Genomic DNA, 72,089 nt, shown 5'->3' on the forward strand with positions numbered 1-72,089 from the left:
GACCCAGAAATTCAAGGTACAATAGCTTTTGGACAGTGTTGAAGAGTTTTAAGATGGATTTTCTTTCCTTTAAAAACCAACATGTTTCAGCTGTAAGAGCCTTCAGCAGGGTTCAGGGTTCACATGAACATCGTCTCTCAGTCACAGAACGGAAGTTTGCTATTACACTTTGTTCAGTTCCTTGACTTTATGAAAGCGTATGCAGCTGTGGGGCATATTGTTTTGCTGTGTGGAAACATTGAATATTTCACAATCCTCCCCAAAGATCAGGATATTGAGGTGGGAATCCAAATACATTTCTAATAAAGCAAGACATTTGAGGTCTTGAACCGCTAAAGGCTTGTGGCTACGGTGGATCTGTGTGTGGGGGCTGCTATGGTGCAGGGATGCACAATGATATCGGCACGTCATCGCGACGGTATCGCTATCGACCAATAAAATGAAATATCGCATCATCGGCCTGAAACAAACATTTCTGCTGACAGGCCGATAAAACAATGCTTTCATTACGCCCAAATGACTTGAGTGAAATAGGTCAAACTTGCCCTGGTTGTGGTGGCTTTATCGTCTCAAGGAGAGAGAATCATCAAAGCCTGTTTAAGTAGGATGAATCCTACAGCTGTTGTTGCTGTTGCTGTTGTTGTTGTTGATGAAAGAAAATGTTACATAAAAAATATGGCATGTACATAACCTAACTTTTGGTTCATTTTTGGTTGATTGGCGATTTCTTTCTCAGCCCTCGCTTTGGAGTGTGCCCCTGGAAAATCTCCATTTGGAGGGGCAGATAGGCCTCCCACTTCACCCTAGTTCTGATGCAAAAAAAAAAGAATCTGGACAGCCTATCACTATACGTGAAGTGCAAAACGGAGGGTTAAGGGCTAAGTGGTAGGGGCAAGGGGTGTATTGGGATTGGACCTTGATGTTCTCTGAAATTAAGGTGGAGGATATATGCATATATCGGTATTGGCAATCGGCCAAAACAAAAGAGTTGGAAAACATCAGCATATCGGAATTCGGCCAAAAAAAATCCAATATCGTGCATCCCTACTATGCTGTAGAAGTCCTACATCAAAACAGCACCAAAGAATGTGCGTGAGCATTGCAGTTTAGGGAGAGATACTCCATCATTATAATGGGGCGGCTTCTCCCCAAGAAATGCCTTCGATGGTGGATCTGAGCTTCAGCAGAAAATAGAAAGAGGAGAGAGAGCGAGCATGCTTTCTCTCTTATTGAACACCAGGACAAGGGGAGAGGCTGGTGTGGTGAGATATCTGGATGCTGCACTCATCAAGACAAGCCAACAATATATCAATGGAGCGTGTTAAGTTCCACTAAACAGCCCTAAATACTCCGCTGAGTGCCTGACAGACTGATTGGAGTAGTAGGCTATGCCAGTTGGAATGACATGGAATGATGTAGGCCTATATAATTCAAATTAAGAAGGATATGTTTGATTGTCCGCAGTTAGTTCTGAAAAGATTAGGTCAAATTTAGATAAAATATTATACTTAGAAATGTTATCACACTAGGCATCTCACTCGCTCGATTCCTAGGTTCGCCCACTGCGCGGGCTCGCCCGCCCTGCAGCTCGCTGAGCTGGCCCTGCAGCTCGCATACGCAGCTCAGCCGCTGCGTGGGCTCGCCTGTCTGTACATGCGCACGGGTGTGTGTGTGCCCCTTAAGTTTACATCAATAATATATACTAGGCATCTCGTGCGCTACGCGTGCTCGATTCCTAGGCTCACTCACTGCGCGGGCTCGCCTGCCCTGCAGCTCGCATATGCAGCTCAGCCACTGTCGGGCCTCAGTCTCTCTCCCCCTCTCTCCTCTCTCCCTCTCCCTCAGTCCCTCTCGTATCGCTCTTTCTCTCCCACAATCTCTCTCTGCCTCAGTCTCTCCCCCTCTCCTCTCCCTCAGTCGGTCTCATGTGTGTGTGTGTGTGTGTGTGTGTGTGTGTGTGTGTGTGTCACTGATGACATCATCAGTGATGTCACAATGCCTATGTATGACATCACTGATGACATGAATTTATGACATCACTGATTATGTCATCAGTGGGACAGACAGAGAAACAGACAGAGCCCGAGTTCCCTTTTATATACTGATGATATAGATAGATAGATAGATAGATAGATAGATAGATAGATAGATAGATAGATAGATAGATAGATAGATAGATAGGCTAGATAGGCTAGATAGATAGATAGATAGATAGATAGATAGATAGATAGATAGATAGATAGATAGATAGATAGATAGATAGAAGGTAGTTTGAGACTGGGTTGCCCAAAAAATAATACTGCATGGTTCATTTATCAGGACAAGTGTTAACTTACAGCGCCCTCTGCTGGCTTAACGCCAAGTGACACAGTAGTTTGTGTTTTGATACTCTGTTTAACACATTCAATGCACACGAGGTTTGTTGCATATTGCTTGGTCTGTATTTACATTTACATTGAAAGCCAATTAAGAACATTTTATTTCCAGTGATGGCCCTCATGATGGGGCAAGGTTGGGGATTAACACAATGAAAAATAATAACAATAATAGCTAGGTTTAATAGTAAAACAACTTTTGTTCACTCCACTTTTCTTCTTTATTCTGTTGACTTCAGGTCCCTCAGTCAATACCGTAAGATAACATTTTTGGGTGTGAAACATTTACTGGACTGGTGCAGTGGTGCTAGATCGGAGATCACGCGTTTAACCTCCCCAACGAACAAAAGCAGTGCCACACAGGGTCAGGTAACGTTATGTGACATCCAAAGGTTATGGCCAGAAAGTGTGTGAAAGGTTAGGCTGCTGCAGCAATGCGTGACCACAGCCTGCCCCTACTGCAAAGTACATCTGAGGTTCCACGTCCGGCCACAGAGCGGGCCACTGATAAACATTTCAGCTCATGCCATGAAATTGCGAGGGTTGACATCACAAAATAACGTAGAACATTTCAACACAATTCCATGAATAAATAGGCTAGCTAAGCTATGTGACACCCGCAGTCGGTCACTTTGTTGAAGAACCTCCTGAAAGCGGGGAATATTATTCCCGTTTTTCACATGGGACATGAAGGCAACGTCAGAGATTCTGACGTCATCACTATGCTGCAGTCCTGCTTTTTCTTGTTTTTCAACTTCAACTTCAACTGCGGTGCCTTCCGCGTAATACATAACTACTAGTGAGTATTTGTGATTGCATGGTGTCACGCGGGTAGCCCACCAGAAAACTTGCTGGCCTGACGATTAAAGTGTGCAGAAGTTGACAGGTGCATGTGCGGACCAGCAGCGATATTATTATTATGAGGCTGAGGAGTTGTTTTCAGTTGATCGGGGCTCCTGTGCGGACCTTGTACTCTCCTGCATCTGTATCTGCTCGCATCAGGTAGGCCAGTAGAGTTTAGAGTTTCAGGCTAAATAATAGCTAGGCTTACTGTACGCATTCTGTTCATTGATGTAGTCTCACTTACTGTTAGCAAATAAATTAACCTGGGAGACGTAGCATTGGGTGATTATTTGATTGTTGATTCATTAAAAAAATGGTTAAATCATGAAAATATCATTTGGGTTGAAAATTAAAGCAGCTAGCCTACGGTTTATAGCCTGGAAGTGAGGTGAATATCATGCCAGAAAGTAATGTATGTATATTGCATTGATTTAAAAAAAACGTGCAATAATCTCACCTAGCCTATACACTATCACTAAAAGAAATGATGTCCATAATGTGTTATATGACCTTGACCTCCCTCTAATAGTCAGATGCTTGCTTGTTTTAAAATATATTGCTAGGAAACTATTTGGAAGTAGAGTTGGCTATCATAATGTTAACTAAGCTGTTGATATCTTTGTCAAATCGGCTATATCAATTAGGCTATAGAGCTAAAAGTTGATCAACAACCAAAAAGCTGGAGTGCTCGTATTAGAACCTACTGTATGTGTTCCATGGTGTCAAATGCTTTGGTAAAATCCAAGAATAAGATGGGAGTGGATGGAATTGGCACTTTCTGTCTGTCAGTTCTGTGGTGCCAACATGTGTCAGTTTTTAATTAATTTTAATTTTCAATGTGCCATTGACATTTTAATATACTTTGGAAGAGTCTTAGGTCATTTAGGCCTATTTGTTGGAAAGTGAACAAAGGCAACACACAGACATCCATTTTTATTCTATTGTGAGTCTGAAGTGTTGTTGTTTATTTTATTTTGTGTTCATGTCTTTTCACCTACAAGCTATTGAAGCTTCACACTTTTAATTCAAAGGATAACAATCCAAACAGGTCCATTATGTTAGTATTTGGAACTAGCTAATTAATACGCTATAAGACAACTTTCAAGATCACTGTGGTACAACAGAGATAGTGAGAGATAAACCAGAGAAAGGACCCTGTGTTATGGAAGCAGGGACCAGGGTCAAAGTAGCCTACAGACAAGCCTGTAGTGTACTACTCCTATATTTACAGTACTTTGTGAAGTAGCCTACAGACAAGCCTGTACTACTCCTATATTTACAGTGCTTTGTGAAGTAGCCTACAGACAAGCCTGTACTACTCATTTACAGTGCTTTGTGAAGTAGCCTACATACAAGCCTGTACTACTCCTATATTTACAGTGCTTTGTGAAGTAGGCTACAGACAAGCCTGTACTACTCCTATATTTACAGTGCTTTGTGAAGTAGGCTACAGACAAGCCTGTACTACTCCTATATTTACAGTGCTTTGTGAAGTAGGCTACAGACAAGCCTGCCCTGTACTACTCCTATATTTACAGTGCTTTGTGAAGTAGGCTACAGACAAGCCTGTACTACTCCTATGCAAAAGAAAATGACTAGATAATCATTATTAATTATTAATAGTAATAATAATAACAATAACAACACATGTATTGTTATTATTCAAGTTAAACAGCTTATTTAATGTGAGTAGCATTGAGATATAGAACAGTAGAAAAGTATCTGAGCGTGGAATTTTTCTTGAAATGGACAGATTTTGAAATGTTGCTTCCTCTACATGGTTGTGCTACTGCTAGCCTGATACTATATACAGTGTAAAAAAAAAATGCTTAAAGTCGAACTGAACCCGTTCGTCACGTGCATATGAGTCTGTTTCAGACTGAAAACATAGTTTGTCTAAGATGACAGGATGAGAGGCGGGTCATAGTATCATGTCGATGATTTTATTTGACAATTCTGGGGACTGGATTGGGCTTTGGCCAATCCTGGCGTGTTCCGCCTCCAAATCGATTGGGATTCAGTGTGTTGTGGCGCTCCCCTCGGGAAGAGCCTTTTGACGGCTGAGTGGAGCTCAGCAAGCCGCAGGCAGCCGGCTGCCTTCGTGTTGCCGAGCGGAGAGTGCAGCACGTCGGCCTGGAATCTCCGAAGTGCGACCCCTGACAACCAAGCTCTCGGATGCGCGCGCCATTATCGCTGCTGTAAATACGATATCCCTGGAATGCGCGTTTTAACGAGCCAGTTACATTTCTTTGCATTCTTAGAGATTATAGTTTTTGTTTTTTGTTCATGTTTCTAACAATTGGCCAAGTTAGTAGTTCGTTTATGGGATAGGAATTCTGCCAGATGACAGGCGCCATTTTCTACTTCATTTGGAAGAGAAAATTATCCTGAAATGAAGATTTGATTGACAGCTGCATGTCATGATATGATTGGTTGAAATGGGGCAGAAATTTGATAGTACTAGGTGGCGTCAGCAAACTGTACATTACTGTGAAAAAGTGTGAAAAACTAAAGAAATTAGATTGTTGTGATTTTCTTTGCATACATTATTAAATAGGTGCACTGCATACCTAGGTATTTGAACTAAAAGAAAATAAAAGTCATTTTTGGGTTCAGCTCGACTTTAAGCTGCTTGGAGGCCCGCCTCCCACTTTGAAACCCTCTCCTCTAATGTACATGACTACATTTCTATTCACTAATTAAACCGCATTTGCATTTTCTCCACAGACCATCATCGACTATGTCTGGGACTGTCACTCCAATTCTCTCTGTTCACCCCACACGTGCCCTTGTGGATGACAAGTTCAAGGTGATGGTGGAGAATCTGCCTCCAGGACTTCTGGTAACACTGCACTCCCTTCACCAGTCTGAGGACAAGGATTTCTGGGAGGCCTATGGCCACTATGTCAGTGATGATGGAGGCACAGTGACTGGTAGGTTTGCTTCCTCTTCAACAGGTACAATCTTTTTCAACCTCATTGAAATCTTTGCTTGTGGATTTTTTTGGCCCCCAGAAAACATTGCTCAGGCCCAAATTGCTAAAGTGATGGTTTCAAACACAAATCCCTGGCGCTGATTTGGTGGATGTGGTTAAAGGACATATTTAGATACATTCATAGCTGCTGTAGGTAGCCTTTATCAATTCACATTGATTTAGAACTCATACAAATCAATGCCCATATTTGGTGGCCAAAGACGAGCAGTATATGTCACAATCTCAGAAATGGTGCTAGCCCCGCCCCCATTCCTCTGCTATTCAGATTTGAATGTGAAGTGAAATGTGTAAGTAAGTAAGTCATTCTTTATTTCTATAGCACCTTTCACAGCACGAGGTCACAAAGTGCTTCACAGAGAAACAGAGTCGAAATTACAATAAAACTGAGGTAAAAAACACAAGAAGCAACGATGAACAAGATGCATACATGATAAAAACACAGGGGAAAAACAATATCAGTAATACGTGGCTAACTGAAAGCTTGCCGGAACAGAAAGGTCTTTAGTTGTTTCTTAAAAATATCCACGGAGGCAGAGGCTCTGTGAGAGCAAAATTATTGATTGATTGCTTATTGATTGGTCATTGATCATTATTGACTCTGTTCAATAATGATCTATGGCTCTCTCTCTCTCTCTTCTAAGATGTCTTTTGTGAATTCTGCTCTCCATCTGCAGAGCATTCCTGAAGATAGATAACATGTAATTTGTCTTGTGACCAGACCAAGGTTGTATTGTCTCTCATGAAGGATCTGTGGAAATGTACTGGGCTAGTTGGAACTTCTAGGAGCTAATGGAATTTCACAGCAGAGATCAGGGTGGGGAGGGCACCCTACTATCACTATATGAGAAGGTGCAGATGAGGGCTCGGGGCTCTCTTGACTTAAGCGTTTTGACTGTCGGAGAGACTCTGTGCACAGATGGAACTTTCGGAATAAAAGTCCTCCTTATATACATTTTAAACGAGCAACTCATTATTGATGGATCAACCAAGCATTTAGACATTTTAGCCATTACAGCTCTTAGGTCCAGGGGGAGAGCGTTCCAAAGCTTGGGAGCTACAGTTTTAAAAGCGTGATCACCTTTTGTTTTGAGTCTGCTCCGGGGTACGACCAGGAGCCCCTGGTCGGAGGACCTCAGTGACCGGCTGGTAGCATATAGGGCTGGAGGAGGTCGGTGATATACGAGGGAGCTTCCCCATGCAAGGCCCTAAAAGTGGTCACCAGAACCTTGAAATGAAACCTGAAGGCCACAGGGAGCCAGTGCAGTGAGAACAGGATGGGAGTGATGTGACAGGATTTACGTGAGCGGGTTAACAGCCTGACAGCAGCGTTCTGTATCAGTTGTAGACGGTCCAGAGATGATTTATTGAGGCAGGTGAAAAGCGAGTTACAGTCGTCCAGTCATTGTGGAAACTCATCCAAACAATGACAAGTCTGAGGCATAAGACAAGGCATGAGTCTGTCCTGTCAATCACTAGGAGTGGGAGGCATGTCAGTTGCATAGTATACCTTGAAGTTAATCGCTAGTGTGAAGCCAGCTTCAAAATCAAGCATACATTACATAGTCTACTTTTGTTGTCTTTTGTAGGTACTTGTTACCAAAATATAAATATTAGTTATTTTATTGCTCTTGTAGTTTCTGAGGATTCGAGTGTTGGAGGAACGTACAGCGGAAAAGAAAGCATGGGTTTGGTGTGGAGTCTGCGCCCTGTCCCAGGCAGCCGGACAGGCCTCAGGTAAGACATTAACTGTTCCCTCTAATGTTAAGAGCTCCACCATCAGCGCCGCGTCGCGTTACCATCAGCACTGCGCCAACGTGACGTTCTCTCTATCAGCGCAGCCATCAGCACTGCGCCAACGTGACGTTCTCTCTATCAGCGCAGCGTCGCGTTACCATCAGCCAGCCCTGGTTTAATGCACGGGCTTACAGGGGCTAAGTCCCGGGGCCCAGGACGTGAAGGGGCCCAAGGCAGAGTTCTGCGTGGGTCTGATTTTCAAGACCCGGCCCCGCCCGGCCCCACGACGTGCAATACCGACCCCGCTCCGCGAACCCGCACATATGATCAATCAGTACCGCAACCCATCCCGCCCGCAGACATGAGACCCGCACCCCGACCCGGAACCGCATATATGTAATAACCGTTAATCTGCAGTGCAAACATTTTATAGTGACCCTAGGGAGGCACACGGGAGGCAAATAGCAGTCTTTCTGGCAGAGACTCGTCAGCTGATGTTTGTTAATTAGCTTTTAGCAGCTGCTAGCTGACTAATCAGCTGGATAGCTCTGTTATCAGACACTACAGATAGTTACAGCAAGCAAAGTGACTTACCAGCTATTTCCGATATGTCCGGTATAATCCATACTGCCTTTATGATCGCTGTTGCAGGAACGTAAATCCACTTTTACAATGTTCAACCTCTACACTTTCACGGTATCCATGACATGTTGTTGCCTGTTGCTATGAAAACAGCCATGGTTAGTTAGCATTTAGTTCATTTTTACCCGCGCCCCGACCCAGTAATTTACAGAAGTGTATTTTTTATCCGCACCCGCGTTTTTCTGCGGTTACCCGGCGGAGCCCCGTGGAACCCCGACCCGGTGCAGGACTCTGCTGGAGGGAGGCAGCACTGATGAACAGTCATCTGGATTGTGGATGGTTGCTATGGTTACTGGCTGCCATGTTAAAAAGAGCCTCCTTGCTCTGCCTTTTTGCCTCCCAGGTTGAGGAAGATGGATGTCTGCAGCCCCATGGTGGTGTCCATCTCTGTGTACAGAGGACATGTGGTGGAGGGCTTCAGGGAGCAACTTCCCATGGCCTCAGTAGTCACAGAGAGATGGTACATGGCACCAGGCGTCCAGAGGATAGACATCAGAGAGAGAGGAGTCAGAGGCACCCTCTTTATACCCCCAGGTACGCCTGGCGCCCACATCATACGAAAGGACATGGTTCCACTCACATTCACATCTTCACCTAAAATTTCAGACACATTTCAGACTACAGGGTTTTCAGTTGTTAGACCAGCAAAGCATCAAAAGGGCCAACGTTTTTGACCAGTGTAACAAAGCGGCTGTAGCTCAGGAGGTAGAGTGGGTCATCACCAGTGTTGGGCAAGTTACTTTCAAAATGTAATATACTACATATTACTAGTTACTTTCATTTGAAAGTAATACGTTACTTTACAATATTACTTTCTGTGTAGAGTAACTCGTTACTTATTACACTACTTTTGCATCACTTTTACCAAAACAACAGCAGCAGCAGAATGACATTGCTGCCCTGGAACCATCCCGAGAAATAATTTCAACCGCCTTGAAGTCAGTGTAAACAATCCAAAATTCTAAATGTTATTCTTTCCCTTTGTTACTGTCATCAATAGTGGTTGTTTGCATAAAAACACACAGTTTGATTAGGAAATGATTGTATCTTTTTTAAATATGTGCTTTGATTTAATCAAATGTAACTCAATTTGTAACTTGAGTTACTTGACAAAGTAACTGGTATAATATTACTGAAATCAAAAGTAATAAGTTATATTACTGAATTACTGCTAAAAGTAATATATTACATGTAATATGTTACTCTTGTAATGAGTTACCCCAACACTGGTCGTCACTAATCGCTTTGGATGAAAGAGGTCGGTGGTTCGATTCCCGGCTCCTCCAGTCTGCATGTCGAAGTGTCCTTGGGCAAGATATTGAACCCCAAATTGCTCCTGATGGTGTGCCAGCACCCTGCGTGGCAGCTAGCCGCCTTCGGTGTGTGAATGGGCGAATGTACCTATTGATTGTAAAGCGCTTTGGATAAAAGCGCTATATAAATACAGGCCATTTACCATTTACCATTTACAAAGCACAATATGGTTGAGTAAATATGAAAAGTGATAGCTTGTTGTATAAAAAAATATTTAATTGCAAATATGGAGAAAATTCTGAAATTGATAATTTTATACTTTTTTTATTTCATTATTATTACCGTATTATTATTATTATTATTATTATTATTATTATTATTATTATTATTATTATTATTATTATTATTATTATTATTATTATTATAGTAGTCTCTGAAAGTGGGCAGTTCACTGATTTTAGGAAATCTACTTCGTTCTACTGTTTTTTGTTTTTTTAAATCCCAGAAAGACCTTGCAAGCCAGCTGGATTCTCTCATGAGAACTCTTGACGAGATCATGTCTTGTGAAAACAATACCGCCCCCTTCTGGCAGTGTCAGGTTAAGAAAGTCAGGGAATTTGATCAGTTCTCCAGGGCAAATTTTCCAAATGGGTTTACTTTATAGGAATTTGCTGGAGTGGACACCAGACATGCTCACTCCATTTGTATGAAATTATTTTCTATTTGTTCAGAGTAAGCTTATAGTGTCCTCTTCTGCCTTGCCTCAGGTCCAGGACCCTTCCCTGGGGTGTTGGATATGTGGGGAGGGGGTGGCGGGCTGGTGGAGTATCGTTCTGCCTTGCTGGCGTCCCATGGTTATGTTTCTATGGCGCTGGAGTATCTTTCCCCCGATGAGCTCGCGACAGAAATAGGGTTAAGCTATTTTGAGGTGTGTGCTGTTTTTTTTTTACATTTTACTTTTCCACCTTCTTATTGTCTGTTTCACTCTGTGTCTGGTGTATCAGGTGTTTTATGGTTCTGAAACGTTATGTGAGTACAGAATCCAGGGCCAGGCGTGTGAACTGTTACCCAGTACTGCTGGAGATGAATGACCTTTACCTCACCATTTAAGGCCTCAAGCAATATCTCAAATATCTTCAGCATTTTGCTTCAACAGCTGATATAGATCTGCACTTTCCTCACTATGGCCCTGATTTGCCACTTGCTAGACAGAGCAATGCCCCGCCCCCTCCTCCTGTTTACGCTATGAAGCTATGAAGCCTGCCACAAACCCACTTGATCTTTTAACATAGTGTTTGTTGTAATCAAGTTCTTTTTTTTATTAATAAAAAAAAAAATATATATATATATATATTTTTTTTTTATTAATTAAGTCTTCATTTATTTCCAAAATCATGAAACATTTTACATGCAGTAATAAAAGGAGCAAAAGCTTCTGCACACCTAAATGACAGGTGCGTCGGAGGAGGGAAAACCCAACTGAATCAAAAGAAAATGACTCCCGCACACTGTCTCCAAATGCAAAACATTTATTTAACAGAAAAGAATAACGTTTCGGTCATAAGACCTTCAGATTCTTACAGGGTAAGAGGATGCATTGTAACATGCAGTAATACAAAAATTATATAGAACCTAATTACATATAGGGTATTAATTAATACACAGGACAAGATGTTACTATCCCTTGTGCCAAAATCCGAGGAAAAACACATTTAGAAGCCCGATCCAGAATAAAACAAGCTAACAGGCTAACAAACTAATAAACAAGACACAAATCACCAGTTACCTACCCTAGCCAACAGCAGTATGAAGCATGTCATTGGGGTTTTCAAGTGGGCACCTTCCTTCACCGACGTTTCGTTAAGTTAGGCCCACGACACCTCAAGAAGGCTTAACGGTGTAATCCAGCGTCCTGGAAACACCCCCCTCCATGCTACCACCGCACTAGACTCAGCCCTCAGTCTTAATCCGTTTCACTCCTGTAAGACTGAGAATATTACTATTTAAATCTTTGCATAACGTTAGGTGGCGCTGTTGGAAGCCTTGCATCGGAGAACCAATCATGAGTGTTGTGGGCGGGCCTGCTTTCTGGGGGCAGATCTCATGCAGAACCGGTGTCTCGCAAAACATCGTCGCATTTGCCGAGAAACATATTAATCACGTAGAAACAAACATAACCTGTTAATAGGACGTGTTTCATCCGGCCCCGGCGGCTAGAGGTCTTTCCTCCAGCGATAAACCCGACTCCCGAGGCTACGTTACAGAGCCTGCTGGCTGCTGATGACTTCACACAAGTTCACAGTATCAAGCGGACCACTTCCGGGTAGGAAAAACGATTGTAAAATAAACCACAGCTATAAATTTTGTTTGGAGCATATCAGCTTCATGCTCTGTGTTAGGACTATGATAAATGGCATTGCCGCTACCAAATAAAATTCTAATGATAAATGTAGGCGTGTCTGCTGCCGGCGGTTCTTGCCGGGCTCGGACAGACAGTTTCTGACAGTGAAATTCCCAGACGTTTGGTGGCGCAGCTCACCAAACGTCTGGGAGCCGAGACTACCACCGCACAACTGCATATTACCTCACTATCTAAGCCTAGCTATCCAGGTCGGTTCGGTATGACATTCCTGACTACACCACCACTGTCAATGATTCAGCCCTGTTGATGCGGACCGTCAATCATGACCAACAACAAACAATCCCTAACTACACCACCACTGTCAATGATTCAGCCCTGTTGATGCGGACCGTTAATCATGACCAACAACAAACAATCAGTCTGACCTTAGCGAGCTCCCCAGCTAGCATGTTTCCTCCTTATCCACAGCCATTCACTTGCTCGTTCTGCTGCCTGAGACATGTTGCTAACCGCAAGTTTCAGGCTCCGTCCCCGAATGCCCAACTCAGTTAGTAAGGCAATAACGGACTTTGCCACAAAACCACGGCAGCCCACCTCTACAGGCCGCACTCGAGCCCTCCAACCTCGCTGCTCTGCCTCTGCTGCCATTTCAGCATACCTAGCTTTCTTGCGCTCATAAGCCTCCTCAACTCGATCTTCCCACGGGACTGTGAGTTCGATAAAATAAACTCTCTTCTCTACCTCAGACCACAGTAACAAGTCCAGACGTAGCCGGTTGCTAACTATATATGCTGGGATGACTAGCTGTTCATTCAAGTCAACCCTCATTTCCCAGGCTCCACCTACACTTAGCTGCCCTAACTTGTGCCTGACCTTAATTAATCTAATCTTTTCTCCCTCACGTACAAATGTGATCTGTCTAGTCTCTTTGCTAGCAACTAGAGAATTTACTTCTAGCCGCTTTTCCTCAACTGCAGCTGCCAAACATTTCAACACCTGGTTGTGATGCCAGGTGTATTGCCCCTGGGAGAGACTGACCTTACACCCTGACAGTATATGCCTCAGTGTACATACACTAGAACACAACGGGCAGGCACCATCCTCGCCCAACCACTGATTTAAGTTCTGGGGAACTTAAATCTGTGTATTTCCTGCCTCACCTCCTCAAACTGTCCCTTATCACTGAGACTTGCATCATACCATCTTCCCAAACTCTTGACTGGTTTCTCTAACACTGTAGGCACCACCTCATCATTTATAACAAACTTCTTACCTACTACCCTCCCTTTAATGATTGAAATACTCCTGGACTTACTTGGCTTCACTTTCATTCTAGCCCACTGCAGATTACTATTTAACTTATCCAACAATCTGCTAGTACATGGAGCGGTTGACGTCATAGTCGTCATGTCATCCATGTATGCCCTAATTGGAGGGAGCAGCAGCCCTCCCTGCAGCCTTTCTCCACCCACTACCCATTTTGAAGCCCTAATAATGATCTCCATTGCCATGGTAAAAGCTAATGGGGAAATTGTACACCCTGCCATAATGCCTATCTCCAGCTGCTGCCAAGCTGTAGTGTACTCTGCTGTGGTAAAGCAGAGTTGAATATCTAAGAAGTAGGCTTTAACTAAGCTCTTTATACCCTAGCACTCTAAAGAAATCAAAGGCCTCCCACAACAGACTATGCGGCACTGACCCGAAAGCATTAGCCAGGTCCAAGAATACTACATGCAGGTCTCTCTTCTCACGCCTAGCTGACTGGATTTGGTGCCAGATCATGCTGGTGTGCTCTAAGCACCCGGAGAAGCCGGGAATTCCAGCCTTTTGCACCGACGTATCTATTAGCCTATTCTTTTCTAGATAACACTAAACACTAAAGAAAACCTTCCCTTCAACATTAAGTAGACTGATAGGTCTAAACTGACTTATCTCTAACTCTAGAGTCCCTTTCTTTAGGAATGAAGATTCCCCCTGCTCTACGCCACGCCTTAGGAATAACCTGCTTCTCCAGACTACCTTCATCAGCTTCCATAGAAACTGCAACACATCTGGAGCACTCTTATACAGCCGGTAGGGGACTCCATTAGGACCCGGGGCTGAAGAGGCCCTTGCACGTCTCACTACTTCTTGAACTTCTTTCCACCTTGGTGGGCTATCATCACACTGGCTCTCTATTTCACCGATAGGTGGAATATCAGCTGGGACTGTCGTCTCTCTAAACCTTTCCCTATCTTTGTGAACCTCCTCCAAATATTCCTCAAGCTTCTGCTTAGGTACCATAAGGCTACCATTCTTTTCCTTACTAAACAATGACTTCACAAATCTAAATGGATCCTTATAGAATGCCGAGTCATACCAAAGACTATAAAAATGGGACCCATTGCCTCCCTGCTTGACACTCAGCATCAAAGGGTTGGAATTGGGGGGTTAAATCACCATGTGATTCCCGAGCGCAGCGCACGCTGCCGCTCACCGCTCCCCCAGGGGATGGGTCAAATGCGGAGAACAAATTTCACACATTGTGTGACAATCAGTGGGACTTTACCTTACTTTACCTTTACCTTATTCTAGCTCTCTCTTTCTTTTTCCTATTTTTCCTAATGCTCTCTGCTGTTCTTAAAACTGCCAACCGCTCCCTCACATCTGACTGCAAGCAATCAATGCCTTCCTTCTCAACCTCTGTAGCTTTCCTCCACTGCCTCTTAAGCTGTCTTCTCTCCTGGATAAGTCTATCTATCTCTTGTTGGCGCCTAGATTTAACTACCTCACCCTCTAGTTTCTTCCTTTTCTCAAAGACGCCAAACCTTTCCTTACCATAATCATAAATACAATCTCCCATTTTCTCCAACTTACTCTCAGCAGTTCCTTTAAGCTTCTCTAACATCCTAACCAAATCACTATTGATATCTTCCCACTTCCTACTTTCCGCTGCACCTGGCCACTTAACTCTAGGCTTCTGACCGTTAATCTTCTCCCTTTTTGGCTGGCTGGCCTCTCTGCTTTCCTCGGTGCTAGGACCTGCCTCAACATCAGGGGTGCTGTAATATTATATAGAAATATTACTGTTATTACTGTTACCATCTACACAAGAATAAAGTATTTTGGTATGAAAACCAAGTGTCCTGTATCATAAATACACGTATGGCATTTGAAAATCGGTCAAAAATTCAGCAACTTATGATGATTTTTAATTGTGGATAGACCTGCCTCCATAGACATACATGCATTAGGAGACACGGCTGCCCAATATGGCGGCCGTGTTGACGCACAAGATTCAACCACATGAAGCCAACAAAATGAACCTCACCTCGTTCCGTCCGCTCCTTCACCCTGGCAGACCACCTCACCTCGCCCCTCCATCCCTACCTGTGCTCAAAAGTCACTCGTCCTCATCGTGACTCTTCTCATCCCTGGTGCCACAATGGTGGAATGAGCATCCTCCTCCTGTCTGCCTATCTTCTGGTGGAGACTAAAAGCACACCCCTTCAGGTTACACCTGGACCCCTCTTGAACTAACCGCTCTTCTATTAAAAAAAAAAAAAGAAAGAAAAATAAAACGTATTCCTTCAACTATCAACAAATGCTGCTTAATCCTTTTTTTTCATGCGGACGGGCACGCATTCTTCAGCGTTCACAGCGTCCCAGGTGGGAATCGAACCCAGGGCCTTCGAGCTGTGAGGCGACAGCGCTTACCACTGCACCACGGTGTCGAATGAGCTGACTTCCTGAGATGTGTTCCAAGCTGGACTATAGTTCTGCCTTCATCCTTGGGCTTTGTGCCAAACTTGTGTTAGGTTGTGTTGCTGTGCTAGGTTGCAGGAGCTCACCGATAGGAGACATTTGTAGTGTGTCATGAAATTCTCCAGCTTTTTCGAATGCGAGAATCCTGGTTTCAAGTACAGCAACCTTGTGTAACAATGGAAAGCAGTCCGTGCATCTTGAAGACTCTGATCCAAGAGGAGCCATGTGTTATCCACACAGCACTGCAGTTAACTCTATCTGTTAAAAAAACACCACTGCAGTTAACTTTATCTGTAAAAAAAGAAGAAGAAAATAAGTGATCATGACCTCTGATCACTTTAATCCTGTGGAAATAGTGATTAACCCCCACTCGGAGTTTTGAGCAGTGCAACAGGAAAATAATGCCAAAAATACATAGCAGGGAAGGAGCAAAGCAGAGAGATTCTGGTCGCCCAGTAGGGATGGTTTAAAAATATATATATATATATCGATATCGAATCGATGTTCATTTGAAAGAACTGATATCGATTCATGAATCCTAATGTTGATCCTTTAATATAATGCCGGGATGCCCTTTCCCGTGGATGCTTGAAGCTTTAACCCTGTTAGACTCGTGTAGTTTTGGTTCTTAGTGCTACAAGATCTCGTAAAGATCTGTAAACGTTAATCTTTTTAATAATGCACCGGGTTAGAGGGTTTCCTTGTACAATTTACAAACATTAGTTTCATATCCAAGCAAAATTGGCATTGTAACTAGGGATGTTCATTTTGAAAAAAAATTCAATTTTTTCAATTTTTTTTCAATTTTTTTTTTTTACAAAATGAATGCCTATGGCAGAAAATACGAAAGACAACGTGTTCTCCTCAATGAACTCTTTATTTCAATGTGTCTCCTCTCCAACACTGCTGTCCCCGGCGCATGCCGGTGTGAATTTCCCATGTTTAAAACAGTTTTGTTGGCACAAAGGCCCATGCCCAGCCAGAAAACTAGAGACTATATGAAGCTCCACCTCACGTTAGTCGGCTGTGCAATGGAGTGGGGCGAGGAGGAACGAATTCCACCCAAACCTAGTCCACAAAAAAAAAAAAAAAATTATTTTTTTTATTTTTTTTATAATTAAAAAATCGATCCAAATGCCACAGGATCGATTCCAATCCTTAACGATCGATTATCGATTTTCGATAATTGATGAACATCCCTAATTGTAACTGAAATATCGCTATTGAATTGTTTCAAATTGGAATCGTATCGAATCGGGAAATCAGTGGCGATCCCCAGCCCTATCGCCCGATCTGAGGCTTTGTGCTTTGCTCCGCCTCCTTGCCTGTTGGAAATCAGGAAGCACAAAAACATGTTGGATATTATTATGTCCCGAAACATTTATTTTGCTGGTGGCCTGTTTACCAGGCTAGCCTTTGTCTTCTTAAATAACTTTTAAAGCAGCTACGAGCAAGATTTTCGATTGTTATTAAACAGTCTAAATTTAATATCAATGCATCACATCTTACCTCTAATAGTAGACGAGACCAACGCAGAGTAGTCTCGCTTGAACCCCGAGTGAATCGGCCAGTGTTAGTCTCTCTGTGGCCAGGGAAGATCAGGAAGTGAAATGAAACGGTTTGCAGCAGCCACTTCAGCCATAACCACAAAAATAACTTCCAAAAAACCTGTTAGAATATAACCAGAGATGTTCGCGAGAGTATGCATGACGTTCTCATTGTTTATGGTATGTTGCTAGGCAGGCAGGCAGCTGCGTTTCACTTCCGGGTTTCACTTCCGGGTTTATCCGGTCCGGCGGTAAGGAGAGAGAGAGAGAGAGAGCCCCCTGTTGACGCGAGTTTAGACAGACACAGACTTAATAATCATCTAAGGGAGCAATCTCCGATTCACACGGCTGTGTCTCAGCTACTATTATAGGTAAGATGTGATGCATCAATATTGTAATTATACTGTTTAATAACAATCGAAAATCTTGCTCGTAGCTGCTTTAAAGACCTTTTTGACACGATCTATCTAATAACAGTTATTTATAGTTTTAGGACTCCAATACAATTCCATGTAGCAAGATCTTATTTGGCTTCAGGAACCCTGCAGATCCCATGATGTAATGTTTTGTTTCCTTCTCTGTCTGTCATATCACCTTCATCTGCCCCCCTACAGAAAGCATTTACTATTATCCATCACCTTCATCTACCCCTCTACAGAAAGCATTTACTATTATCCAGGAGCATCCTCTGGTGATCAAGGAGCGAGTTGGGATTTGTGGTCTTTCCCTCGGCACATCTGTGACGCTCACTATGGCAGCGTACAGCAAACTCATCAGTGTAAGTACCTGAACATATCCTGGAGATGTTCTGTTGTTTGACCTTGTATCAGTAGGTCTCAAACATGAGAGCGTACAGTCAGTTGAACCCAACATTAGTAGGGATGTAACAATACATCACGAGACAGTTAAAAATCCATACAAACTTGTGAAGATTCAAGAACACAGAGGGAATATCCGTGCTTCCGCTGATGAACTATGCCAGACCGGTGCCTCTCAGAAGTTTTCTGGGGCACACGGTCAAAGTCAGGCAATTTCATAGGTGCAAACAAGCAGACTAACGTTTCGACACGCAAAGTGTCTTCCTCAGAGTCAGACTCTTCACATGTGTGAAGATTCAACCGATGAGATGATAAATCAATCATAATGCTTTTTTTCAGTATGCATTCATTACAAAGTTTTGTTTGCAGTTATTCCCTACCTCAGAAATGAAAAGGGATTCTTTAATTTGATCAAGAAAAGATACGAGAAAAGAAAATGACAGTATTTTGTGGTTTTTCTAAGAAATAAATAGAGACCCCCTAAAGTCATGTTTTAAGATGTATATAAAATAAATTAAAATCCTTAAAATTACTTCCCTTCCTTCTGCCTCATTAAAAATTCCAAAGAAACCAATCAGGGTTATCTAGAACATAACTAGCCAATCACAGCATACAAACAAGGTCTTTAGAGTAACTGCTGAATTCTGGACAGGGATTGGCTCCAGTATTTGTGATGTCACAATCACAAATCATGCTTGTTGAAAATGGTCACTGAGTTCAGAGAAACTTTCAACTTTCAGCAGACAGTTATACTTATATATCTTCATAGAATTATTCAAACTCAAACTCCAAAATTTATTTTCAACAACATAATTTATAGTTCAAATGTTCATACACACTCCCACCAGAGGGGCAAGTGGTGGACAGAAGACTTTACCCTGGCCAAAATCCAATGACATGAAAAAAGCTGTCATATACAGGGCTATCGTGTCATGGAACTGTCTTCCAAGCAATATTGGTTCAATCAAAGGAAAGGCATGTTTTCAAAGGAAACTCAGATCCCACCTACACTCACACACACTATCCTGAGGTTTATCACGTCTCTTTTTGTCCACTTTCTATTGTTTGTTTTGTAGAGTAGCCTACAAAGAAATGTGCTGACTACTGTATATTTGAGTCCATTGGCTAGCTAGAGGGCTAGCTGACCATGCTATATTGTTTTGTCTTGGTTTTAGATTTGAGCTTTTATTCTTTTTATTTCATTTTCTCTTATTCTTACTTGTTAGTGTTTTTGTGTTTTATTTCATTGCTTGTCTTGTCTTGTAATGTGTATTTGTGTCTTGGACCCCAGGAAGACTACTGTACCTGTCAGCTAGGCGTCAGCTAATGGCCCTGATCCTTATAATAAGCAAATAAACGATTAAACAGTTGTGGATACAGCCTTGAGCCTTTTAGTGTTAAAATCTGCACTGGCATCATTCTACAAAGTGAAGCTCAAACATACAACTGAAGGAACAAGAAGAAACACATATTTGTGACTTTAGGGGGTCTTTAAAGGAATCTTTTACAGTCATAATTTGTCTGCAATCTGATTTTGTAAGAAGAAAAAGTTAGAAATCATATCGAATTGTGAGTTGAGTGTATCGTTTAGGGATGTTCATTTTGAAAAATTTCCACAATCGAAAATCGGGGAAAATTAACGATCAATTATCGATTATCGATCATATTAATAATATATATATATATATATATTTTTTTTACTAAATGAATGCCTATGGCAGAAAATACGAAAGACAACGTGTTCTCCTCAATGAACTCTTTATTTCAATGTGTCTCCTCTCCAACACTGCTGTCCCCGGCGCATGCCGGTGTGAATTCCCCATGTTTAAAACAGTTTTGTTGGCACAAAGGCCCGTGCCCAGCCAGAAAACTAGAGACTATATGAAGCTCCACCTCATGTTAGTCGGCTTTGCAATGGAGTGGGGCGAGGAGGAACGAATTCCACCCAAACCTAGTCTGCAATTATTATTATTTTAAATAACAAAATCGATAAAAATTCCACATGATCGATTCCATTCCTTAACGATCAATTATCGATTTTCAATAACTGATGAACATCCCTAGTATCGTTACATGCCTAAACATTACAGTTGCTGATTCCACTAACACACCTTCAACCACGGAGGAGGACCTAGTCACTCAAATCTGTGTCTGTATGATTGTGTTGTTCCAGCCCCGTTGCTGTGTTTGTATCAGCGGCAGCCACGTCGCTGCACTCGGCGACTCTGTCTATGGTGCAGTTCAAGAAGTCCACGTGTAGGTGTCCTGCAGTACACAGTGTTTTACAGTAGGAGTAACAGTACACCGTGTTTTACAGTAGGAGTAACAGTACACTGTTTTACAGTAGGAGTAACAGTACACAGTGTTTTACAGTAGGAGTAACAGTAGGAGTAACAGTACACAGTGTTTTACAGTAGGAGTAACAGTACACAGTGTTTTACAGTAGGAGTAACAGTACACTGTGTTTTACAGTAGGAGTAACAGTACACAGTATTTTACAGTAGGAGTAACAGTACACAGTGTTTACAGTAGGAGTAACAGTACAGTGTTTTACAGTAGGAGTAACAGTACACAGTTTTTACAGTAGGAGTAACAGTACACTGTGTTTTACAGTAGGAGTAACAGTACACAGTGCTTTACAGTAGGAGTAACAGTACACAGTGTTTTACAGTAGGAGTAACAGTACACTGTGTTTTACAGTAGGAGTAACGAGGAGTAACAGTACACAGTGTTTTACAGTAGGAGTAACAGTACACAGTGTTTTACAGTAGGAGTAACAGTACACAGTGCTTTACAGTAGGAGTAACAGTACACATTGCTTTACAGTAGGAGTAACAGTACACAGTGTTTTACAGTAGGAGTAACAGTACACAGTGTTTAACAGTAGGAGTAACAGTACACAGTGTTTTACAGTAGGAGTAACAGTACACAGTGTTTTACAGTAGGAGTAACAGTACACAGTGTTTTACAGTAGGAGTAACACTACACAGTGTTTTACAGTAGGAGTAACAGTACACAGTGTTTTACAGTAGGACTCCTACTGAAACTACAGAAACGGCTCTTGAGTAGGAGTAACAGGAACAACCGCTTGTCTCCTCAGAAATATTCGCAGGGCACGTGTGGATGAGCAGGGCCGTATGATATGGCGTGACTTGATTCTACCGATCCCCTCTGAGCCCAAGAAGAAAGTGGATGTAAGTAGTCTATGTACAGTACTCTTAAAAATCAGATGGAATTGTCAGCATCCACGAGTAACTGCACAGCAGACAAGATACACAGATGTGTGTGTCCCCCCCACCCCTTTTTTCCCTCACCCCCCCCTCTCGCTTTTTGTTGTGAATGTAAACTGCTAGTTTTATGCAGTGGTTTAGCCGTGCATTAGTGCAATGTTGCATTAGTAGCTGTAATGATTTCTTTAAAATATTTACCCTTTGTCTGCACCCCATAAAATACTGCCAAACGCACAGTGGCCTCCCATAGGTCCCCTTATAGTCCATGGGCCAAAGCCCCAAATTTCACTCATCGGTATCACTCAAGGTGGCAAAATCTAGTCACATTTTTTGAAAAGGTACATGTCCATAGATGATAATTTGGTATGATAACCTTTGCTAAGTGGTAGCTTTGTCACAGTTATCAGCACATGAAGTTAACCACCCCCTACAATAAATTGGTATCTAGGCGCTGGTGCATATCCTACTTTAGGCTCATTTTCAGGACCTTTACTCATGTTTTATGAAGGCATGGTTGGTCTAATTTTAAAGGGTAGACTCATATGTTCATTTAAGCACAGTTGTGAGTTTGTCTAATAAACATAGAGGTCACTTCAAAGTGTCAACAACATTCGTTTAACCACCATTCCCGCCTAAACTATAGTCTTTATTTGAGCATTATGACATATGACGTAGGAACATCACTGACACAAATAACAAGTTCAAGTTCAAGTTTATTCATATGTCCCAGAAGGGCACTTTGGGTTGCAGCAGAGCAAAAAACAAAACAGTCATAAAATCACACAAGACTCGAAATAAAAACATGAAAACAAAGTGCAGACACAAATAGACCATAAAAACCATAAAAGACCATAAAACCATAAAAACAAAATGGAGACACAATAGACCACGACATAGTGCAAAGTAAGTTCAGTTCAAAAGTGCCAGTGTAGTTTAAAGTGCATTAGAGGCTGATAAGTGCAAATACGATAAGTGCAAAATGCAAGGCAGTCTAAGAAGGAAAACCTGAAATACTCACAGGACTGTAACAATTGAGGAAATGTATAATCTTCCCATATTATCCCACTATGAAGGCTGATTGTGGGATTTTGATGGGCCCGGGCCAGAATTTTCACTAATTGGTACCATCCAAGTTGACAAATTCTAGTTTTGTATTTTGAAAAGGTCTGTACCTTTAGATGATATTTCAACTTGATAAACCTTCCCAAGTGGTATCTTAGTCACAGTTAACCCTCAATGACACCAAACATTGATCCAAAAAAAGAGACAATCTTGTCACTTTATTTGAACAGAACACCACTATCACAAATATAATATTAAACAGTAAAAAAAAATCTTACTTTTTTCCCAAATTTTTTATCCCCCATTAGTGCAAATTTTTAATTTATTTATCCTGGTTGGTGCTCCACCCTCTCACGATCTGGGGAGAGCTGAAACTGGCTCCATGCTTCCTCCGAGACATGGGCAGTGTAGCCAGTCACTTCTTTTCACCTGACAGGGGAAGCTTCACCGGTAGGACATAGCACGTGGGATGATCACGCTATTCCAATGAGTTCCCCTCCCTCCGAACAGGCGCCCTGAACGACCAGAGGAGGCACCACTTCAGTGACCAGGATATTGCATGTTTTGGTGAGGGGTTCCTATATGAAGGAAACCCCCAGGGGGCACGGGGAGAACATGCAAACTCCACACAGAAAGGCCCTTTTGACGACCCCACCCGGGCGGTGGCCACTCGAGGACATTTGGTGCAGAGCAGCAGGTAGCAAAGATTGTTGGCATCACATACACTGGATGACGGTGCATACGTCCTGCAGACAAATTATTCCATATTGGAAAGATTATGGTAGACCAGACAATTGAGGAGACCATAAACAAGGACAATCAGACTGCTGGAGGAACCAAGGGTTTCAGCCTGAAAGCTGGTGCAGTCACTTCAGACAGAAGTCAGTATCTGAGGCAGCTCAGGAACATGAGAGGCAACACGTCCACAGACTGTTTCAGTCATCACGATCTACAGAAGCCCAGAATAGAGAAGGATAGGGCAGATGTGAATGCCTTTGTAGAGCTTACGGAGAAAAGCTGGGTAAACCCTCTAGGTCCAGATCAGTCTAATATCATCAGCCTTTCCACAGGAATTGCTGTGTCACCAAGTCAAGTCAGTCAAGTCAAGTGTATTTGTATAGCCCTAATTCACAAGCATGTCTCAGGACTTCACATAAAATATGTCTAGCTAATTCTAGCTACCACAACAGTAGCAGTTACAGTAGTAATAATAACACATTGAACAATCATATGATAGAGAAAGAGTAACCAGCAACCAAGTTCCATGACAAAGTGGGAAAAAAAGAATCTGAAGACATTCTCAGGCATCACAAAAAGAGATAGAGGAAACCAAACACAAAACAAGGAGCTGGTCTTGAAAGCAGATAGAAATATTTTTGGGCATATGATCATTGCTTCGCAAAGTAAAGATCTGCACATTGAAGATGTCCTGGCTCATGGTCCACTGCCTTGGTCACTTTCAATCCAGATGTCTCATTGCGGAAAACCAACAAAGCCGCTGCACTCGCTAGCGAGTTAGAGAAATCAACATTAGCAGTTGAGGTTGGATATTGGAGACACTCATGCTGAAAGATGATGGCAAGACTTTTGGAGAGATTGCTGGTTCTGTGTTGAACCTAGCATTGCATGAAGGAGAAAGAGTTACTCTTTCTCTCTCTTTCAGTTACTCAGTAACTGAATAGATGTGTTTGATGTGTACTGGAAAACATCAATCAAGAATGCCGAGAGATGCAGTTGTGGTTCAGCAAGTAGTAGCACTCAATGGAAGAACATTGCCCCAGGACACAATGTCGTACAGTGGAGAAAGCTTTTAAGTAATCCAGACAGCAAAACTGCCTTGATAACATTCATCGTGGATCAGTGAAAGCTACCACAGAACTGGGCAAAGCTTCAGGACAAGCAGCTATTTGCAACCTGTGGAGAGACATGCTATTGTCTCAACAAAAAAGATTGTAATGTTGAAGAGCTAAAGTCTTCCCATGAGGAGGCTGTGACCCTGGATGACTATGATGATAATGATGATGATGAATAAAACAGAATATGAATACTGTTTAATATTATATTTGTGATAGTGGTGATGATAAAGATCATTGGTTAAATAAATGATAAGTTAGAATTCTTGATTTTTTTCTATCACATGTTCTGTTCAAATAAAGGGACACGATTGTCTCTTTCTTTGGATCAACGTTTGGTGTCATTGAGGGTTAACTGTGACTAATATACCACTTGGGAAGGTTTATCAAGTTGAAATATCATCTAAAGGTACAGACCTTTTCAAAATACAAAACTAGAATTTGTCAACTTGGATGGTACCAATTAGTGAAAATTCTGGCCCGGGTTCATATTCTACTTTAAGGCCCACAATCAGCCTTCATGGTGGGATAATATGGGAAGATTATACATTTCCTGAATTGTTACAGTCCTGTGAGTATTTCAGGTTTTGTTATTTGTGTCAGTGATGTTCCTACATGTCACAATGCTCAAATAAAGATTATAGTTTAGGCGGAAATGGTGCAAAAACGAATGTTGTTGACACTTTGAAGAGCCCATGTGACCTCTATGTTTATTAGACAAACTCACAACTGTGCTTAAATGAACCTATGAGTCTACCCTTTAAAATTAGACCATGTTTTATGAAGGCATGGTTATGCCTTCATAAAACATGAGTAAAGGTCCTGAAAATGAGCCTAAAGTACGATATGCACCAGCGCCTAAGATACCAATTTATTGTAGGGGCTGGTTAACTTCATGTGCTGATAACTGTGACAAAGCTACCACTTAGCAAAGGTTATCATACCAAAATATCATCTATGGACATGTACCTTTAAAAAAAATGTGACTAGATTTTGCCACCTTGAGTGATACCGATATCTGGTCTGGCCCATGGACTATTATCTTAATAAGTCTTTTCTTGGTGTCTTTAAATAATTACCTCATGAATTGACCATGTCACAAATCTTAACTTGCAATCCTCCAGCCACAGCTGTCTCCAGCGCCGAGGCATCAAATATACCCCCAAAACTCTGTTCTCATGATTCATCTGTTCTCATGATGAATGCTCTGCTCTGCTCTCAGGTGGGGAAGATAAAATGTCCACTGTTACTGGTCTGTGGTGATGATGATCAGAACTGGGCCACAGTGGAGTCTGCCGAAGACGTGAGTAAACACACACACACACACACACACACACACCACACACACACGCGCGCAATTTGATCGTGCACTCACAAATTCGAGGGGGGGGGGACTTTGTATACAATTGATGTCAGTGCAGGGGCCATGAAGGTTGCCGACGAAAAAAAATTGTGCGTTTTTTTTTTCTTTTTTGCCCAAAACGCCCAAATCTCATTTTAAATTAGCATTAGGATTAGACTGTTGTGATGTCATTATTCAGTTTTAACCATCAATAATTGTTCCTTTTCTCATTATTTCATTTCTCAGAGTAAATACTGTATATTTATTTCGAGATTTTTGTCAATTATTTGTGCTGTTATGGTTATAATTAGCCTAGTTACTCACTTCTACACTATCTTAGATTGTGTTACTTATGGATGGCATGGAATTATAGTGAAAATAGATTATCCCCCCTTTTTGCTTGGGACCGCACTTTGAAAACCACTGGCTTAGGCTAGAACTGTTGCGAGAAGGTTTCAGGATTTATCTCTATGCATTAGGCTGTGATTACTATTTATATAAATCTATTTATTCACATAGACTCATGATATATTATGGTATACAGCCTACCTGTGACATCAATGTTTTGATTAATCTGCGCCAGTACTGAAAATGTAGCCTATTACTGCATGACTGATCCTATGATGTCATTGTAATCACACTCAGGTGTGCTTTCACAAGACAGGTGTTGTCCATTCAATCACCCCACCTGTCTTTATAATGGCTGTCTTGCACTGTTTGTATGATACTTGACAAAGTCTATGGCCGAAACTGTTGTCAAATAGCGTTAAATTACACTTTATTGCATCTGGAACGAGAATGTTCCCTTCCCCTGCACTATCAACATACTCGTTTAGTTACATTCCAATTCATCAACTTTGGAGCGTTATTTACCCCCCCTTCCCGACATGCTAGGTTGACATGCTTCGTCCCAATTGATTCCTTATTTCTTCTACTTTCATATGGTATAAAGATCACCACTCAAGCTTTAAAAATGAGCTCGCTGTCAGCCATCGATGTACAGGCCAAATTCAGTAAAAAAATGTGGGAATTTAAGGTTGCGGGTTTTATTATAAAAAATTACAGGATGAAACTTCAATATGACAAAAGTAGCGCTGCTCGGTGAACCATTTCCACGCCGAATTTAATAGAAGGTCCGGATAACTTGAAATCAATTGACCTACTTGTATATCCATGCTGTCTGTAGTGGAACCGCTGCAGCCGAGACGTTGCAAATATTCCAGTTTTCTGACATTGACCCAGTATCGCGCACCGCAAGGCTCCCGCAACTCGAAACTCGTTTTGGGTCGTAATCCAATGCAACGACTGGGTTGTGAACACTTACTGATTGATAAAAAGTAAATAGAAATAAGGGGGAAATATAATTTGCTGCTACTGTCTCAGTAAATCATTCCTGTCAGGTCATCACAGGCAGTGGATTTCACTTCCTACTTGATTCAGCGTGAGAGACCAGTGGACAATACAATGTCAATCAATGTCAGCAATCTATCCAACCAACAACCAATTAGATTTCACCTGGTTTCACCAGGCTAAGGGCGTGCTCCGCTCCAGCTCAATCTGATTGGTTGGAAAACACATCACTCTCACGTGTTCTCTGTGAATTGCAAGTGTTTTTCAACCAATCATATTTTTTCATTAGATAAATTACCAAATAAATAAACGCCCACAGGGCGAATGTTTTTTTATCTGCCTACCCCACGCTGGGACCAGGGCCAGAGTGACTCGTCTGCATGGAGCTCTCCTTTCCATCAGTGCCCTACACAGGTCACTGTTGTTGAAGCATTTTAAGAATATAATGAATGGAAAAATGAGCGTCTGCACATAAGAAAAAACACATTTGATTGATATTTTATTATAAAAATGAAAAATGAAAAATGAAAAATGAAAAATAAAAAAATAAAAAATGATAATATTTTTTTTTATATAAAATCCCCAATCTAATAGAGGAGGACCATCCTCCTTTGCCTCACTGGAAAAACCTCCTCTGATATATATATATATATATATATATATATATATATATATATAAGCAATATAGCATGAGAGCCAGTGTGTTGTGGCAAATATATCCCGCTGATCAGCTGTTATCCCACTCGGTATAACTGCTGAGCAGCGGGATATATGCCACAACACACGCAGCTCGAGTGCTATATTGCTTTTATAAAACGGTTTCCAAGTATGATAATATAATAATAATAATAATACTATAAGTCCGACTGGCATGGCATTCTGATAGAGTCAGTTGAAACACTACTGTAAGGCGGGACCTCTAGCAAGAAGATAGACGTGCGGGTGATTTGATTGGATCGTTCTGGAGACTGAAGTTGACATTGGCCAATCCTGGCGCTTGCTGAGAAGCTGAGAGCTTTCTGCAAAGCCCGACACCAACTAACGTTACGTCTTATTTAGAAATGCGGGGTTAACAGCCTTTTTTTTGCAAAGAAGACATTAGCCAGCGTCTATTCTTGTACAAAACATAATTTTCTGCAAAGTATTAGTAAAGTTATAAGTGAAGATCGATTCACAAGGATCTGACAGCTGTCTCCGCCATTTTGTTTTTTCTACATTGTCATTTGAGGTAACCAAAGCCTTTTAGTAAGAGAGTTGCATCTCATAGGCCATGGGTTACGGTATTTATACCATGGCTGTGAACCAATCAGATTGCTTGATTTGAGAGAGCCGTTTTATAATATATATATATATATATATATATATATATATATATATATATATATATATATTTACAGTTTAATTGTAACCAAGCCTACGCCATGGTTTTGTAGTGTTTCACTTCACCAGAATCACCACATCACCTCCTTGGTCAAATGTAGAATAAAATCATCCAATTTGAGCATTTTGTTCTATTTGTGAGTGGGAGCTGATTGGGTTTTTGGGCTTGTGCAGGTTCAAGCAGTATAATAGACAGGTTCTGTTTGTGCTGTTTGGATTCAGAGAGGCAGGCTTCATTTTGGTGTAATGATGAGTTGTGACGGAGTCAAACTGACCTGAGACTGACCTCTGACCTTTGACCCTCAGATAGCCAAGATGATGCGTGCAGCGGGCAATGAGCACCTGCTCACCTCACTCATTTACCACGATGCTGGACATCTCATTGAGCCGCCCTACACACCCCACATCAAAGCTAGTAACTTCATAGTGCTTCCCGCACGACAGAAAGGTACGGGAATGGTACACGCACACTCTCACATGTATGTCTGATCGTCTTTATGGTAAACTAGTATGATCACAGAGGCAGCCTTGATTAATCATGTCTGGTCTAAAAAAAATTAATAGTGATCACAACACATTTGGCAAGCGCTTTCAGGTCCATGATGCTCAGCTCTGTTCTTACACTCTTCTTCCATCTGTTCAAAGTCATGCAGATAGTCCCAGGTTGTGACCTTTATTGCTGTGTCCATTCTGAAAGCGAATCGGAGCCTACAAGCCTCCACCGGGCGCCGACCCCAGCTACCGCATAATCTGCTTTTAATGATGCCATGTAATGGAATATCTGTTTTACTTGCACTAAGTAAAAAAGTTAATTATTTGAATTGGAATAATAGAGTTTATAAATATGATGACTGGGACCATCATCACCTGACCTTGCGATGCAGCTGGATTCGCAAGAGATCACGATCACACGACAAATCCGTCTTGCCACCCTCCAATCTATAGAGAGCTCCAGGGATGACGTATTTTTGTAGGCTGAATGCGGAAGTCCCGAACTTCCTGGTTCTTCACTGTTTCTGTCTATGGGATTTTTGAATGGGTTTTTGGTGCGATGCTTCAAATAATGTCTGTGGGCAAAGCAAGTTTAATCAAATGCGAACCAAGGTTCAGCGGGATAATCTTCACACATGAGGACCACTTTCATGAGTTTTGAAGCGTAACTGCGAGCCCTAGAGGTAAAAAGCTTGTGCTAAGCTAATCCAGAACTACACACAGTGTCGCATAGGCGTCCACGCATTGATTGCGAGAGAAAGAATTTCCGCGTTCACTCGTGATGACGTATAATATCCGCGTCGACAGTGTAGTCTCATTTAGCCGTTTGCTAGCTAGCCACCCTTTTAACGGCACATAAAAGCTTCAAAACTCATAAAAGTGGTCTTCATGTGTGAAGATGATGTTACTAAACACTGGGTCGCGTTTGATTAAGCCAGCGTTGCCCAGAGAGATTATTAGAAGCATCGCGCCAAAAACCCATTCAAAACTCCCATAGGCGAAAACTGTGAAGAACCAGGGCTGTTAGCATCGATGATTTCCGGACTCGTTCCTGGAGCTCTCTATTGGCTTGAATCCGAACCACCAGTGGTTCCCACCAATCAGTGTCCTAGTATGATGCAGCTAGCGAGCCCATGATAGACGTGATGGACAGATGGTTCATCCAATCACCTGCCAGGTAAAGTGCCTGTCCTTTGAAACAGTTTCTTGAGTGACTCATTCCCAGATGGTTATGTGAAAAAAAAACTGGCAGTTTAAGGTTAACCATCCCCAGTCTGCAGAATAGATATGTAACAGCTTTTCTAACGTTATTTCCCCCCCTCTTTCTTTCTTTTTTATAAGATATATAATTAAAGAATTAATTCATAATAAATAATTAAATAATAATAATAATAATAATTCAAATTATTAATCTGTTTTCTTTATGCTGGTCTAGAGAAATAGCATACATCAGAGGTTGTTTTAGTCTACAGTCTTTTAGGCTTTTGGCTTTTAGACAAAAGAGAAGGAACAGGAGTAGCTGTGTGTGCATACTGCCATCTAGTGGCGTTTTTTCTTCTTCAGGGCATCCACGGGGTCTTGAAAAGTATTAAAAGTTGATAAATCAATATAGGGAAAATGAATGCCCTTGAAAAGTATTAAAAAGACTTAATCGCCATTTGATGAGGTATTCAATTTTGAGCTGATTGTGTTAAATGGGCATAATATCATCTTATATCAATCGCAGACCTCTGAATTGAATCGAAATAGTATTGTGGCAGACTGTGTGATATCAGCAAATATATCGGTGTCCAAAGAATCTATATCGTATCGTGATGAAACCTGTGATTTACACCCCTATCACTGATGTGACAAAAGTGGCGTTGAGGTCTTAAAATATATTGAAAAGGTCTTAAAAGGTATTGAATTTAACTTCAGGTTTTTGCACTCACCACTTTTACATGGAGGCGTTGGGTTCGACAGAGAAGCTTATTTTTTATTACTAGCCATCCATGTTCATGGTTGAGACAAACATAATTATCCAGGCTAAAGCTGTGATATAACATCCTGCTGCCCAGGATTTAGTCTTTTAATTTTATCCTTGTAATCTGACTGTTCTGCGTGGCAACATTGTGCTTGTTTATTATTTTTATACAAATGTATGGTCTTCCATTGTTGGTGACTACTGTTTAGTTTGAGCTCAGAGAATTGGAAAAGAACATTCCATAATTCTGTTATGACAACTGCGATGGAGTCAAACCAATTGAACAGCTATCATGACGACGACAGGCAGACAGCGCAGGTTTAAAAAAAAAAAAAAAACGATTTCAGACGGACAAGCCCGTCTTTATTGTCACACGATTACAATCACATGCACGGAGGGCCACAACACACACATGCTGACGGTGGCCGGTGAAATTTGTCCTCTGCATTTAACCCATCCTGGCTTTGTCCTTTCCTCCGGGGGGCAGGCCAGGAGCAGTGGTCGCTTTCTCGTACAGCGCCCGGGGACCGACTTCGGATGTTGTCGTCACTGGTCAGATGACGATGACGATCTGATCTTCTGCATGTTTTTTAATGGGGGGGGGGGGGGGGTTATATACGGAGGAGCCCCCCTGGGGGAGCACGGGGAGAACATGCAAACTCCACACAGACAGAAGGGCCCTTACGACGAGATACCCCACCTGGGCAGTAGGCACTGAAGATATGGGGGGGAACACAACCACAGCGCCCACAGTGTCCCAGGCGAGAATCGAACTCAGGACCTTCTGACTGCGAGGCGACAGCTCTACCACTGAGCCACCGTGCAGTAAATGAATGAATGAAGTTAAAGTAAAGTAAAGTTAAAATGAATGGAAGGTGAATGGAGGTTTTTCAGATTTTTTGTGTTTTTGAAAGAACGTCAACTTTGTGCTACCAATTAAGGCATGATGTTAAATCAAAAGAAATGATTTTGTCATGTGTAGACACAGGTCTTGAGGGTTTCCACAGCAAATGTGTTTTCACATCTGTGGGGGCTTTTCCATAACATACTAAAGTGTTTAGACATAAATGGGTTGTGGAATGACTGTATGATGGAATGACCTTTCAAATAATAGCTGTGTGTGTGTGTGTGTGTGTGTGTGTGTGTGTGTGTGTGTGTGTGTGTGTGTGTGTGTGTGTGTGTGTGTGTGTGTGTGTGTGTGTGTGTGTGTGTGTGCGCGTGTGTGTGTGTGTGTGTGCGTGTGTGTGTGTGTGTGTGTGTGTGCGCGCGCTGCAGTGGTGATGCTGTGGGGAGGAGAGACCAAGGCACATGCAGACGCTCAGGAAGACTCTTGGGAGAAGATCTTGGCATTTCTGCGGCAGCATTTGTACCCCTGTCCCAGCGGCTCCCCCCAGGCCAAGCTATGAAGTCCTACACAAACATACCGAGCCCAGCAGGGCCACTGGAAGTCTTTTTAAGTAGGGGGTGCTGCAAGGAAGGGACTTTTGGCGCCGCCGGAATTTCTTTTGACATTTTTTGGACATTTGGATGTTTTTTTTAGACATATTTAGAGGAATATCTCATTTTAAATTAACATTAGGATTATACTGTTGTGATTATTCAGTATTTTCTCCTTTTCTCACTCACTTTCATGTCACCACCTGCTCTCCCTTTAGGTCATTTTACACTGCAACAGACAGCAACACAGGCAGAAACACTGAACTTATTATTATATTTTATTATCTTATTATAAACCAAACATCAAAAATAACATCTCCACCCTCTTTGATTTGCTCATAGTATTCAACTAAACCCTAAATATCGCAGTATAAAACACATTTGAATCATATATATATATATATATATATATATTTTTTTTTATCATATATACAGTATATACATTTTTTTTATTGGCATTGCAATTCCAAGGCTCAGGAGGTAGAGCACGTCGTCCACTAACCAGAAGGTCGGTGGTTCGATCCCCGGCTCCTCCAGTCCGCATGTCGAAATGTCCTTGGGCAAGACACTGAACCCCAAACTGCTCCCGATGGCTGTGCCAGCACCCAGTGTGGCAGCTGGCTGCCTTCGGTGTGGGAATGGGTGAATGTAGGCACATTGTAAAGCACTTTGGATAAAAGCGCTATATAAATGCAGTCCATTTACCATTTACAAAACAGCAGAGGGTGCTGCAGCACCCCCACTTCGCGGACCTGAAGCCCAGGGCCTCGTTCCTCGTACGTGGATAACTTGAGTTACCTGGTTATGTTCGTTAGCAACTTAGCATAAGTTTGGGATTTTCTTTTCCACAAAGCAAGCTTAAAATTGAGTCAAACTTGCTACCAGGGCATCAGATCCTTAAGCTAAAACCTGTTGCAGATTTTAGAGTTAGCTGGATTGTGACTGGCACATTTTACACTTACATCATCCATGAACCCATTTCCATCGTCGCTGGTCCTTTCCTGTTGATTGAAATGGCGAGCTCTGTTGCTAGGCCTCTTGCTGCTAACAGAGTATTTCCCAATCAGAAGATCACAGAGCTATTTTTCTCTGTGGCAACACAGACTGCTGTGGGGCTGCTGGGCTGTTGCTAGCCTCTTACTGCTAACAATGAGTCCAAACAGGGTTTGTCAAGATATCATAACATCAGTATATAAATGGGAGCTGGGGCTCTGTTTGTTTCTCTGTCCCACTGTGATTGTCCCACTGTGATGTCATAAATCCCACTGTGACATCATCTGTGATGTCATAAATCCCACTGCCAAGTTTTTTATTTTTCAGAATCTTATTTTTAACCATTGATAATGCGATTATTTTATAATACTTAAAATGTTATGTACTTCTCCTTTGCCAAGATAATCATCCACCTGACAGGTGTGCCATATCAAGATGCTGATTAAACAGGATGCATTGCACAGGTGTGCCTTGGGCTGTGCACAATAAAAATAAAACACTAAAATGTGCAGTTTTATCTTGATACAGATATGCAGTCAGAATCTGGTGATATAGTTCAAGTATTAGTATGAGACGTTCTACGCTTCAGATGTGACTCAGCCAATGAGAAATGAGAACTTAAACTATCTACTTTATGTTGTAACATTGTGACTTTATGTGCCATCCTTGTGATCATGCAATTTCTGAATGAAATGTCTTCTTACTGCAGTGTCCTGTGTATTTTTTTAATGATTATCAAATAAATCAAACTGAATGACTTCATGGTGGCTTTGATTGGGAAGATACTATAATATATTCATATACAATAATGGCAATTGCAATTATATGAATATTTAAATTACCTGATATGATGCCACAACCTTGCATTTATCAGGCAGGCCCATACAGCTGCTTTGAACTTGTGTGTTCAGTTTGCTGTTTATACGGGACATGTAGCTCTCTATCCTCTACACCCTTATCTTACTAATATAATTGAGTAAAAGTTGGTGAGGTGGTGACCCACAATTGCACAACTGCGCATGCCAGTTGAGTGGGCGAGGCTTTAAGCCGTTTTCCCACATGCATACCGGAAAATTACCTGTAAGTCAATATCGGACATTTCCCTGAATTTCCCTTCACACCTTAGCCCGCGCATGTGGGAATCTAGTCGTCAAATAGCCGGTATGTTGGGGGGAGGGGGGAGCTTATTTGGGGGGTCGGCAAAACTTGCCACACAATAAAATCACACTCGTTTGACTCAAGAGCAGCGTCAAGCCAGCGTAAAATAAACAGCCGATTTCCCCCCTCCCCTCTGCTCGAGAGAGGGGAGCAGCCACACAGGACAGACACAGCGAGAATGGCAGAGGCTTGCAAGCTGCCCAGCCCAACGCTTGTATTATGTAGAGAAAGCAAATGCATGAAGCGAAATGTGGAAGTAGTTTGATTTGATGTGCGCGAATGATTAGATGATGCACGCTGGAAGTGAACGTTAAGCAACGTGTGTACACCTCGCCCACATGAGAGAAGGACCGGTGTCGCGGAAAATGACTGGATCCGTTTCTCACTTGTATCCGCTATAGCGCATACCGCTCTTCTGACTGGCTCGAAACTGGTGAAATCTCGCCGACGACGGGGTCGCGCTTATACCGGCACGACGACTTTCACACATGCAGGCATTAGACCACGTTCCGGTCATTTTGCGGTACAAAGCACATGTGGGAAAAGGGCTTAATATAATTGAGTTGGTGAGGTGGTGACCCACAATTGCGCAACTGCGCATGCCAGTTGAGTGGGCGAGGCCGAGCTGCGTCTGCGAGGCCGGGCGCTCACGCTATGCTTTTGTAAGAGATTTTTACATAGCTGCAATGGTATGAGTAAAAACAATGAAAAAAAAATATTCCCCCCCACCCCCCTATTTATTTTTTGTTTTTGCTCCAAGTGAAATGTTTTATGGTCACACATGATTCAGTAAATCACGGGTTGGCTTTGTTCCAGCCTTAAAATTAGTTATATAAGGATTTTTAAAAATGTATATGGAGAAAATTAAGGGGAAACTTACTTCCGGGGCAAGAGGTGTCACGTGACTGTTCAGCTCTATTAGGTGAATGGAAATGTTTTGAATTGAACTTGCTTGATTAATCAATACTGTGTGGAGGGCCACATATACAGTAGTAGGCTATATTTTGAGAGACAAGCCAAGGGCCACTTAAAATCGGTCTGCGGGCTGCAATTGGCCCCCGGGCCGGACTTTGGACATGCCTGAGCAAGGGTCAGAATTGACCTTTATTGGCCTATTTGTCTTTTTTACTTTATAACTATGTAATTTTTATTATTTTACAACACTACTTTCGTGTGGAATACCTTTGCAAGACTACACTATTGTGAAACACAGACTGGATCACGTAGTAAACCGTCACTGGACAAGTTATTCATAGTTTTAGTGGATTCTAGGCAGTATTATTGATAAATGAGATGAGACCCTATAAGCTGTTCTTCCACCTAATCTGCACACCTGGATGGAAAGTGACTTCAACCTTCAACAACAACCTGACCTCAGATCTCTCTCTCTCTCTCGCTCTCTCTCTCTCAACTCAAATTTGACAGATAGCCTAAGCCCTGTCTCCTTATCTAGGATTTTTTCTTTTTTTGGAGGGCTCGCTAAGCTCTTTGAAGTCTGATCTTGTTAAAGTAAATGTTCCTTACTTCTTCAATTTCTTTTACATTGTAGGAGGAAGTGCATCTCCGTCTCGACCTCACCTGTGGAACAGTGACCACATATTTCTTTTGGCTTCTTCTTTCCTTCCAAATAGGTTTATTTGTATTGCTTAATGTAGCACTTGTGTACCCCTATGAGCTAATAGGTTTAGTGCTTCCCGAGTTCTTTGCCTATGAGTCTATATAGGACTTTTTCCCTTTAGGTTTTTTGTTTGATTTATCTTTGTATTAGAAATGCCCCTTTAATAATGACAGTGGAGGGGACCTGTAAATTCAAGGTAAGTGCCCTTTAAATTATAATTACCTCTACTGTACTCTAAATACTTACTAAACAATGCCCCATTAATATACCTTATCCTATAGACTAATGTATAATGTATCCTCAATGTGTTTCTAATCCCTAATAACTATAGATACTAATTATATTTCTCCCCCTTTCTCTTATAGGAAATACCCTCAGGTAAGTGAAATACACTGAAAAGTAATAATATCACGCTACCAGGTAAGTATAGAAAAATATAAAACCAGAATTTAATTATACAATTGCCTAACAAATAATAACAGTGATAATAATACTTTGTTTCTTTTTTCTTTCAGGATGTAAGCAACAATGAAATGAAACACTCCACAAAAGAAATGCTATTCACAGCTATGAATACCCTCAGAAATGGTAATAAACAAATAAACAATACACCAGTCCTGTACTGTAAGGTGTATTGGTACCTGTGAATTTACTGTCCTGCTTTCAGAAATCAGGCCTTCAATATTACAAAATCACCTCACAGATGAAATGTCAATACTAAAAGAAATATGCAATGGAAAAATGCAATAAAGAAAATAAATCATCAAACAGCATGTACTGTAATGTTTGATTACTTATAATGACTATCAATAACCCCAGTTGTAAAATAAACAATTATGTGGGCCCACCTTGCATACACCACGCACACACACACACACTTAGCTGCAACTGGCCAATATACACAGTCCCCGCAAAGCACACAAAATTACTTATCCCACCCCGTTGCAGTACTGCGCTTTTGGTGTGAGTTCCTTGTGGCTGGCAGAATAGCCTCTTCACTCTTTTCAGAGCCAAAAAAATACACACGGACTGTACCTGAACAGGTGGTGGCGGGCTGCGGGCAAATGAATCAGACGGGGGACAGGTGAGTGAAACTCCCGTGGCCAGAGAGAGAGATGTGGATATCGGGCGCAGTCCTTCTGTGGAGCTGGGCTGAGAAACGGGAGAAATCCACCGGTGTCCGCTTTTCTCTGCGCTTCTGTCAAACACAGTGCTGACGCTGGTCTCTCGTGCCGGTTAACTAATGTGGACTCACTGATCTGGCGAGAGCCAGTTAACACGACATACCCACTGACTGAGCTAATCAGTGGAGAACGGCTCCGCTCTTCACTATCCGTGAACGGTGGACAGACCGCTCTTCTTCCAGCAAAGTTCTTAAAAGTCCTTAGTAGCTTGAGGCCACCTCCATACCACCTACCAGTGCCAAACTTCCACACGCTAGGCAGGAGCAACGCCAGCTAACTAATACTTCTCTAAACTTCTGCAGTAAATTCACGCAATGTCTCTCCTTTCACTCCCAGATCAGACTGACTCCAAAACTTTCTCCTCTCCCGAAAACTCCGTAGCTCCGCCCTCTCCCTGCGCCACTCCACCAATCCCCTATGCCCGTTTTACCGCAGTCTCTGTTGTGCCCACCTTTGCGGCCACATCCCTCCAATCACAGTCCCGCTCCGTGAGAACTGCATTAATGAACTCCTGGTGACATGTCTTGACATGCCTTCCAACCAGGCTGGCTAGCAAGGTACATTGGCAAACCCTTTGGCAGTCCTTGGGTGTACTGTCCCACTTTTGGTAGTCCACAGTGGTGGAAAATGGTGGCGTAGCCACCCAATGGCTAAAAATTCACTTCAACGTTCAATTCAATAAAATAAAAATACAATAATCACACAGCAGGTAAATATAGCAGGTAAGTAATAAAATAAATAAAACAACACACATACATACATACATACATACATACATACAGGTACACGACAGGTAAGCATTTGGCAGGTCAACTGGTATGGTAAGTAAACAGGTAGGTATATGGTATTGCAGTAGGTAGGTTGACAGTCACATGGTGGTTCATAATAAAATAAAAGAGCTTGAAAAATTAGCTTTTACTTAAAATAAAATGTAAAAAACTATAGCTAACCCCTAATTTAACCCTGGGTTACACCCTCCCCCCTCTTAAATGTGAATGCCCTCATTCACTTAACTACTTTGGGCGGTTTGGGTGGTTTTTTACACCAATATTGGAGAAGGGCATGGGCTACTCCCGGTCCACCGTCATCATCGGCCTGGATGGTCACTCCCACCCCCCGGTGCACAATGGTAATGGGCTCATCCCTTGCCTGGCCTGGCGCGTCATAGGTAAGTTTAACGATCGGTTTGATTCGTCGCTTGACTACTGGCGCAACCGGCTCTGTTTCTACCTCCTCTTCATCCCTACTTTCTTCCTCCTCACTTACCATCTCGGCCTGTGCCTCAGGATCCACGTCAGGAGCAGTGTCTGAACCCTCATCTGGTTCACTTACCTCCTCCTCATCAGGTTCACTCCCGGCATCTGTAAGTGGGTCTGGTTCCTGGGGAGGGGGAATAGTGACCTCTCGGTCCTGCCTAACCCTGCTTCCCTGCCTCAACAGTCCAGCTAGGTACTCCTGGTATGGCTCTGGAGGCACATAACCATCCATGTCTGAGGAAGAATCAGACAAAAAGTCCTTCACTTCTGGTTCGCGGACGGGTAGCGGAAGCGGTCGTGAGGTTCCCCTCCCGGTCCTGGATCGGGTTTGCGGCCTCACTGGGTCAGGTTCTCTCTCTGTCCTCGGCAGCCTTACCAACTGACCGATGGGCAGGAGATGGTCTCTATGGATGGTCTTCAGAGCTCCGTGTCCATCTTCTGGCTTGATGCGGTACACAGGTAAGTTTGGTAACTTCCCCTCGACCACATAAGGGATGGAACTCCATCGGCTCTGCAACTTATGTTTCCCTTTCAACCCTAGGTTTTTAAGAAGGACCCTATCTCCGGCTTCCAACGTTTGGAACCCCACCCTCCTATCATAGGCCTTCTTGTTCCTCTGGTGACTCTTATCGGCTTCATCTGAGGCTAGCTTGAACGCTTTTTGAAGGTCATCCTTCAGCTTAGAGACATACTTACTGTGGGGCCCACCGTCCTCACCATCTGGAGATGTCCCAAAGCATACGTCAACCGGCAACCTAGCTTCTCTCCTGAACATCAAGTAATACGGAGAATACCCCGTAGCATCACACTTGGTGCTGTTATATGCATGGACCAGATAGGTCACATGCTGGCTCCACCTTCGCCTCTTTTCCTGGCTCAGGGTACCTAACATGGAGAGGAGGGTCCGATTAAATCTTTCCGGCTGCGGGTCCCCTTGAGGATGGTACGTGTGGTGCGCGATTTGCGTATCCCCAGCATCTTCAGCATCTCTTTGATCAGCTTGCTCTCAAAGTCTCTTCCTTGATCCGAATGGATCCTTGCAGGCAACCCATAATGGATGAAATACTTATCGACCAGAATCTTGGCCACTGTCAATGCCTTCTGATTCCTGGCCGGAAAAGCCTGGGCGTACCGCGTAAAATGGTCAGTTACAACCAACACATTACAGATTCCCTGAGAATCTGGTTCCATAGACAAAAAGTCTATACAGACGAGGTCCATGGGACCATTGCTGACAATCTGGTGTAAAGGCGCCGCTCGTTGGCAAGGGCTCTTACGAGTCACACACTCCCCACAGTTCTTGATGAACTGCTCAGTGTCCCAAGCCATACGAGGCCAATAAAACCTAGTTCTCAACAAATCAGTTGTCCTCTCAATGCCTAAATGTCCAAGGTCGCTGTGCATGGCTTTAAGGACAATGGCCCTATACTCTGCTGGCAACACCAGCTGAGAGACCTCTTCTCCAGTCGGTCTCTTGCTGTGCCTATGCAGGAGGCCCTCCTTAATCACCAGCTTCCCAACTTCCTTCTTCATCAACCTCAAGTCTGCACTCATCTCTACGTCTTCCGGCCACTTACCACTCTTCAGAGCCTGTAAGACCGGTCCTATCACTTTGTCCTCGACCTGTGCACTAATGAGCTCTGGTCGGGACAATTGACTGGGCGCGCTCACATCCACCCTAGTGGGAAACGCGTAAATGTCAGGGACACACTCTGGGGGAGCGCCTAGCTGTTCGACATATCTAGGTGGCAGTACTGGAGAGCTTCGGGTACGTATCCGCTTACAGATCGACCGCACTCCAGACTTTGGGATGGTCTCCCATCCCCCTGTGTCTTCCTCCCATGCCACTTGTCTTGACAACAGGTCGGCATCAATGTTATTTTTGCCTGGCCTGTAACTGATGTCAAATTCGTATGTGGACAGATTGGCCAACCAACGGTGCCCCGTGGCATTGAGTTTGGCCGTGGTCAACACATACGTCAACGGATTGTTATCCGTACGCACTGTGAATCTGGCCCCATACAGGTAATCGTGGAATTTGTCCACGACCGCCCATTTGAGGGACAGGAACTCCAGTTGGTGGATGGGATAATTCCGCTCAGACGCACTCAACTTCCGGCTGGCGAATGCCACCGGCCTCAAACCCTCTGGGTACTCCTGGTAGAGCACAGCTCCCAACCCAGATAAACTCGCATCCACATGCAGGATGTACGGCTTGTTGGGGTCTGCGAATGCCAATACCGGAGCATGGGTGAGGCAGTTGATGATGTTGTGGAATGCCTGAGTGCAGGCTGCATCCCATCGCTCACCAAAGGGTTCAGATTCGTCATAATAAGGAGGGTCATGCTGGTGCTTCTTCCCTCGCTCCCAGGCGTTGGGCTTCCTTCCCTTTTGCGTGGGAGGGTAGCCCTTGGTCAGTTCCGTGAGAGGTCGGACGATGGAGGAGTAGTTGGCGACAAACCGGCGGTAATAACCGCAGAAACCCAGGAAAGATCTCAAACTCTTCAGGTCAGTGGGCTGGGGCCAGGTGGTGACAGCCTCGATCTTCGCTGGATCAGTAGCCACACCTTCTGCTGAAACAATATGTCCAACATACTTAACCTTAGGTTGGCAAAACTGACACTTATCCAACGAGATCTTCAGCCCGACTTCCTGGAGTCGGTCTAGCACCTTCATGAGTCTCTCCTCGTGTTCCTCCAAAGTCCGGCCAAAAATGATCAAATCATCAAGGTAGACTAATACCTGTAACAGGTTCATGTCTCCTACTGCCTTTTCCATCAGCCGTTGGAATGTCGCTGGGGCCCCAGTGATGCCCTGTGGCATGCGCTCAAACTGGTAAAACCCCAGCGGGCAGATGAAAGCAGTCTTCTCCTTATCCTCTTCCTTCATGGCTATCTGGTAGTAGCCGCTTCTTAAGTCTAACACCGAGAACCACTGACTCCCTGACAAGCAGTCTAGAGCGTCGTCAATTCGGGGTGTGGTGTACTGGTCGGGTATAGTCCGGCTGTTCAGAGTGCGATAGTCAATGCACATACGGACTTTGCCACTCTTTTTCCGTGCAATCACTATGGGTGATGCATATGGACTGCGCGACTCCTTAATGATGCCAGCTGCTAACAACTCCTGTATGTGCCTTCTCACATCGTCAATGTCCGCTGGGGCTAGACGTCTAGACCGCTCTCTAAAGGGCCGGTCATCCGCTAGACGGATGTTGTGCTCTACACCCTTCGCTAGCCCTACGTCCCACTCACTTAATGAGAAGACGTCTACCCTCTGAGTTAGCTTGCGGCGGAGTCTCTCCTTGTACTCCTCAGGTATGTCGGCATCTCCGAAATCAAGTTTGGAAGCGTCAAACCCCTCAGTAGGTTCCGTCTCTGGCTTGGGCACAGACTTAACCACGTTGGTGGGGTATAGGCAACCAAGGATCGTACCCTCTGCTATTTCCACTTCTCGCCTAGACTCGTTTTGTAGCAGCACAGTGAACTTTTTGATGTCAACTGCATAGCGTGGCACTACCATAGGCGTCAACAACACACCACCCGGGAGAGGATCATTGGGAGCAACATCTACCATAAGGATTTCTTTATCCACTGGCTGTTCAAACTCCACATGACAGAGAGCTGGGTAGCTGACCCCAGGCGGCAACACTAATGTGCCAGGCCCTAGCCACTTCACATACCCAACCTCCTCATCCTCACTTTCCCGCTGCCCGGTGTTGGAGCCTGCTGGGGCTTCACTGGTACTGTGTCCCTTTCCCTGTGTGCTAGCTACATTCACACCCGCTACTTCCCCATACAGTCTAGCTAAACGCTTAGGCAGACTTGCCTTGGCGTTAGTTCCAATTATGATGGGGGTTTGGTCTGGGCCTCTCGGAGTGGGGCAGACCAGCGCCATCACTGATATGGTAGTCGGGGTGTTGGTTACTTTCTGTGGAAACTCCATTTCCACCACTACATAACCTCTATACGGGTAACTCGACTCACTGAGGCCCCATATGTCGAGTCCACCTACCGGGTAGATAGGGACATCAGACATGTAGGTGTCATACCACTTCTCAAATATAATGGTTACCTGGGAGCCACTGTCCAACAGTGCTTCACACAGGTGGCCATTGATCTTCACTGTCTCTAGAGAGGGAGGTCCAATTAGGCCCGGAGGAATGTCTCTACCTCTCCAAGTGTCCACGGCGCTCTTCTTGGCATGGCAGGTCACACGGTCGGTATCCTCCCCGGGACTGGTCCTCTGGTACGGACCTCTGGCCTTCTTCAGAGATTGGATCAATTTCTGGATGACCCTACTTTGGTTCTCAGGGTTTTTGCACTTACCTGCATAGTGTCCATTTTCACCACAGCGGTAGCAAAAATATTCGTCTGGGTCGGCTGGCGGCCTTCGTGGCGGCGGGCGGGGGACATTTCTGGACGTCTCCACCGGCAACACTGCCACAGGCACGTCTGCCTGTTGAATCTGTTGGTTGTCTACTTTTTGTTGCAAGCGTTTGACCTGTTTCTTTAAAGCAGACACCTCCGCATCACCGCGGGTCTCGGGACAGCTGACAGGACTAACTGGCACCTGTCTTTCCCTACTCTCTGGTTGAGGGGGTGTGGTGGTTGCCATGGCAACGCACATCGCCTTAATTTCTTTTATTTCGGCCCTCAGGTTTTGTATCTCGGCCCGCTTGCTGTCATAATCAGACTGAGCTTGAACGGCGCGCACCGACGGGTTTAGCTTGGTTCTTGAGGCCTCATACTCCTCCTCAGAGCGTACCTCCTTTAACAACTGGAGAAAGGTAGGTGGTGCTACCCTCCTTTCCCTCAACCGCAGGTTCACTAGCATAAGGTCAGAGGCCACTGCGCCTCGTAGCAGTTGTTCCAACCGCGCCTTATCTGCGTTCCCTGGCGGGAGACCACCTCGCTGAACCACTTTAGCTAACGCTCGTTCCAAACGCCTCACAAAATCAGAGAGTTTCTCCTTTGCTTGCTGCTGCATTAAACGGAATGCAAAATAGAGGTCCTCTCCTGACTCAACCGTTCCAAACACCTGTTCGAGGGCTTCTATGCACTGGTCAGGACTCACCTCTGGGTCACTGGCACGTGCAGCCTTCACTATTTCTAGGGCAGGCCCTTTTAGGCCTTCTACCAAACGTCGCCGTTTCTCCTTAATGGAGCAGTCACTCTCTTCTACCATGAACTTAGCCTGCTCTAACCAGGTCTCGAATGGCTCCTCCCCTAAAGGGACCGGCACATTCCCTGAAAACTGGCGTAGGCGGCGATAATTTGTCTGCTCACTGGATGGCCTTGCTTTGTTGAATAACTCACCCAGCGCGCGCAAGAGCGGATCAGTAGTGTCAGAGGAAGCATCGGCAACCGGAAAAAAACCTTGGAGGTCTCCCATGGACTTACCTTCGGCCCTGATGAACCCTTCTAATTTTTTCCTGAACTCATCAGTGGGTGCAGGCGGCGTCCACTCTCCCACCACTATTATGATGGACCATGGTTCTTGGCCCTCACCCGGAACTACCTCCGGTGGGACCAGCTCTGGCTTTAGGACTTCCTTACATTCACACAAGAACTTATACTTGCCTCGTTGTTTGTGGGTTATCCGTCCTCGGACCTTCACACGTCCCAAACACTTCACTGTCTCTAGTGAGTGTTCTACCTTGTCTATTTCTAGCTCCTCAGGCAGAAGAACCATAAGTGCATGGGCCTCATCTAAGTGCTCTCCTTCACACCATTCGTGCAGCTCAGCTACTAAATCGACTTGCGACTCCATTTTCAATATCTATAATTATAACTAGTACTTCTATTGCTGGGTTACTTCTATTTCTGGGTTACTTCTACTTCTAAATACAAAGAAATCCCGGACGAGCCCCCATTTTATGTAGCACTTGTGTACCCCTATGAGCTAATAGGTTTAGTGCTTCCCGAGTTCTTTGCCTATGAGTCTATATAGGACTTTTTCCCTTTAGGTTTTTTGTTTGATTTATCTTTGTATTAGAAATGCCCCTTTAATAATGACAGTGGAGGGGACCTGTAAATTCAAGGTAAGTGCCCTTTAAATTATAATTACCTCTACTGTACTCTAAATACTTACTAAACAATGCCCCATTAATATACCTTATCCTATAGACTAAAGTATAATGTATCCTCAATGTGTTTCTAATCCCTAATAACTAGGGGTGTCACAATATATCGTCCCACGAAATTTCGCGATAGTAAAACGTCACGATATGTATCGTTGAGATGAAATCTCATATCGCAAAAAAAAAAAAAAAAAAAAAAAAATTTTTTTTTTTTTTTTTTTTCAAAAATAGACTAAGAAACGTCTTTGTTTGTTGAAGTTCAATGTGTGGAAAGTAGTTCAGTTGAACAAGTCTCTGAAGAGACACATGAGAAGTTATACAGGAGAGAAACCATTCAATTGAGTTTCTGGCAAAACTGTTTACTTGACAGGAAAACTGAAGATGCATAAAAAATAGACTAAGAAAAGTCTTGTTGCTTGAGTTTGAAGAAAAACTGAAGATGCATAATGAGAATTTATACTACTGATAAACATTTTAGTTCAAAGTAAATCTAAGTGACGGTGTAACTCATTCTATTTCAAGATAAGCCTTATCTCCAATCTCATGTTTTTTCTAGTTGTTATTGTAATAACAATTTCCCACAACAGCATGTTTTGTATCTGTGCATTTCAAATAAAATACTACTTTTCCAGTCATATATTGTTATTATTCAAGTTTAAAAAAATATTGTTAAAATCGTATCGTATCGTATCGTTATCGTGAACCCAGTATCGTGATACGTATCGTATCGTGAACTGAGTGTATCGTGACACCCCTACTAATAACTATAGATACTAATTATATTTCTCCCCCTTTCTCTTATAGGAAATACCCTCAGGTAAGTGAAATACACTGAAAAGTAATAATATCACGCTACCAGGTAAGTATAGAAAAATATAAAACCAGAATTTAATTATACAATTGCCTAACAAATAATAACAGTGATAATAATACTTTGTTTCTTTTTTCTTTCAGGATGTAAGCAACAATGAAATGAAACACTCCACAAAAGAAATGCTATTCACAGCTATGAATACCCTCAGAAATGGTAATAAACAAATAAACAATACACCAGTCCTGTACTGTAAGGTGTATTGGTACCTGTGAATTTACTGTCCTGCTTTCAGAAATCAGGCCTTCAATATTACAAAATCACCTCACAGATGAAATGTCAATACTAAAAGAAATATGCAATGGAAAAATGCAATAAAGAAAATAAATCATCAAACAGCATGTACTGTAATGTTTGATTACTTATAATGACTATCAATAACCCCAGTTGTAAAATAAACAATTATGTGGGCCCACCTTGCATACACCACGCACACACACACACACTTAGCTGCAACTGGCCAATATACACAGTCCCCGCAAAGCACACAAAATTACTTATCCCACCCCGTTGCAGTACTGCGCTTTTGGTGTGAGTTCCTTGTGGCTGGCAGAATAGCCTCTTCACTCTTTTCAGAGCCAAAAAAATACACACGGACTGTACCTGAACAGGTGGTGGCGGGCTGCGGGCAAATGAATCAGACGGGGGACAGGTGAGTGAAACTCCCGTGGCCAGAGAGAGAGATGTGGATATCGGGCGCAGTCCTTCTGTGGAGCTGGGCTGAGAAACGGGAGAAATCCACCGGTGTCCGCTTTTCTCTGCGCTTCTGTCAAACACAGTGCTGACGCTGGTCTCTCGTGCCGGTTAACTAATGTGGACTCACTGATCTGGCGAGAGCCAGTTAACACGACATACCCACTGACTGAGCTAATCAGTGGAGAACGGCTCCGCTCTTCACTATCCGTGAACGGTGGACAGACCGCTCTTCTTCCAGCAAAGTTCTTAAAAGTCCTTAGTAGCTTGAGGCCACCTCCATACCACCTACCAGTGCCAAACTTCCACACGCTAGGCAGGAGCAACGCCAGCTAACTAATACTTCTCTAAACTTCTGCAGTAGTCAAGTCAAGTCAAGTCAAGTTTATTTATATAGCCCTAATTCACAAGCATGTCTCAGAGGGCTTCACAGAAAGTATGTCTAGCTGATTCTAGCTAACACACAGTAACAAGAATATACAGAATAAAGATAACATTTGAACATTTGAAGAAAGCAGGAGAGTGGAGGAGGGAGGGAGAGGGGGGAGGTGGGGAGAAAATAGGAAATGTGGAGAGGTGGGAGGGCGCAGGGGAAGGAGAGCAGTGGGAATGTGAGAGAGGGGAGAGGACAGAGAGGAGGAGAGAAACAGAGAAGGAGAGGTGGAAGGGTACAGGGGAGGTAGAGTAGAGGTAGGGTCTAGGGTGGAGGGAGGGAGGGAGGAGAGGGGGGAGGTGGGGGGGAAATAGGAAATGTGGAGGAGGAGAGAACAGGGGAGGAGAGATGAGGGTGCAGGGGAGGGAGAGCCAGGGTAGGGGTAGGGTCTAGGGTTGGGGGAGGGGAGGGAGTAGGATACGGGCCCGGATTAGGGCGAGGGTGGGGAGAAATGGGAAATGTGGAGGAGGAGAGAACAGAGAAGGAGAGGGTGCAGGGGAGGGAGAGCAGGGGGAATGTGAGAGGGAGGAGAGGGCAGAGAGGAGGAGAGAACAGAGAAGGAGAGGTGGGAGGGCGCAGGGGAAGGAGAGCAGTGGGAATGTGAGAGAGGGGAGAGGACAGAGAGGAGGAGAGAACAGAGAAGGAGAGATGGGAGGGTACAGGGGAGGTAGAGTAGAGGTAGGGTCTAGGGTGGAGGGAGGGAGTAGGATACGGGCCCGGATTAGGGCGAGGGTGGGGAGAAAATGGGAAATGTGGAGGAGGAGAGAACAGAGAAGGAGAGGTGGGAGGGTGCAGGGGAAGGAGAGCAGGGGGAATGTGAGAGAGGGGGGAGGACAGAGAGTAGAGGTGCAGGGGAAGGAGAGCAGGGGGAATGTGAGAGAAGGGAGAGCAGGAAGTGGCAGGGATTCAGGAAAATAGGGGAGAAGAGGAGAAGGAGCAGAGGGGGGGGAGAATGAGGAGAGAGCAGGAGAAGGGAGGGGGGGGCGGTGGGATGTGGGGGAGGAAAGAGCATGGAAAGAGAGGAGAACAAGAAGGGGGAAGAAGGGAAGAAGCGGGGAAAGGGGGAAAGAGAGGGGGGGGGGAGAAGATCAGACAACTGACTACTCTAAGCATTAACCAGAGCTAACTGGGACATAGTATCTAGCTAATCTACAGCCTAATCTGGCCTATCCTACCCTGCTCTAGTCTGATTTTAGCCTGAACACTAACAGGTCAGCCTTAGGCTGTAGCTAATCTATCGCCTACCTAAGCTGTTCTAAACCAACCGGCAGCCCTCGACCAGTGATGAAGAGCACCGATGCCCCCCGACCCGGCCCCCGCCCACATATGGCGTGGGAGGGAAGGCCAGGCCGGGACACAGCGGCACCCCCTCACCCCCAGTGAACGCAAGAAAACCTTTCCACCATATGGATCGCCGCATGGATTGCCCCAGTGACTTGGCTGAGGAGGAACCTTGTGAGGTCGTTGTGCTAGGGGCCAATTGCTGCGGCCCAGGCGGACCCAGCCCCCACGCGACCCGCCCCCCCAGCCCCCAGCCACCAGCATAGTGACTGAGAGCGTGAGAGCAGGCCACGCGGGGGACGGGCCCACCCACCAGGCCACAGCAGCGGACCCCCATCTGGGGACTCCCCTCCGAGACAGGCCGAGAGATGCCGGGCTAAACCATGCACAGAGTTTCCGATAATGAAACTCTGTGAATGGTTTAATATGGAAATAAAATGTACAAGAGAACAGAAAATTGAAAATGTAAAAAGAGTCCAACAGAAAGGATATAGAAATGTAATTTTTAAATTATCCTAAGATCAGGGAAGGGAGTTGAAAATCTAAAAAGTAGAGTCCAAAAAGAAATAGAAAATGCAGTCTTTAAGTGATTCGTAGGTTTAGAGAATACTAGTTAATTAGCTAGGTGACAAAAGGGTAACAAGATTGGGAGTTCCATGAGGATGATCTGAGGAATCCAAGAGTCCGCGTTGTTGAGGCTGGGGGGGGGGGGGGGGGGGTCCCCCCCTTCCCTTAGGCAGGCAGGTGACCAGGATGATGAGGATAGGGGTCGGTGGTGGTGAAGAGCCCGGGGTGTCAGACAGTAGATGGAGTAGCGGGTAGATGGCCTAGGGTGACGACAGGTGGCTAGGGCGATGACGGCCGGACCTAGGGCTGCAGCGGCGGGGGTGTACGTCAGGCCAATGAAGGACACCTGAGGGGGAGAGAGAGAAGAGAGCGGGGGAATCTGCGCAGAGGTGGAACTAACTCTATAGACAACAATAAAATTAGGTCAAAACAAAATTTATTAGGATTTTTTAGGATGACTAATACTATACTGCTAATTCAGGTCTAGGTAGTCTAGGTCTAAGTTTAGACTGATACTGCTGGCTTGTGATAGCCCGCTCAGCAGTTCAGGACTAAGTTTATTCACCAGCTATTTGATTTTATATCTGAGCTACTGGATCGGCTGATGCCATATTATTAAATTAGGTCAAGTCTATGTTTATACTGATACTGCTGGCTTGAGACAGCCCGCTCAGCAGTTCAGGACTAAGTTTATTCACCAGCTATTTGATTTTATATCTGAGCTACTGGATCGGCTGATGCCATATTATTAAATTAGGTCAAGTCTAAGTTTATACTGATACTGCTGGCTTGAGATAGCCCGCTCAGCAGTTCAGGACTAAGTTTATTCACCAGCTATTTGATTTTATATCTGAGCTACTGGATCGGCTGATGCCATATTATTAAATTAGGTCAAGTCTATGTTTATACTGATACTGCTGGCTTGAGACAGCCCGCTCAGCAGTTCAGGACTAAGTTTATTCACCAGCTATTTGATTTTATATCTGAGCTACTGGATCGGCTGATGCCATATTATTAAATTAGGTCAAGTCTAAGTTTATAATGATATTGCTGGCTTGAGACAGCCCGCTCAGCAATTCAGGATTGTATGTACTCAAGAGCTAATAAATATTTCTAAAGAATGACATCATCAAGCACAACTATCAAGCACAGCCAAATGATTGGGAGAATAAATGGGTTTTGAGTCTAGTTTTGAAGATTTCAATGGAGCCAGCTTCCCTAACTGACAGAGGAAGCTGGTTCCAGAGATGTGGAGCACGGTAAGAGAATGCTCTGCTACCTGCTGATTTTTTCTTAATTTTAGGGACGGTAAGATAATTACCGTCCTGTGAGCGGAGAGTACGCGTGGGAACATAGGGAATGATTAGCTCAGATAAGTACGGAGGTGCGAGCCCATGCAGGGATTTATAGGTTAACAGAAGCACCTTAAAGTCTGATCTGGCCTGAATTGGGAGCCAGTGGAGGGAGATTAAGACCGGAGTTATATGATCAAACTTCTTAGTTCTAGTTAGAATTCTAGCAGCGGCGTTTTGCACGAGTTGTAATTTATTTGTGCTACAAAGTGGAAGGCCAGAGAATAAGACGTTACAGTAGTCGAGTCTAGATGAAACAAAGGCGTGTATTAAGGTTTCGGCATCCGTTGCATTTAGCAAGGGACGGATCTTTGAAATATTGCGGAGATGAAAGAAAGCTATTTTAGTGATATCCTTAATGTGAGCATCGAATGACAGAGTAGGATCAAAGGTAACACCTAGGTTTTTCACCTTTGAGTTTGGAGTAATTACGCAGTTCTCAATGTTCAGACTAAGATCAGTGAGAAATGGAAGTTGGGTTTTTGGGCCAACAACTAGTAGTTCAGTTTTGTTGGCGTTTAGTCGTAAGAAATTATTTGACATCCAGTCTGTAACAGCGATTAAGCAGGATTCAAGATTAGCGAGTTTAGAGCGATCGTCTGGTCTAATTGGTATATAAATTTGGGTATCATCGGCATAACAGTGAAAGTCAATGCCATATCTACGGAAAATTTCGCCAGGAGGCAGTAAGTAAACTCCAAAGAGTAAGGGACCCAGGACTGATCCCTGCGGTACACCAAACTTCACTGAGGAGAAAGTGGACATGATATTTTTATATGAGACACAATGTGTCCTATCAGACAAATATGACTTTAGCCAGGATAGGGCAGTGCCCCGGATACCTACGTAGTTAGATAAGCGGTCTAGGAGGATCTTATGATCGATTGTATCGAAGGCTGCGCTTAAGTCTAATAAAATGAGAAGAGAGGAGAAATTAGAGTCGGACGCGAGGAGAAGGTCATTGGTTACTTTTGTAAGAGCAGTTTCAGTACTATGGAGTGATCTAAAACCAGATTGAAAGGGATCGAGAAGTTTATTATGCGAGAGGTAGTCAGTTAATTGTGTTGAGACTACTTTTTCAAGAACTTTAGAGAGGAAGGGGAGATTTGAGATTGGCCTGAAGTTGTTAAGAACCTCAGAATCAAGGTTTGGCTTTTTAAGTAGAGGTTTGATCACAGCAGATTTGAAGGAGGCAGGGACAGTGCCAGAGGAGAGGGAGCTATTGATAATGTTAAGTAAGGGGGGGCCTAGTATTGGAAGGAGTTCCTTAATCAACTTTGCAGGGAGAGGGTCGAATAAACAGGTTGTGGATTTAGATGAAAGTACAATTTTTGAAAGTGCATTTAGGGAGATAGTCTCAAAATTCGAGAGTATAGTACTCTCGTCTAAGGTTCTAAGGACAGGGCTAGGAAAGGGGTTAGCACCCTTTGTGAGTAATAGAGAGTTGCTAATTTCATCTCTAATACAGATAATTTTACGGTTAAAGAAGTCAAGGAAATCATTAGCTGTAAATGGAGAGTTTGTATTGGGGGATGGTTTGCGAGTAAGATTTGCGACCGTGTCAAATAAAAATTTAGGATTATTTTTATTAGTGTTAATAAGATCTGATAGGTAGGAGGCTCTTGCAGCGGAGAGCATACATTTGTATTTTAATAGGCTATCACTCCAAGCTAGTCGATAGACTTCAAGCTTGGATGATCGCCATTTACGTTCTAGTTTTCTGCATATTAGTTTTTGTGCGCGTGTATCGTCAGTATACCAAGGCGAGGGTTTTTTAGGGCGACGGATTTTAGTACGTAGAGGTGCGATAGAATCAAGCGAGGCGAGTAGGATTGAATTAAATTGATTTGTGAATTCATTAATGGAGTCGATCCGCTCTGGGAGAGAGGAAAGCGGCCCCGATAACAAATCAGCGAGTTCAGTGGGAGTAGAACTATCGATACGCCGGGCGGTATAGGTATCAGCTAGGTTTGATTGCCGGAGGGGCAGGTCTATTTTAAATTGAATGAGATAATGATCTGACAGTGCTGGAGGGTAAATCATGACTGACAGATCTGAGACGTTAATCCCACGAGCAAGGACGAGATCAAGCGTGTTGCCGTTAGAATGCGTTTGTTCATGAACCAACTGAGCAAAGCCAAGGGTGTCGACTAAAGATAGAAAGGCTTTGCAGAGTGGGTCAGCTTTACGGTTAACATGAATATTGAAATCGCCAATGATAAGGATATTATCCGTGCGGGTTACGAGGTCAGAGAGAAAATTGGAAAATTCATCCAGAAAAGATGAATAGGGCCCAGGTGGGCGGTAGAGCATAACTAGGTAGAAGGCTCCGAGGCCAGCTATATTAGAGTGTCTCATAGTAAGTATCTCACAAGATAGGAGCTTATACTTTTGATCCTGTAGAAGACCTAGATTTGAGTTATAAATTAGGCCAACGCCCCCACCATTTCTTGACATTCTGGCAACATGCGAATTGTCAAAGTTAGGGGGGGAGGCTTCAATGAGTGGAAGAACAACGTCCGGTTTTAGCCAGGTTTCGCATAATCCCATAACGTCAATATTATGTTCAATGATTAAGTCATTGACGAGGAGGGCTTTATTGGTGATTGATCTGATATTAATGAATCCAAATCGAATAGATTTATCATCAATATTAGTTAATTTAGAGCATTCGATACCAAGAGTAGATTTAATCTCAATGAGGTTGGTGTTTGACGTTTTGAGGGGTGGACGAGAGCGGCGTGAGGGGACGGAGCGACGAAGAGAAACTGTGCTAATTTGAGAGATCGTGGTATAATACGGAGACGGAGCGGCGGTGGTAATAGTCGGATTAATAACAATAAGATTTGGGTTAGGATATTGCAGAGCGTTTATGGGTCGGTTACTAGTAATAGTGCGGCGCGGACGGAGCACAGTCTGTATTGGATAGACTAAGTTAATTGAACTAGCAGACTCCATAACCGCACAAGTAGAACTAACAGGCTGTCTAGCAGCCTGTGGCCCTGCATGTTGTGGGTGAAACTGTCATTCAAGGATAATAGTCTGGGTTTGCCGTAGGCAACTATCCAGGTTTTTTGATAAGGTGCTAGCACCCAATGGGGTAGGGTGGATGCCATCCATCTTAAGCATGCCAGTCATGCTTCTAAAAGAGGGCCAGTTATCTAAGAATAGGTAGCCCTTATCAGCACAGTGTTTGGCCAACCAGTTGTTGAGCCAAAACAGCCTGCTAAAAATGTCAGAGTTAAGTGTGACAGGGAGGGGACCAGAGACAATTAATGGATGCCGACTCATCTTGCTAGCAAAAGCACAGGTCCTAGTTATGCTGTGCTTTGTGATCTCCGATTGTTTAAACCTGGCATTGTTGGTGCCAACGTGTAGTATGATGTTATCATGGGTAGCCTGGGTAATTGTCTGTTTATGGCTATTTGTTAGCACCCTAAGAGTAGCTTCAATGTCGGGTACTCTGGCCCCGGGCAGACAAACTATCTCGGCTGGTGTGTTAAGCTTGATATTGCGGGTTATAGAGTCTCCAATCAATAGAATAGAGGGTTTAATATTGTCGGGCGGAGTGGACGACACAGCATGCTGAACAGGAGAGTTAGCAAGCGGCGTGAATCTATTTCGGATCTCAACCGAAGTGGTTTGTTGGGAAACGGGCTGCACAGCGGCGGGCTGTGCACGTTTAACGCCACGGCAGTGTGAGACAACTGTAAACCCATCATCCACAGACTGTGGGGCCAACGAGACATTGGCCGGGTTGTTCTGCTCGTGCTGCGGAGTAGCATTAACGGGGGTACCAGCTGGACCGCAGCTAGCATCCTCGCTTAATTCACAATACACATCAGCTACTGAGGTACATTGTAAATGATCAGGGAAGCCAGTCTGGTTAAGTGTAACAAGACTATCATTAGGTGACTGGCGTTTATCGTTCTCTAGTTGGGAAACACGGTTTTCTAATAGATTAATCATATCTAAGAGAGAGTGGATAGTAAGAATTGGATCGATCTTACCCGATTCGGGAGGGAGATGGCTGGCGTTAGCCATGTCCGGAACGTGTCGTAGTGCTGCGGCCAGAAGCAGCTCACGCCGTTGCGGTGCCCGGGGACCTGGGGCCTTGGGAGCAGAGGCTGGTAGCCTAGGTTGACGCCGGGGCAGTGCGGGCCAGTCCGGGGACCTGAGGCCATTAGGAGCAGAGGCTGGTAGCCTAGGTTGACGCCGGTCCAGTCGCTCGGATGTTGTGGCTAGTTGTTGTGCGATGAGGACCCGGGATACTGAGGGAGCTGGTGTTGAAGTAGTATCAGGCAGCAGCTTGAAAATAACTTCATCATCCGAAGGAAATGAGCGTGATTCCACGGATCCACTAAGCGTAGTCGTATTGGATAGTCCCGTAGCATGGTGATTATCCGAGGGGGAGAGCGAGAGCATTGTAAACAGTTTAACGTTAGCTGTTAGCTGGTGGCTAGCAGCTCTTGTTTACGTTAGCCTAGCAGGCGGCTAGGCTAACGTTTGGCGATAGAACGGTTGTTTCAGATGTCCGCGGATTGAGAGAGAAGAGTTATTAAGTAGCGATGTGATATCGCAGGCAGATAAAAGATAAGATAGCAAAAGGTAGGCGAGGAATTGGCAAAATAAGTCGTAATAGGCAGAGCTGAAAACACCGGTATCACACAGCGTCGCAGCGTTGTGACGTCACCTACTCCTTAGATGTGGCCCACAGTAAATTCACGCAATGTCTCTCCTTTCACTCCCAGATCAGACTGACTCCAAAACTTTCTCCTCTCCCGAAAACTCTGTAGCTCCGCCCTCTCCCTGCGCCACTCCACCAATCCCCTATGCCCGTTTTACCGCAGTCTCTGTTGTGCCCACCTTTGCGGCCACATCCCTCCAATCACAGTCCCGCTCCGTGAGAACTGCATTAATGAACTCCTGGTGACATGTCTTGACATGCCTTCCAACCAGGCTGGCTAGCAAGGTACATTGGCAAACCCTTTGGCAGTCCTTGGGTGTACTGTCCCACTTTTGGTAGTCCACAGTGGTGGAAAATGGTGGCGTAGCCACCCAATGGCTAAAAATTCACTTCAACGTTCAATTCAATAAAATAAAAATACAATAATCACACAGCAGGTAAATATAGCAGGTAAGTAATAAAATAAATAAAACAACACACATACATACATACATACATACATACATACATACATACATACAGGTACACGACAGGTAAGCATTTGGCAGGTCAACTGGTATGGTAAGTAAACAGGTAGGTATATGGTATTGCAGTAGGTAGGTTGACAGTCACATGGTGGTTCATAATAAAATAAAAGAGCTTGAAAAATTAGCTTTTACTTAAAATAAAATGTAAAAAACTATAGCTAACCCCTAATTTAACCCTGGGTTACACCCTCCCCCCTCTTAAATGTGAATGCCCTCATTCACTTAACTACTTTGGGCGGTTTGGGTGGTTTTTTACACCAATATTGGAGAAGGGCATGGGCTACTCCCGGTCCACCGTCATCATCGGCCTGGATGGTCACTCCCACCCCCCGGTGCACAATGGTAATGGGCTCATCCCTTGCCTGGCCTGGCGCGTCATAGGTAAGTTTAACGATCGGTTTGATTCGTCGCTTGACTACTGGCGCAACCGGCTCTGTTTCTACCTCCTCTTCATCCCTACTTTCTTCCTCCTCACTTACCATCTCGGCCTGTGCCTCAGGATCCACGTCAGGAGCAGTGTCTGAACCCTCATCTGGTTCACTTACCTCCTCCTCATCAGGTTCACTCCCGGCATCTGTAAGTGGGTCTGGTTCCTGGGGAGGGGTCCTGCCTAACCCTGCTTCCCTGCCTCAACAGTCCAGCTAGGTACTCCTGGTATGGCTCTGGAGGCACATAACCATCCATGTCTGAGGAAGAATCAGACAAAAAGTCCTTCACTTCTGGTTCGCGGACGGGTAGCGGAAGCGGTCGTGAGGTTCCCCTCCCGGTCCTGGATCGGGTTTGCGGCCTCACTGGGTCAGGTTCTCTCTCTGTCCTCGGCAGCCTTACCAACTGACCGATGGGCAGGAGATGGTCTCTATGGATGGTCTTCAGAGCTCCGTGTCCATCTTCTGGCTTGATGCGGTACACAGGTAAGTTTGGTAACTTCCCCTCGACCACATAAGGGATGGAACTCCATCGGCTCTGCAACTTATGTTTCCCTTTCAACCCTAGGTTTTTAAGAAGGACCCTATCTCCGGCTTCCAACGTTTGGAACCCCACCCTCCTATCATAGGCCTTCTTGTTCCTCTGGTGACTCTTATCGGCTTCATCTGAGGCTAGCTTGAACGCTTTTTGAAGGTCATCCTTCAGCTTAGAGACATACTTACTGTGGGGCCCACCGTCCTCACCATCTGGAGATGTCCCAAAGCATACGTCAACCGGCAACCTAGCTTCTCTCCCGAACATCAAGTAATACGGAGAATACCCCGTAGCATCACACTTGGTGCTGTTATATGCATGGACCAGATAGGTCACATGCTGGCTCCACCTTCGCCTCTTTTCCTGGCTCAGGGTACCTAACATGGAGAGGAGGGTCCGATTAAATCTTTCCGGCTGCGGGTCCCCTTGAGGATGGTACGGTGTGGTGCGCGATTTGCGTATCCCCAGCATCTTCAGCATCTCTTTGATCAGCTTGCTCTCAAAGTCTCTTCCTTGATCCGAATGGATCCTTGCAGGCAACCCATAATGGATGAAATACTTATCGACCAGAATCTTGGCCACTGTCAATGCCTTCTGATTCCTGGCCGGAAAAGCCTGGGCGTACCGCGTAAAATGGTCAGTTACAACCAACACATTACAGATTCCCTGAGAATCTGGTTCCATAGACAAAAAGTCTATACAGACGAGGTCCATGGGACCATTGCTGACAATCTGGTGTAAAGGCGCCGCTCGTTGGCAAGGGCTCTTACGAGTCACACACTCCCCACAGTTCTTGATGAACTGCTCAGTGTCCCAAGCCATACGAGGCCAATAAAACCTAGTTCTCAACAAATCAGTTGTCCTCTCAATGCCTAAATGTCCAAGGTCGCTGTGCATGGCTTTAAGGACAATGGCCCTATACTCTGCTGGCAACACCAGCTGAGAGACCTCTTCTCCAGTCGGTCTCTTGCTGTGCCTATGCAGGAGGCCCTCCTTAATCACCAGCTTCCCAACTTCCTTCTTCATCAACCTCAAGTCTGCACTCATCTCTACGTCTTCCGGCCACTTACCACTCTTCAGAGCCTGTAAGACCGGTCCTATCACTTTGTCCTCGACCTGTGCACTAATGAGCTCTGGTCGGGACAATTGACTGGGCGCGCTCACATCCACCCTAGTGGGAAACGCGTAAATGTCAGGGACACACTCTGGGGGAGCGCCTAGCTGTTCGACATATCTAGGTGGCAGTACTGGAGAGCTTCGGGTACGTATCCGCTTACAGATCGACCGCACTCCAGACTTTGGGATGGTCTCCCATCCCCCTGTGTCTTCCTCCCATGCCACTTGTCTTGACAACAGGTCGGCATCAATGTTATTTTTGCCTGGCCTGTAACTGATGTCAAATTCGTATGTGGACAGATTGGCCAACCAACGGTGCCCCGTGGCATTGAGTTTGGCCGTGGTCAACACATACGTCAACGGATTGTTATCCGTACGCACTGTGAATCTGGCCCCATACAGGTAATCGTGGAATTTGTCCACGACCGCCCATTTGAGGGACAGGAACTCCAGTTGGTGGATGGGATAATTCCGCTCAGACGCACTCAACTTCCGGCTGGCGAATGCCACCGGCCTCAAACCCTCTGGGTACTCCTGGTAGAGCACAGCTCCCAACCCAGATAAACTCGCATCCACATGCAGGATGTACGGCTTGTTGGGGTCTGCGAATGCCAATACCGGAGCATGGGTGAGGCAGTTGATGATGTTGTGGAATGCCTGAGTGCAGGCTGCATCCCATCGCTCACCAAAGGGTTCAGATTCGTCATAATAAGGAGGGTCATGCTGGTGCTTCTTCCCTCGCTCCCAGGCGTTGGGCTTCCTTCCCTTTTGCGTGGGAGGGTAGCCCTTGGTCAGTTCCGTGAGAGGTCGGACGATGGAGGAGTAGTTGGCGACAAACCGGCGGTAATAACCGCAGAAACCCAGGAAAGATCTCAAACTCTTCAGGTCAGTGGGCTGGGGCCAGGTGGTGACAGCCTCGATCTTCGCTGGATCAGTAGCCACACCTTCTGCTGAAACAATATGTCCAACATACTTAACCTTAGGTTGGCAAAACTGACACTTATCCAACGAGATCTTCAGCCCGACTTCCTGGAGTCGGTCTAGCACCTTCATGAGTCTCTCCTCGTGTTCCTCCAAAGTCCGGCCAAAAATGATCAAATCATCAAGGTAGACTAATACCTGTAACAGGTTCATGTCTCCTACTGCCTTTTCCATCAGCCGTTGGAATGTCGCTGGGGCCCCAGTGATGCCCTGTGGCATGCGCTCAAACTGGTAAAACCCCAGCGGGCAGATGAAAGCAGTCTTCTCCTTATCCTCTTCCTTCATGGCTATCTGGTAGTAGCCGCTTCTTAAGTCTAACACCGAGAACCACTGACTCCCTGACAAGCAGTCTAGAGCGTCGTCAATTCGGGGTGTGGTGTACTGGTCGGGTATAGTCCGGCTGTTCAGAGTGCGATAGTCAATGCACATACGGACTTTGCCACTCTTTTTCCGTGCAATCACTATGGGTGATGCATATGGACTGCGCGACTCCTTAATGATGCCAGCTGCTAACAACTCCTGTATGTGCCTTCTCACATCGTCAATGTCCGCTGGGGCTAGACGTCTAGACCGCTCTCTAAAGGGCCGGTCATCCGCTAGACGGATGTTGTGCTCTACACCCTTCGCTAGCCCTACGTCCCACTCACTTAATGAGAAGACGTCTACCCTCTGAGTTAGCTTGCGGCGGAGTCTCTCCTTGTACTCCTCAGGTATGTCGGCATCTCCGAAATCAAGTTTGGAAGCGTCAAACCCCTCAGTAGGTTCCGTCTCTGGCTTGGGCACAGACTTAACCATGTCGGTGGGGTATAGGCAACCAAGGATCGTACCCTCTGCTATTTCCACTTCTCGCCTAGACTCGTTTTGTAGCAGCACAGTGAACTTTTTGATGTCAACTGCATAGCGTGGCACTACCATAGGCGTCAACAACACACCACCCGGGAGAGGATCATTGGGAGCAACATCTACCATAAGGATTTCTTTATCCACTGGCTGTTCAAACTCCACATGACAGAGAGCTGGGTAGCTGACCCCAGGCGGCAACACTAATGTGCCAGGCCCTAGCCACTTCACATACCCAACCTCCTCATCCTCACTTTCCCGCTGCCCGGTGTTGGAGCCTGCTGGGGCTTCACTGGTACTGTGTCCCTTTCCCTGTGTGCTAGCTACATTCACACCCGCTACTTCCCCATACAGTCTAGCTAAACGCTTAGGCAGACTTGCCTTGGCGTTAGTTCCAATTATGATGGGGGTTTGGTCTGGGCCTCTCGGAGTGGGGCAGACCAGCGCCATCACTGATATGGTAGTCGGGGTGTTGGTTACTTTCTGTGGAAACTCCATTTCCACCACTACATAACCTCTATACGGGTAACTCGACTCACTGAGGCCCCATATGTCGAGTCCACCTACCGGGTAGATAGGGACATCAGACATGTAGGTGTCATACCACTTCTCAAATATAATGGTTACCTGGGAGCCACTGTCCAACAGTGCTTCACACAGGTGGCCATTGATCTTCACTGTCTCTAGAGAGGGAGGTCCAATTAGGCCCGGAGGAATGTCTCTACCTCTCCAAGTGTCCACGGCGCTCTTCTTGGCATGGCAGGTCACACGGTCGGTATCCTCCCCGGGACTGGTCCTCTGGTACGGACCTCTGGCCTTCTTCAGAGATTGGATCAATTTCTGGATGACCCTACTTTGGTTCTCAGGGTTTTTGCACTTACCTGCATAGTGTCCATTTTCACCACAGCGGTAGCAAAAATATTCGTCTGGGTCGGCTGGCGGCCTTCGTGGCGGCGGGCGGGGGACATTTCTGGACGTCTCCACCGGCAACACTGCCACAGGCACGTCTGCCTGTTGAATCTGTTGGTTGTCTACTTTTTGTTGCAAGCGTTTGACCTGTTTCTTTAAAGTAGACACCTCCGCATCACCGCGGGTCTCGGGACAGCTGACAGGACTAACTGGCACCTGTCTTTCCCTACTCTCTGGTTGAGGGGGTGTGGTGGTTGCCATGGCAACGCACATCGCCTTAATTTCTTTTATTTCGGCCCTCAGGTTTTGTATCTCGGCCCGCTTGCTGTCATAATCAGACTGAGCTTGAACGGCGCGCACCGACGGGTTTAGCTTGGTTCTTGAGGCCTCATACTCCTCCTCAGAGCGTACCTCCTTTAACAACTGGAGAAAGGTAGGTGGTGCTACCCTCCTTTCCCTCAACCGCAGGTTCACTAGCATAAGGTCAGAGGCCACTGCGCCTCGTAGCAGTTGTTCCAACCGCGCCTTATCTGCGTTCCCTGGCGGGAGACCACCTCGCTGAACCACTTTAGCTAACGCTCGTTCCAAACGCCTCACAAAATCAGAGAGTTTCTCCTTTGCTTGCTGCTGCATTAAACGGAATGCAAAATAGAGGTCCTCTCCTGACTCAACCGTTCCAAACACCTGTTCGAGGGCTTCTATGCACTGGTCAGGACTCACCTCTGGGTCACTGGCACGTGCAGCCTTCACTATTTCTAGGGCAGGCCCTTTTAGGCCTTCTACCAAACGTCGCCGTTTCTCCTTAATGGAGCAGTCACTCTCTTCTACCATGAACTTAGCCTGCTCTAACCAGGTCTCGAATGGCTCCTCCCCTAAAGGGACCGGCACATTCCCTGAAAACTGGCGTAGGCGGCGATAATTTGTCTGCTCACTGGATGGCCTTGCTTTGTTGAATAACTCACCCAGCGCGCGCAAGAGCGGATCAGTAGTGTCAGAGGAAGCATCGGCAACCGGAAAAAAACCTTGGAGGTCTCCCATGGACTTACCTTCGGCCCGGATGAACCCTTCTAATTTTTTCCTGAACTCATCAGTGGGTGCAGGCGGCGTCCACTCTCCCACCACTATTATGATGGACCATGGTTCTTGGCCCTCACCCGGAACTACCTCCGGTGGGACCAGCTCTGGCTTTAGGACTTCCTTACATTCACACAAGAACTTATACTTGCCTCGTTGTTTGTGGGTTATCCGTCCTCGGACCTTCACACGTCCCAAACACTTCACTGTCTCTAGTGAGTGTTCTACCTTGTCTATTTCTAGCTCCTCAGGCAGAAGAACCATAAGTGCATGGGCCTCATCTAAGTGCTCTCCTTCACACCATTCGTGCAGCTCAGCTACTAAATCGACTTGCGACTCCATTTTCAATATCTATAATTATAACTAGTACTTCTATTGCTGGGTTACTTCTATTTCTGGGTTACTTCTACTTCTAAATACAAAGAAATCCCGGACGAGCCCCCATTTTATGTAGCACTTGTGTACCCCTATGAGCTAATAGGTTTAGTGCTTCCCGAGTTCTTTGCCTATGAGTCTATATAGGACTTTTTCCCTTTAGGTTTTTTGTTTGATTTATCTTTGTATTAGAAATGCCCCTTTAATAATGACAGTGGAGGGGACCTGTAAATTCAAGGTAAGTGCCCTTTAAATTATAATTACCTCTACTGTACTCTAAATACTTACTAAACAATGCCCCATTAATATACCTTATCCTATAGACTAATGTATAATGTATCCTCAATGTGTTTCTAATCCCTAATAACTATAGATACTAATTATATTTCTCCCCCTTTCTCTTATAGGAAATACCCTCAGGTAAGTGAAATACACTGAAAAGTAATAATATCACGCTACCAGGTAAGTATAGAAAAATATAAAACCAGAATTTAATTATACAATTGCCTAACAAATAATAACAGTGATAATAATACTTTGTTTCTTTTTTCTTTCAGGATGTAAGCAACAATGAAATGAAACACTCCACAAAAGAAATGCTATTCACAGCTATGAATACCCTCAGAAATGGTAATAAACAAATAAACAATACACCAGTCCTGTACTGTAAGGTGTATTGGTACCTGTGAATTTACTGTCCTGCTTTCAGAAATCAGGCCTTCAATATTACAAAATCACCTCACAGATGAAATGTCAATACTAAAAGAAATATGCAATGGAAAAATGCAATAAACAAAATAAATCATCAAACAGCATGTACTGTAATGTTTGATTACTTATAATGACTATCAATAACCCCAGTTGTAAAATAAACAATTATGTGGGCCCACCTTGCATACACCACGCACACACACACACACTTAGCTGCAACTGGCCAATATACACAGTCCCCGCAAAGCACACAAAATTACTTATCCCACCCCGTTGCAGTACTGCGCTTTTGGTGTGAGTTCCTTGTGGCTGGCAGAATAGCCTCTTCACTCTTTTCAGAGCCAAAAAAATACACACGGACTGTACCTGAACAGGTGGTGGCGGGCTGCGGGCAAATGAATCAGACGGGGGACAGGTGAGTGAAACTCCCGTGGCCAGAGAGAGAGATGTGGATATCGGGCGCAGTCCTTCTGTGGAGCTGGACTGAGAAACGGGAGAAATCCACCGGTGTCCGCTTTTCTCTGCGCTTCTGTCAAACACAGTGCTGACGCTGGTCTCTCGTGCCGGTTAACTAATGTGGACTCACTGATCTGGCGAGAGCCAGTTAACACGACATACCCACTGACTGAGCTAATCAGTGGAGAACGGCTCCGCTCTTCACTATCCGTGAACGGTGGACAGACCGCTCTTCTTCCAGCAAAGTTCTTAAAAGTCCTTAGTAGCTTGAGGCCACCTCCATACCACCTACCAGTGCCAAACTTCCACACGCTAGGCAGGAGCAACGCCAGCTAACTAATACTTCTCTAAACTTCTGCAGTAAATTCACGCAATGTCTCTCCTTTCACTCCCAGATCAGACTGACTCCAAAACTTTCTCCTCTCCCGAAAACTCCGTAGCTCCGCCCTCTCCCTGCGCCACTCCACCAATCCCCTATGCCCGTTTTACCGCAGTCTCTGTTGTGCCCACCTTTGCGGCCACATCCCTCCAATCACAGTCCCGCTCCGTGAGAACTGCATTAATGAACTCCTGGTGACATGTCTTGACATGCCTTCCAACCAGGCTGGCTAGCAAGGTACATTGGCAAACCCTTTGGCAGTCCTTGGGTGTACTGTCCCACTTTTGGTAGTCCACAGTGGTGGAAAATGGTGGCGTAGCCACCCAATGGCTAAAAATTCACTTCAACGTTCAATTCAATAAAATAAAAATACAATAATCACACAGCAGGTAAATATAGCAGGTAAGTAATAAAATAAATAAAACAACACACATACATACATACATACATACATACATACATACATACAGGTACACGACAGGTAAGCATTTGGCAGGTCAACTGGTATGGTAAGTAAACAGGTAGGTATATGGTATTGCAGTAGGTAGGTTGACAGTCACATGGTGGTTCATAATAAAATAAAAGAGCTTGAAAAATTAGCTTTTACTTAAAATAAAATGTAAAAAACTATAGCTAACCCCTAATTTAACGCTGGGTTACACCCTCCCCCCTCTTAAATGTGAATGCCCTCATTCACTTAACTACTTTGGGTGGTTTGGGTGGTTTTTTACACCAATATTGGAGAAGGGCATGGGCTACTCCCGGTCCACCGTCATCATCGGCCTGGATGGTCACTCCCACCCCCCGGTGCACAATGGTAATGGGCTCATCCCTTGCCTGGCCTGGCGCGTCATAGGTAAGTTTAACGATCGGTTTGATTCGTCGCTTGACTACTGGCGCAACCGGCTCTGTTTCTACCTCCTCTTCATCCCTACTTTCTTCCTCCTCACTTACCATCTCGGCCTGTGCCTCAGGATCCACGTCAGGAGCAGTGTCTGAACCCTCATCTGGTTCACTTACCTCCTCCTCATCAGGTTCACTCCCGGCATCTGTAAGTGGGTCTGGTTCCTGGGGAGGGGGAATAGTGACCTCTCGGTCCTGCCTAACCCTGCTTCCCTGCCTCAACAGTCCAGCTAGGTACTCCTGGTATGGCTCTGGAGGCACATAACCATCCATGTCTGAGGAAGAATCAGACAAAAAGTCCTTCACTTCTGGTTCGCGGACGGGTAGCGGAAGCGGTCGTGAGGTTCCCCTCCCGGTCCTGGATCGGGTTTGCGGCCTCACTGGGTCAGGTTCTCTCTCTGTCCTCGGCAGCCTTACCAACTGACCGATGGGCAGGAGATGGTCTCTATGGATGGTCTTCAGAGCTCCGTGTCCATCTTCTGGCTTGATGCGGTACACAGGTAAGTTTGGTAACTTCCCCTCGACCACATAAGGGATGGAACTCCATCGGCTCTGCAACTTATGTTTCCCTTTCAACCCTAGGTTTTTAAGAAGGACCCTATCTCCGGCTTCCAACGTTTGGAACCCCACCCTCCTATCATAGGCCTTCTTGTTCCTCTGGTGACTCTTATCGGCTTCATCTGAGGCTAGCTTGAACGCTTTTTGAAGGTCATCCTTCAGCTTAGAGACATACTTACTGTGGGGCCCACCGTCCTCACCATCTGGAGATGTCCCAAAGCATACGTCAACCGGCAACCTAGCTTCTCTCCCGAACATCAAGTAATACGGAGAATACCCCGTAGCATCACACTTGGTGCTGTTATATGCATGGACCAGATAGGTCACATGCTGGCTCCACCTTCGCCTCTTTTCCTGGCTCAGGGTACCTAACATGGAGAGGAGGGTCCGATTAAATCTTTCCGGCTGCGGGTCCCCTTGAGGATGGTACGGTGTGGTGCGCGATTTGCGTATCCCCAGCATCTTCAGCATCTCTTTGATCAGCTTGCTCTCAAAGTCTCTTCCTTGATCCGAATGGATCCTTGCAGGCAACCCATAATGGATGAAATACTTATCGACCAGAATCTTGGCCACTGTCAATGCCTTCTGATTCCTGGCCGGAAAAGCCTGGGCGTACCGCGTAAAATGGTCAGTTACAACCAACACATTACAGATTCCCTGAGAATCTGGTTCCATAGACAAAAAGTCTATACAGACGAGGTCCATGGGACCATTGCTGACAATCTGGTGTAAAGGCGCCGCTCGTTGGCAAGGGCTCTTACGAGTCACACACTCCCCACAGTTCTTGATGAACTGCTCAGTGTCCCAAGCCATACGAGGCCAATAAAACCTAGTTCTCAACAAATCAGTTGTCCTCTCAATGCCTAAATGTCCAAGGTCGCTGTGCATGGCTTTAAGGACAATGGCCCTATACTCTGCTGGCAACACCAGCTGAGAGACCTCTTCTCCAGTCGGTCTCTTGCTGTGCCTATGCAGGAGGCCCTCCTTAATCACCAGCTTCCCAACTTCCTTCTTCATCAACCTCAAGTCTGCACTCATCTCTACGTCTTCCGGCCACTTACCACTCTTCAGAGCCTGTAAGACCGGTCCTATCACTTTGTCCTCGACCTGTGCACTAATGAGCTCTGGTCGGGACAATTGACTGGGCGCGCTCACATCCACCCTAGTGGGAAACGCGTAAATGTCAGGGACACACTCTGGGGGAGCGCCTAGCTGTTCGACATATCTAGGTGGCAGTACTGGAGAGCTTCGGGTACGTATCCGCTTACAGATCGACCGCACTCCAGACTTTGGGATGGTCTCCCATCCCCCTGTGTCTTCCTCCCATGCCACTTGTCTTGACAACAGGTCGGCATCAATGTTATTTTTGCCTGGCCTGTAACTGATGTCAAATTCGTATGTGGACAGATTGGCCAACCAACGGTGCCCCGTGGCATTGAGTTTGGCCGTGGTCAACACATACGTCAACGGATTGTTATCCGTACGCACTGTGAATCTGGCCCCATACAGGTAATCGTGGAATTTGTCCACGACCGCCCATTTGAGGGACAGGAACTCCAGTTGGTGGATGGGATAATTCCGCTCAGACGCACTCAACTTCCGGCTGGCGAATGCCACCGGCCTCAAACCCTCTGGGTACTCCTGGTAGAGCACAGCTCCCAACCCAGATAAACTCGCATCCACATGCAGGATGTACGGCTTGTTGGGGTCTGCGAATGCCAATACCGGAGCATGGGTGAGGCAGTTGATGATGTTGTGGAATGCCTGAGTGCAGGCTGCATCCCATCGCTCACCAAAGGGTTCAGATTCGTCATAATAAGGAGGGTCATGCTGGTGCTTCTTCCCTCGCTCCCAGGCGTTGGGCTTCCTTCCCTTTTGCGTGGGAGGGTAGCCCTTGGTCAGTTCCGTGAGAGGTCGGACGATGGAGGAGTAGTTGGCGACAAACCGGCGGTAATAACCGCAGAAACCCAGGAAAGATCTCAAACTCTTCAGGTCAGTGGGCTGGGGCCAGGTGGTGACAGCCTCGATCTTCGCTGGATCAGTAGCCACACCTTCTGCTGAAACAATATGTCCAACATACTTAACCTTAGGTTGGCAAAACTGACACTTATCCAACGAGATCTTCAGCCCGACTTCCTGGAGTCGGTCTAGCACCTTCATGAGTCTCTCCTCGTGTTCCTCCAAAGTCCGGCCAAAAATGATCAAATCATCAAGGTAGACTAATACCTGTAACAGGTTCATGTCTCCTACTGCCTTTTCCATCAGCCGTTGGAATGTCGCTGGGGCCCCAGTGATGCCCTGTGGCATGCGCTCAAACTGGTAAAACCCCAGCGGGCAGATGAAAGCAGTCTTCTCCTTATCCTCTTCCTTCATGGCTATCTGGTAGTAGCCGCTTCTTAAGTCTAACACCGAGAACCACTGACTCCCTGACAAGCAGTCTAGAGCGTCGTCAATTCGGGGTGTGGTGTACTGGTCGGGTATAGTCCGGCTGTTCAGAGTGCGATAGTCAATGCACATACGGACTTTGCCACTCTTTTTCCGTGCAATCACTATGGGTGATGCATATGGACTGCGCGACTCCTTAATGATGCCAGCTGCTAACAACTCCTGTATGTGCCTTCTCACATCGTCAATGTCCGCTGGGGCTAGACGTCTAGACCGCTCTCTAAAGGGCCGGTCATCCGCTAGACGGATGTTGTGCTCTACACCCTTCGCTAGCCCTACGTCCCACTCACTTAATGAGAAGACGTCTACCCTCTGAGTTAGCTTGCGGCGGAGTCTCTCCTTGTACTCCTCAGGTATGTCGGCATCTCCGAAATCAAGTTTGGAAGCGTCAAACCCCTCAGTAGGTTCCGTCTCTGGCTTGGGCACAGACTTAACCATGTCGGTGGGGTATAGGCAACCAAGGATCGTACCCTCTGCTATTTCCACTTCTCGCCTAGACTCGTTTTGTAGCAGCACAGTGAACTTTTTGATGTCAACTGCATAGCGTGGCACTACCATAGGCGTCAACAACACACCACCCGGGAGAGGATCATTGGGAGCAACATCTACCATAAGGATTTCTTTATCCACTGGCTGTTCAAACTCCACATGACAGAGAGCTGGGTAGCTGACCCCAGGCGGCAACACTAATGTGCCAGGCCCTAGCCACTTCACATACCCAACCTCCTCATCCTCACTTTCCCGCTGCCCGGTGTTGGAGCCTGCTGGGGCTTCACTGGTACTGTGTCCCTTTCCCTGTGTGCTAGCTACATTCACACCCGCTACTTCCCCATACAGTCTAGCTAAACGCTTAGGCAGACTTGCCTTGGCGTTAGTTCCAATTATGATGGGGGTTTGGTCTGGGCCTCTCGGAGTGGGGCAGACCAGCGCCATCACTGATATGGTAGTCGGGGTGTTGGTTACTTTCTGTGGAAACTCCATTTCCACCACTACATAACCTCTATACGGGTAACTCGACTCACTGAGGCCCCATATGTCGAGTCCACCTACCGGGTAGATAGGGACATCAGACATGTAGGTGTCATACCACTTCTCAAATATAATGGTTACCTGGGAGCCACTGTCCAACAGTGCTTCACACAGGTGGCCATTGATCTTCACTGTCTCTAGAGAGGGAGGTCCAATTAGGCCCGGAGGAATGTCTCTACCTCTCCAAGTGTCCACGGCGCTCTTCTTGGCATGGCAGGTCACACGGTCGGTATCCTCCCCGGGACTGGTCCTCTGGTACGGACCTCTGGCCTTCTTCAGAGATTGGATCAATTTCTGGATGACCCTACTTTGGTTCTCAGGGTTTTTGCACTTACCTGCATAGTGTCCATTTTCACCACAGCGGTAGCAAAAATATTCGTCTGGGTCGGCTGGCGGCCTTCGTGGCGGCGGGCGGGGGACATTTCTGGACGTCTCCACCGGCAACACTGCCACAGGCACGTCTGCCTGTTGAATCTGTTGGTTGTCTACTTTTTGTTGCAAGCGTTTGACCTGTTTCTTTAAAGCAGACACCTCCGCATCACCGCGGGTCTCGGGACAGCTGACAGGACTAACTGGCACCTGTCTTTCCCTACTCTCTGGTTGAGGGGGTGTGGTGGTTGCCATGGCAACGCACATCGCCTTAATTTCTTTTATTTCGGCCCTCAGGTTTTGTATCTCGGCCCGCTTGCTGTCATAATCAGACTGAGCTTGAACGGCGCGCACCGACGGGTTTAGCTTGGTTCTTGAGGCCTCATACTCCTCCTCAGAGCGTACCTCCTTTAACAACTGGAGAAAGGTAGGTGGTGCTACCCTCCTTTCCCTCAACCGCAGGTTCACTAGCATAAGGTCAGAGGCCACTGCGCCTCGTAGCAGTTGTTCCAACCGCGCCTTATCTGCGTTCCCTGGCGGGAGACCACCTCGCTGAACCACTTTAGCTAACGCTCGTTCCAAACGCCTCACAAAATCAGAGAGTTTCTCCTTTGCTTGCTGCTGCATTAAACGGAATGCAAAATAGAGGTCCTCTCCTGACTCAACCGTTCCAAACACCTGTTCGAGGGCTTCTATGCACTGGTCAGGACTCACCTCTGGGTCACTGGCACGTGCAGCCTTCACTATTTCTAGGGCAGGCCCTTTTAGGCCTTCTACCAAACGTCGCCGTTTCTCCTTAATGGAGCAGTCACTCTCTTCTACCATGAACTTAGCCTGCTCTAACCAGGTCTCGAATGGCTCCTCCCCTAAAGGGACCGGCACATTCCCTGAAAACTGGCGTAGGCGGCGATAATTTGTCTGCTCACTGGATGGCCTTGCTTTGTTGAATAACTCACCCAGCGCGCGCAAGAGCGGATCAGTAGTGTCAGAGGAAGCATCGGCAACCGGAAAAAAACCTTGGAGGTCTCCCATGGACTTACCTTCGGCCCTGATGAACCCTTCTAATTTTTTCCTGAACTCATCAGTGGGTGCAGGCGGCGTCCACTCTCCCACCACTATTATGATGGACCATGGTTCTTGGCCCTCACCCGGAACTACCTCCGGTGGGACCAGCTCTGGCTTTAGGACTTCCTTACATTCACACAAGAACTTATACTTGCCTCGTTGTTTGTGGGTTATCCGTCCTCGGACCTTCACACGTCCCAAACACTTCACTGTCTCTAGTGAGTGTTCTACCTTGTCTATTTCTAGCTCCTCAGGCAGAAGAACCATAAGTGCATGGGCCTCATCTAAGTGCTCTCCTTCACACCATTCGTGCAGCTCAGCTACTAAATCGACTTGCGACTCCATTTTCAATATCTATAATTATAACTAGTACTTCTATTGCTGGGTTACTTCTATTTCTGGGTTACTTCTACTTCTAAATACAAAGAAATCCCGGACGAGCCCCCATTTTATGTAGCACTTGTGTACCCCTATGAGCTAATAGGTTTAGTGCTTCCCGAGTTCTTTGCCTATGAGTCTATATAGGACTTTTTCCCTTTAGGTTTTTTGTTTGATTTATCTTTGTATTAGAAATGCCCCTTTAATAATGACAGTGGAGGGGACCTGTAAATTCAAGGTAAGTGCCCTTTAAATTATAATTACCTCTACTGTACTCTAAATACTTACTAAACAATGCCCCATTAATATACCTTATCCTATAGACTAATGTATAATGTATCCTCAATGTGTTTCTAATCCCTAATAACTATAGATACTAATTATATTTCTCCCCCTTTCTCTTATAGGAAATACCCTCAGGTAAGTGAAATACACTGAAAAGTAATAATATCACGCTACCAGGTAAGTATAGAAAAATATAAAACCAGAATTTAATTATACAATTGCCTAACAAATAATAACAGTGATAATAATACTTTGTTTCTTTTTTCTTTCAGGATGTAAGCAACAATGAAATGAAACACTCCACAAAAGAAATGCTATTCACAGCTATGAATACCCTCAGAAATGGTAATAAACAAATAAACAATACACCAGTCCTGTACTGTAAGGTGTATTGGTACCTGTGAATTTACTGTCCTGCTTTCAGAAATCAGGCCTTCAATATTACAAAATCACCTCACAGATGAAATGTCAATACTAAAAGAAATATGCAATGGAAAAATGCAATAAACAAAATAAATCATCAAACAGCATGTACTGTAATGTTTGATTACTTATAATGACTATCAATAACCCCAGTTGTAAAATAAACAATTATGTGGGCCCACCTTGCATACACCACGCACACACACACACACTTAGCTGCAACTGGCCAATATACACAGTCCCCGCAAAGCACACAAAATTACTTATCCCACCCCGTTGCAGTACTGCGCTTTTGGTGTGAGTTCCTTGTGGCTGGCAGAATAGCCTCTTCACTCTTTTCAGAGCCAAAAAAATACACACGGACTGTACCTGAACAGGTGGTGGCGGGCTGCGGGCAAATGAATCAGACGGGGGACAGGTGAGTGAAACTCCCGTGGCCAGAGAGAGAGATGTGGATATCGGGCGCAGTCCTTCTGTGGAGCTGGGCTGAGAAACGGGAGAAATCCACCGGTGTCCGCTTTTCTCTGCGCTTCTGTCAAACACAGTGCTGACGCTGGTCTCTCGTGCCGGTTAACTAATGTGGACTCACTGATCTGGCGAGAGCCAGTTAACACGACATACCCACTGACTGAGCTAATCAGTGGAGAACGGCTCCGCTCTTCACTATCCGTGAACGGTGGACAGACCGCTCTTCTTCCAGCAAAGTTCTTAAAAGTCCTTAGTAGCTTGAGGCCACCTCCATACCACCTACCAGTGCCAAACTTCCACACGCTAGGCAGGAGCAACGCCAGCTAACTAATACTTCTCTAAACTTCTGCAGTAAATTCACGCAATGTCTCTCCTTTCACTCCCAGATCAGACTGACTCCAAAACTTTCTCCTCTCCCGAAAACTCCGTAGCTCCGCCCTCTCCCTGCGCCACTCCACCAATCCCCTATGCCCGTTTTACCGCAGTCTCTGTTGTGCCCACCTTTGCGGCCACATCCCTCCAATCACAGTCCCGCTCCGTGAGAACTGCATTAATGAACTCCTGGTGACATGTCTTGACATGCCTTCCAACCAGGCTGGCTAGCAAGGTACATTGGCAAACCCTTTGGCAGTCCTTGGGTGTACTGTCCCACTTTTGGTAGTCCACAGTGGTGGAAAATGGTGGCGTAGCCACCCAATGGCTAAAAATTCACTTCAACGTTCAATTCAATAAAATAAAAATACAATAATCACACAGCAGGTAAATATAGCAGGTAAGTAATAAAATAAATAAAACAACACACATACATACATACATACATACATACATACATACATACATACATACATACAGGTACACAACAGGTAAGCATTTGGCAGGTCAACTGGTATGGTAAGTAAACAGGTAGGTATATGGTATTGCAGTAGGTAGGTTGACAGTCACATGGTGGTTCATAATAAAATAAAAGAGCTTGAAAAATTAGCTTTTACTTAAAATAAAATGTAAAAAACTATAGCTAACCCCTAATTTAACCCTGGGTTACATTAATAATTTGGTTGACCATGATTGGTGTTTGGAAGGCTCTCTCTCTCCCCTCGCTCTCTCTCCCCAGCAAGCAAAATTACGTCATGATAACATTGTGATGACGTGTTTCAGTGACGTTCAGGACATGGCCACAGATCACAGGGTGATTTGGGGATGATTTAGACGTCTACACGGGAACCTCAAGCTGACATCGAAATAT

At 45.0% G+C, this 72,089-nt stretch overlaps 1 protein-coding gene across 1 annotated transcript; it reads left to right on the top strand.

The window, feature by feature from the left end:
- Positions 1-3,246: 3,246 nt before the first annotated feature.
- Positions 3,247-34,114, top strand: LOC310792098 (peroxisomal succinyl-coenzyme A thioesterase-like). The gene is made up of 11 exons (XM_083653810.1): positions 3,247-3,377; positions 5,946-6,151; positions 7,848-7,947; positions 8,933-9,123; positions 10,611-10,771; positions 18,155-18,274; positions 20,488-20,570; positions 21,415-21,508; positions 25,682-25,762; positions 28,838-28,979; positions 32,262-34,114. Exons 1-11 carry the CDS (start codon positions 3,295-3,297, stop codon positions 32,390-32,392), a joined length of 1,392 nt encoding a protein of 463 aa, XP_083509936.1. The 5' UTR covers positions 3,247-3,294; the 3' UTR covers positions 32,393-34,114.
- The last annotated feature ends 37,975 nt before the right edge of the window (positions 34,115-72,089 follow it).

Source organism: Poromitra crassiceps, assembly GCF_964638095.1.
Source record: "Poromitra crassiceps genome assembly, chromosome: 2".
NCBI lineage: Eukaryota > Metazoa > Chordata > Actinopteri > Beryciformes > Melamphaidae > Poromitra > Poromitra crassiceps.

Bases quoted from the DNA above. Each gene is read 5' to 3' on its own strand.
- LOC310792098 (XM_083653810.1), top strand. From the start codon at position 3,295: ATGAGGCTGAGGAGTTGTTTTCAGTTGATCGGGGCTCCTGTGCGGACC. The intron at 21,509-25,681 runs GTAAGTAGTCTA...CTCTGCTCTCAG, and splicing joins AGCCCAAGAAGAAAGTGGAT to GTGGGGAAGATAAAATGTCC. The intron at 25,763-28,837 runs GTGAGTAAACAC...TTTGACCCTCAG, and splicing joins CAGTGGAGTCTGCCGAAGAC to ATAGCCAAGATGATGCGTGC.